Here is a 72,089-nt window from a genome sequence, read left to right as displayed (position 1 = left end):
TCAAGATACAGATTCAACTCAGTTGATTCGATTCAGCTCCATTCGATTGATTCATTTCGATTCGATTGATTCACTCTAAAAAGCCAGAAAGAACATGGCCTAAATACTCCATATTAGATTAATTGTACTATCTCAGACAAGCCCATTTTATTCAAAATTTATCTTACGATTCTCATAATTAATAGGTACAAGTATATTAGATTAGAACATATTAGAAGTTTTTTTTTGTCTAACGAAGCGCACAATTAATTAGTCGAATTACAATAGTGGGGAGGGGGTATTCGAACCTTGAGCTATTGTCCACAATACCTCCGTCATAACCAGGTCACTAGACTAAGACCATGTTCTTTCTGGCTTATTTTCAGCCCAATTCGATTCAACTCACTCTATTGATTTAGTTCATTTAAATTTTCACTTTATTATTCAATTGGCTCCATTCGATTCACCATTCGGCTCAATTCGGCTCCATGAAGTTCAGCTCATTCCAGCTTTACTCATCTTAAATTTAATAGTTATTACTCCCTCATATTCTAAATAATTCTCCCTATTTTCTTTTTCGTCTATTCACAATACTCTCCCTATTTCTTTATTTGGCAAACTTTTATACTTATTTTAATCACTCCACCCCACAACAATACCCCACAATACTCATACTTTATCTTATTTTAATCACCTTACCCCACAACAATACTTATTTTAATCACACAATACCTTCCATCTCTCCAATCTCCTACCCCACTACAATACTTTACCATATAATACTCCCCTCCCTTAAACCCCGTGCCCTCCATGAAAGGGGAGGGTTATTAAGAATAGGAGGGAGTTATCAATAATACTATTTTTTTAATATTATTATTCTTTATTTTTTATTATTATTATAATTATAATTAATAATATTGTTATTAATAATGTTATTAATAATTTATTTATTATAATTATAATTATTATTATTATTATTATTAGTGAAAATTGTAAGTTACCACCTAGTACCAAAATACCCTTCAAAATGCCAAGCAACGTCCCAAAAACTTGCCATCAACAATGACCAAATCCTGTTTCCCCCCACGATTGACAAAAACAAAAACAAAACTCACAGAAACATCCCGAAAAACACCAATGTTGGAATCAGGGGAAAACATCAAAGGGTATTCACAGATCTGGGAATAACATATGGCACCGCTCTGAGGATACTTTCTTCAGAAGGATTACTGCAACCTATTGGTCCCAGTCCGGATCCAAAACCTGAAAACATAACCCAATTTTGGAATGGCTACGCATATTGTCGATATCATAGAGGCAAGGGGCATAAAACTGAAGCGTGCTACGAGCTCAAGCGTGCCATACAAGATGGAATTGAGGATGGCAAGTTTTCCACCTTACTCTTAATCACTCCAGATAAAGAACCTGGGCGGCCTAATAGGAAGTTCATCGATTTGGGTGATCGAGAAGATGAGTATTCTGCCAATCATTTGGTAAAAAGGAGAAAGGTAGGCTCAACACCATCCTATCAGCAAGGAAATGGGGCTTTAGTTAATCATGTCATTGACTGCCTCCAGCCAAATTATGCATCCCGTTTGAAGGGTTGTAACATCAAAAGCGTCGAGGACCTATCAACAAAAATTTTTCGCATCGATGAAATCATTAAAGGAGGTCCAACATCTGCGACCCCTCCTCAAAAGCAAGTCTTCCGCATTACCGAAGTAAAATTTGTGGAGCCTTTGCCAGAGAGAGCCACACACCTACAAAGACAATTTTCAGACTTGGGCATGCCTTATGCCATCGCTTTTAGAGTGCTTATCTCTGAAGGACTAACCCAATCGATTGGCCCCACTCCAGATCCTACACCCAAGAAAAGAGGCCGGTTTTGGGACAGTTCCCAATATTGCCTATTCCATAGGGGTAATGGGCACGACGTAGAGATGTGCTGGAAACTCAAACATGTCATCCAAAACATGCTCGATTGTGGCAAGTTGTCTTTATCAACCCTAAATCATTTAATGGAAAAGAATGGTCCCCATGCGCGTCTTACTCCTAAAAAACAAGACAACCTTCTAGGACCTCATCCTTCTGGCGTCCCAAACAACGAGAGTAAAGTGCTCAAGTGGGTCAATGCTCAAACCAGACATTCAAGCCACTGGATACTGTGAAAGAGACCTTCGAGGAGTAACATGATGATTAGGAGTTCGTATCTACGATTGAGTCCGAGTCCGAGTCTTAGGCTTTCTCATATCTATCCTAGCGTCTGTCTTTTTATTCCTAAATGACAACTAAGGGCTGTCCCCATAAGTCACATGTATTCATCGAGTCAGTGCTAACCTCTTATTTATCTAAATAAAAGCACAATTTCCAACTATCATATATTCTCCCCTTTACCATTTCCCGTTGACATCGAGAATTGATTTGAGAATTGATTTAAAACAAACAATATGTTCCAATTCAATGTGAGTACACTCGAGTGACGTTCCGTACCGAGTAAGCGGAGGACTCGAAACTCCGTGTCCATTCTCTTTACCTATTCCATGTCTGGCAATAAAAACCTTTCAATATCACCCAATCTAGAACGAGCTCTCAATCAAAGGGATCCTACGACGAACCTATATAACAAACCAGAACCTCTCCTTGTTCATGGTCAATGACCGAAGGCAAGCCCATTCCCCACAAAAACATCCCATCACCAAATATTAACCTCTCACCAACATGTACATCCCCGTTTGCACCTTTACCTGCCTCGAACGAAGGACGGGAAAGAACCAATAAATAAAAAACCAAAGCCAAAGCAAAACCAGAGCCAAGGCCAAAATCAAAGGCCCAAGCCAATAGCCATTCACCAAAAGCCAAAGCGAAAGGCCAAAATCAAAGACCCAAGCTAATATCCTTTCACCCAAAGCCAAAGCAAAACCAGAGCCAAGGCCAAAATCAAAGGCCCAAGCCAATAGCCATTCACCCAAAGCCAAAGCGAAAGGCCAAAATCAAAGGCCCAAGCCAATATCCATTCACCAAAAGCCAAAGCTCAAGTCCAAAGCAAAAACCAAAGCTAAAAGCAATTCACTCAAGGCCAAAGTCAAAGTCAAAGCAAAAACCAAAGCCAAAGCCAAAGCCAAAGGCTACTCACCCAACGGCAAGGCCAAGACCCAAGCCAAAATCAAAACAAAACAAGATTGAAACCCTTTTCTCAAAAAGGCCAAAATCCAAAGAAAGGATCCAACACACAAAATCTTGGACAAGTGAGTACAAAGTACCAAGTCCAGGACCAACAAATCCAAAGCCCAAGACCAATAAGTCCAAAATATAAAGTCCAGGACCAACAAGTCCAAAGCCCATAACCAACGTTTCTTCCCTCCAAACTCCGAGACCAACAAATACAAAACACAAAAATACCAAAACCTGATGTCAAAGATCTAAAATGATAGCTCAAGACTCGTCAACTAACAACAAACCCAAACTGCTTCATCCCTAAGTCCTTCCAGAGACTACTACTACAGGGAAACCTATCTAGGATCCTGGGGATTCCCCTCGAGATCATAACCAACACTGCTTCACCCCTAAGCCCTTCTAGAGACTGTTATAGGGAGAACTATCTAGGCTTCTGAGGATTCCCCTCAAGCTCAAAATATCACACCTTAACCTTTAAGGTCCAGACATGGGATTCTAATCCCACATTTGTTTACCAACCATTTCGTGCTCAGGCCACATCAAGCCTGTGACCCCATTCCGTACCACATTACAAGTCGTAACCCATCGGACTAAACACCACAAAATACAAACTCCAGATTTTTATCTGTCAAACAAACCTATTATTACCAGGCTCCACATTTCATAATTTCGAAGCCATTTCCACCTTGACCCAGATACGAAGTCTTCAAAAAACATTTCTCCCTGGAACGGGACACGCACATTTAATTCCTAGAGACCACTTTTTAGTGTGCTCACGTAACAAGAAACCTTTTCACAAATTATGCCTCTTCGATTCATGATCAAGAGGGATTTCCATCCAATCAACCTTCGAGTCACCAAACGGAATTCACCGTCGTGACCCTCAGCTCCAGATTTTTATCTGTCAAAAGAACCTATTATTACCAAGCTCCATATTCCATAATGTCGAAGCCATTTTCACCCTGACCCAGATACGGAGTTCTCGAATGCTTTGCTACCGAGAACGGGACATACCTAATCTACCCTTAGGGTCCACTTTTTAGTGTGCTCACATGATAAGGAACATTTTCACAAATTACACCTCTTCGATTCATGATCAAAGAGGAATTCTCTCAAATCAATTTTTCGAGTCGCCAAACGGAATTTACCGTCATGACCCTCAAACTTTAAGGTCCTAGCAACTCGCTTAGGCGCACATTCAGGCGAGTCACCAAATGAAATTTACCGTCATGACCCTCACACTTTAAGGTCCGAACAACTCGCTTAGGCACACATTCAGAACTACGATCTGGTTTGATTTCACACCATGTGAATGTTGGGGCTGGTGTCCTCTACAGTTAGTGCAAGGACATATAAATCTCTAAAAGGATCAAAGGGCATACTTTTGTATTATTATCAGTTGGTCCACGTTTATCAATAACGGTTGGCTTGCTAGATAAGTTTGACGTTATTGTCATACAGATGGCGGTGATCAACTGGTCCCTAAAAGTCACACCTATAGGATACGTTTGAGAGATGTGACGGTATGAAAATACAGTCATGTTGATGCCCAATTTGACTAAGCAGTTAGTCGGAGTTATTGACTAATAATTAGTCAAACGCGATGTTGAGATAATTATTTAATACAGATTAAATAATACGGGCTAAGGCGAATTAAGCGGTTAATTCGTAAATTAAATATAAATGGTTATATTTAATTAATGTATATTGAATTAATTATACAATATTGTCTTTGTCGGACATGTATTAATATGTCGACTAATCCTTGTTACTAGTCGATATTTTAATAACCGATAACCGATGACGATTTATAATAAAACCGCGTCATATACATTTAGCAATTTCGAGTCGGATCACGAGTTTAATAAGGAGGAAGTGGAAAGCCCACTCTCCCCTTAAGCAAACCCACGGACCGAACCAAGGATGAACAAGAGGAGAGCTCCTCTCTTTTGTGACCCAATGGTCTCATTTGAAACAAAAATTAGGGTTTTGAGAGTATTTTCCTCTGAAAATCCTAAATCTCACATCAAGAAAACTCACAATAGCTCTCTCAATATTGCAAGTCAATTAGAGAGCATTTCTAGCACAAGGGGCATAGTCTCAGACGGTCTTGGGTGCAACGATTAGGAGGAAATCTCTGTTGATTTCTGATCTTAGGCCGAATTCTCAAGGACCCGAGGTTGATTCTTTATTCCTTATCGTTTCTCTTGTATTTATGTTTTATGACGATAATCACATGTTAAAGATACGTTATAGTCCTAAAATTTAAGGGAATTTTACGGATATTTCCCTACAAGTGGTATCAGAGCGAGGCCACGTATATTTTTCATTGTGATTTTCATAAAAACGTTTTGAAACGATTTTTGTTGTCTCGAAAACCGTGCGGCCTCATGTGTTTCACGGCTGTTTCGTGTTTGTTTTCGATCTGTTTTATGCATATTGTTATTTTATACGGAAATTATAGCAACATGTTAAGGTTTTGTCAAATTGTTGTTTTGATTTTATACGTATTAGATCAAAATCACCATTGGTTTTGTTTTGACAAATGTTTTCACGAGGGTTTTTAATTTTTTAATCTGTTTTGGTCTCGATCGAGTGGATTTCTAATCGATCGAGAGCTTTTTCGACTTGTTTTTGCTCGATCGAGTACATGTTATACTCGATCGACTGCTTTAAAACCCCATCTGTTTCGATCGAGAAGTCCTCGTGCTCGATCGAACAGGTTTGCTAATATAAGTCCTCGATCGACCCATAGTTTAGTCGATCGAGCACTTCTCGTTTGGCAATCCTCTCGATCGAATGGCAGCCTCGATCGATCAAGCCCTTTTCTTCCTCGATCGAGGACATTTCATCTTTGGCAGCGTTGAAATTTTATTCCTTTTGTTTTAAATTTTCTTTTGGCCATAATTTGTACTTTATACGGATATAGTACGCTCGCTTGATAGTGAAACGGTTCACTCACGTACCAGATAGTTATTTTAAAGCGAATTTAAAATAACGGATTGTAATGGATTAAAATTAAGTTGATAGAAGCGGTTTTGTCACATAATTTTAATCGTTAAAAAGGTGGTTTGGATAAATTTAACATAATTACGGAATTATGTCATGAATAAATTTTAGTTTTAGTTGATGCATTTTATTAATCGTTATTTTGAATGCCTTGAATGCTTTTAATTACGTATTTATTTTTACAAACGGTTGTAACTTAGTGTGGCCTTAGTAGAACGTGTTACCGTAATGATGGAACACGGTCTTGGTTGTATTTTGAGATCTCGCATCTCCGTTTTGGTTTTTCCTTGTAATTGCAGTTTTTTTTATTTAGAATTTAAATAGGTTTATATTTTGTAATATTTAAATTGTAATTTTGAGAAGACCAAAGATGGAGAATCGGATGCTCACTCCCGCTGCATGGATCAAGATGGAACATCAAGACAAGCTTTTCGGGTCCAACGGTGGATTCCAAAGTTGTATTATGTTCATTTTTACTAGGATAGGCCACACTAGGACGTTTATTTACGTTTTGCATTCTTTTATTTTTATTGTAACGATAATTTGCATCATATTCCGCCTAAAACCAAACCACCTAATAATTTCATGAAAACTGACTCATATAGAGGTCACGCGTTAGTTTTCTTTGATATACAGATATCACATGGTTTTATTAAGCCATCACCTAAATTAATTCATTCACGCAATGCTAGTTTTTCGTTCACTTAATATGAATTAAAACTAAGTCGATGGGATCTTCCTCGTATAAACAAAAATTGAGAATAGTATTTATAGGTCAAACTCCAATGAATCCCTTCTTCGTCGGTAGGCATAATATGACCCCTTCTACGTCGGGTAAGTTGGAACTGATTGACTTATTTTATCTCAACACTATGGTCACTCGTACGATCCTGTGATTATGGTGGACTATAGATAGGATTTACGGAAATCTATCGACCAAGAGTTCTTACGGAAGAACTAGCTAAAACGTTGGCTTATCAATTTACGGAAATTGAGTCTTGGGATCACTTGTATTATTCTTGACGGAGATCGATTATGCAAGTGCAATGAGTCTACACGATTAAAATGAATTATAAATAGACTTAAATCACCTCGATGAGTTGCTTATTACGTTTTGTTTTTCCTTTCTTTTTCAGTGTAGATCACGATAATTTAAACTACTAATAACATAATGGCTGGCCGTGCTGACGACCCAATGCCAAGTGTCACATTGGACCGGGAGTCCTGGCTTCGGATCTTCATGAATCGGATGAATCAGTCTACTCGATCGAAGAATGATGGATCAAACTTCGCGGACCGGGAGGTAGCATTACGGAATCGCCGCCGCCGACGGAAGCTCAAATATCCGATCGAGCCCATCCCGCCAAACCCAGGCCCCACTACCGGAATTAACGAGATCGACAAGTATAACGATTTCGCCATGGAAGCGGGCGCGGTAAAGAACGTACTCATTTTTGCAATGGAACCCAATTTGCAGAAACGCTTCATAGCCCAAGGTGCAAACAAGATTTTCACCACGCTCACTAAGGAATTCTCGAAAGCACCGAGAATCGTGACCTATGAGCATACCACTCGCTTCTTTGATGCGAGACTCCAGAAGGGCCAACCGGTTAGCCCACACATTCTCAGCATGATTGAGAATGTCGAGAGACTGGAGGCGCTTGATTGTAAAATCAGCGAGAACATCGTGATTGACCGCATGCTTCATTCACTCCACGATGGTTTTGCGCTCTTTAGAGCGAATTACTATATGAATGATTTGAAGAAAAGTCCTCATGAACTACACTCCCTTCTCGTACTGGGCACCGAGAAGGACATGAAGTTTAGTGGGAGCCGAAACAGGATGTTCTCGTTGTGTCAAACAAGGGCAAGGGAAAGGGCAAAGTTCAGCCAGGCCTAGCAGTAGGTAAACCGAAGTTTAAGAAGTCGGGATCAGGTAAGAGTGGGCCTGGTGAGTCAAGCACCTCATCAGGCGCGACAAAGAGCAAGACCGATAACATGGAATGCCATCATTGCCACAAGACTGGGCATTGGAGGCGTACGTGTCATGTTTACCATGAGGACATAAAAGCAGGTCGCTTTAAACCTGTTGGTATGTCTTCTTCCTCTTCTACTTTTATTCATATGATTGAGATTAACCACGCAAGTTACGGAACTTGGGTACTAGATACTGGTTGTTGTTATCATCTGTGTAATCATGTGCAGGGGCTCCGAAACATCGAACCCCTCGTAAAGGGTGAGGTGGACCTGTGTGTCGGGAATGGAGCACGAGTGGCTGCCGTCTCAAGGGGAACATACGTGATCCAGCTTCCTAGCGGATTTGAGTTATTTTTATATAACTGCTATTATATACCCAGTCTTTTTAAAAACATTATTTCAGTTTCTGCACTTGACAAACTTGGTTTTTCATTTGTAATAGAGAATAATTCTTGCATTTTCTCATTACACGATATGATCTATGGCAAGGCAGTCTCCATGAACGGAATTTATGTTTTAGATCAGACCACAGAAATATTACACGTACTAAATAAGAAGTTAAAGGTTGGTGACAAAGATCAAACATACCTATGGCACTGCCGTATGGGACACATTAATGAGAAACGCGTAAAACATCTCATAAAGAATGGAGCTATCTCGGCCTTTGATTTTCAATAATTTGGCACGTGTGAATCATGTCTCATTGGTAAGATGACTCGAATTTCCTTCAAAGGTGTTGGAATGCGCGCTGCTGACCTATTAGGACTCATACATATGGATGTGTGTGGACCTATGTCAATCACCGCACGAGAAAGCTATAAGTATTTCATCACTTTCACGGACGATTTAAGTAGATATGGCTATGTCTATTTAATGAAGCACAAAAGTGAATCCTTTGAGAAATTCAAAGAATACCAGAATCGGGTGCAGAACCAGCTGGGTAGAAAGATTAAAACACTACGTTCATATCGTAGTGGCGAGTATCTTTCTCACGAGTTTGATCAACACCTTAAGGACTGTGGGATTGCCTTACAGTTAACTCCACCTGGAACACCTCAGTTGAATGGTGTGTCCGAACGGAGAAATCGAACACTACTTGATATGGTTCGATCCATGATGAGTCACACCGTGTTGCCTGACTCATTGTGGGGTTATGCGCTTTTGTCAGCTGCTCTAATACTTAACCGAAGTCCGTCTAAAGCTGTTGACAAGACTCCATATGAACTATGGAAGGGAACGGTCCCTAAATTGTCCTTTATACGGGTTTGGGGCTGCGAGGCTTATGTCAAGTGGAGACACAAGGATAAGCTCGGCCCGCGATCGGTCAAGACATACTTTATAGGTTATCCTAAAGGAACACTTGGTCATTACTTTTATTCGCCAACCGAACAACGTGTATTTGTTGCGGCTAGTGCGACATTCTTAGAGAAGGAATTTCTCGAGAATGCAAAGAGTGATAGAACATTCGAGCTATCGGAGGTTCCAGAACCAAATACGGAGCAACCATTGGAGGAACCAATTCCTTCAATCCCGGCTGCGGTGAATATTCCTGAGGAACCTAGGAGGTCGGGAAGAGTCTCTATTCCTCAGGACAGATACATTGGTATGGTCGAGGAACATGACATAGATGACATTCTACTCTTAACGAGTAGTGAACCCGCAACCTATAAAGGTGCCATGACCAGTTCTGACTCAAAGCTATGGCTTGAGGCCATGCAATCCGAGATGGACTCCATGTATGAGAACAACGTATGGGATCTTGTTGACTTACCTGCTAAGGTTCGTCCCCTTCAATGCAAATGGCTTTACAAGATAAAGCATTCTATGGAAGGTCAACAAGATATCTATAAAGCACGACTAGTTGCTAAAGGTTTCACCCAAGTGCCAGGTTTGCACTACGATGAAATTTTTGCACCCGTAGTCATCTTTGCGTTCCATTCGGATTATCTTAGCGATTGCCGCTTTTCATGACTATGAAATTTGGCAGATGGATGTGAAAACCGCCTTCTTAAACGGTTATTTGGAGGAAGAGTTGTACATGGTACAACCCGAAGGTTTCATCAATCCTGAACATCCTAAGAAAGTGTGCAAGCTTAAGCGTTCCATTTATGGACTTAAGCAAGCATCTCGGAGTTGGAATCATCGCTTCGACCAAGTGATAAAAGAAAATGGATTTACTCGATCGGTCGAGGAACCATGTCTATATATCAAGTCGAGTGGGAGCAAGATTGTCTTCCTAATATTGTATGTCGATGACATACTCCCGATTGGGAATGACATACCTCTCTTAACTTCGGTGAAAGTATGGTTGAAAAACCATTTCCGGATGAAAGATCTGGGTGAGGCACAAAGAATTTTGGGCATCCGTATCTATCGAGATAGATCACGTCGGATGTTATCTCTCGGTCAGGAGTCTTATATAGACAAGATTCTAGAGAGATTCAACATGACTAACTCCAAAAAAAGGGTTTCTTCCTATGGCTCCAGGGGTGCATTTGAGCAAGTCTCAGGCACCAGAGACACCGGAAGAGAAAGAGCGCATGACACGGATTCCTTATGCCTTGGCTATAGGATCAATCATGTATGCCATGATATGCACACGTCCAGACGTGGCATATGCATTGAGTATGACAAGTCGATTCCAACAAAGATCCAGGTGAATCACATTGGATGGTCATCAAGAACATTCTTAAGTACCTACGGAGGACTAAAGATTGGGCATTGACTTATGGAGGCGATCAAAAGCTATGCGCAACCGATTCTGTGAGATGCTAGCTTCCAAACGGATCGAGATGACTCGAAATCTCAGTCTGGATTCGTTTTTACTCTTAATGGCGCTGCACTCAGCTGGAAGAGTTCCAAACCAAGTGTTACAGCAGATTCTACGACTGAGTCCGAGTACTATGCCCCGTCTGAAGCTGCAAAGGAAGCGATATGGATGCGTCAATTCTTACAAGGACTCTCTGTAGTGCCTAGTTCGAATGACCCGATCACCATCTATTGCGACAATAGAGGTGCCATCTTCCAAGCTAAGGAGCCTAAGTCTAGCAACAAGTCTAGACATGTACAACGGAAAGCTCATCTAATCCGAGATTACGTGGAGCAAAAGGAAATAGTGATAGAAAAGATTGCTACAGATGATAATATAGCAGATCCTCTCACTAAACCATTACGACAAGATAAGCATGAAGAGCATGTTAATTCCATGGGAATTAAACGTGTTCCTGAGTTGTAGTACTCTTTAATGGATTAGATTCATTTTCTTGTGTACTCTATACGACATCATCGTTTTGATATTTATATATTTTGTTTTTCATGTGGAATTGTACGACAATTTTGAACACCACAAAGTGAACTGAACAAACATTATATTTTTGGTCCTTAATTGCCCACATGAGCTGATAACTCTGGCAATTATTTTGTGACGTTGGTTGATGGTGGGTTCAACGAACCATAAGTCAAACGGTTGACTGGCCAATCACAGAGGCGAGTTATACGGATATCTCGTAGGACACAATTGTGACAACGACGTGGAGTCCTAAATGTTTTATAACATTCGGTGCCAGGTCGTGGATAGAACCTCCATGGTGATCCTAAGAGTCGATTCTTTTGACTATCGACTGTCTCTTGAGACTAAGGCAGATTTTGGGTGACTTTGGTTTCTTTCTCATGGTCATCCATAACAGGGGGCCAAGTAGATTTTTTTCGGGTCATTTCATCGTGCTTAGATCGGAAGGAGTCGAGTTGAAGGAAATATTCAGCCTTTATCGGGTACTCGATATTTCTCAGGGCCACTCGAGGAGTCAGAATCGAAATGCATGGCCATACTCGAATACGGATTCGTTTTATCAGTTAAGTTACTCTCTAGTCGGGGAAACCACTCTTGATACAGATCGATTATAAAATACGACCTTTGCGGATCCGGATCTGCAAATTGTTTTACATTGAGTGGGAGAAATTTTAAATGGATATGAGAATCGGTTATCGCACATACACTTGTACGGACAAGTGGGAGTTTGTTGGAGGTGGTGTCCTCCAGTTAGTGTGGATAACGTCATTGCACGTACACTTGTACGGACAAGTGGGAGCTTTTTGGGGCTGGTGTCCTCTACAGTTAGTGCAAGGACATATAAATCTCTAAAAGGATCAAAGGGCATACTTTTGTATTATTATCAGTTGGTCCACGTTTATCAATAACGGTTGGCTTGCTAGATAAGTTTGACGTTATTGTCATACAGATGGCGGTGATCAACTGGTCCCTAAAAGTCACACCTATAGGATACGTTTGAGAGATGTGACGGTATGAAAATACAGTCATGTTGATGCCCAATTTGACTAAGCAGTTAGTCGGAGTTATTGACTAATAATTAGTCAAACGCGATGTTGAGATAATTATTTAATACAGATTAAATAATACGGGCTAAGGCGAATTAAGCGGTTAATTCGTAAATTAAATATAAACGGTTATATTTAATTAATGTATATTGAATTAATTATACAATATTGTCTTTGTCGGACATGTATTAATATGTCGACTAATCCTTGTTACTAGTCGATATTTTAATAACCGATAACCGATGACGATTTATAATAAAACCGCGTCATATACATTTAACAATTTCGAGTCGGATCACGAGTTTAATAAGGAGGAAGTGGAAAGCCCACTCCTCCCTTAAGCAAACCCACGGACCAAACCAAGGAGGAACAAAAGGAGAGCTCCTCTCTTTTGTGACCCAATGGTCTCATTTGAAACAAAAATTAGGGTTTTGAGAGTATTTTCCTATGAAAATCCTAGATCTCACATCAAGAAAACTCACAATAGCTCTCTCAATATTGCAAGTTAATTAGAGAGCATTTCTAGCACAAGGGGCATAGTCTCAGACGGTCTTGGGTGCAACGATTAGGAGGAAATCTCTGTTGATTTCTGATCTTAGGCCGAATTCTCAAGGACCCGAGGTTGATTCTTTATTCCTTATCGTTTCTCTTGTATTTATGTTTAATGACGATAATCACATGTTAAAGATACGTTATAGTCCTAAAATTTAAGGGAATTTTACGGATATTTCCCTACAGTGAATACGTAGGCAGTCCTTCAAGGACACAACCATACACCTTAAAATCAATTATCAACACACGCAGAACTACGATCTGGTTTGATTTCGCAAATACGCGAATGCGTAGGCAGTCCTATTACAAGGGCACAACCGTATACTCCTTTCAAAACAATTCCAATTTTCAACCCTCGAAAAAACAGCTCAGAACTACGATCTGGTTTGATTTCGCAAACACGCGAATACGTAGGCAGTCCCCCAACAAAGACACAACCGCACACCCATTTCAATTTCAATCTCAACCTTCACCATCAATCCTCAAAAGCCGCCCACCCAGCTGCAAAAATTAATCTTATACCTTTTTACTGGGGGATTCTTCCTTAAGACGTCACCCATTCCCTGTTTTGTGAAATTCCCACCTTCTCACTCTGGGGGCTTCCCTTTCAAGACGCCACCCGTCCTTTATCCTCAAACATCTTTTGAGTCTCAACTACAGTCCAAAATAAAACCGCCCATAGTCTAGTGCTCGGTACGGACGATGACGAGGTCTTGGTTCCGCTCTCCGAATCATCATGCCTCACGGAAGGACCTCAAACGAGTAGATGGTGGCAAAGATGTCTGGAGGAGATAATCAATTCGTGTTCCCCAACCGAGCGGATCTTCTACCCCAAGAATCTGATGCGCGTTGTCACCCTCTTTTGGCCAAGGAGTTGCACTTACATTGGCAAAGCCTATCAAAGTAACCCCCGTGTCGTGTCGCTAATGAGTTTGTGTCGCATCCACAACCGCCTATTTGTCAGTCTGTCAGTATGCGTCCATGTGCGTCAATGTCGTAACGGTCACGTGTCTCCAATCTATCAAATCACGAATCTATGAGAAACAAATTCCAACTCTTAACAGATTTTAAGCTTCACAACTTCCGAAACTCTTATCTCCCCTTACGCGAGATATTACGTGCTAATTACTTACTTGTTTATGTGCTTACATGCTTATATGCTTGTGTGCTACGTGCTTGTGTATGCGACTGTGGATTTGTCTGGTCACTAACCATGCAGGTAATCATGAGAAGATAAACTCACTCCAACTGAGTACTGGGTTCTTCCCAACAAACACCGACCCGTCAAGTCGAAGAGCTTTAACCCCGTCGATTACATGGCATACGCTACCTCCCAGCAAGCGGCATCTCATATCCCCGACGAGTCCCGAGAAGTTTCTAACTCCCTAGCGAGTGCCGATTTTCAAATAGAAGTCACACAGATGATCTATCCCCACGAAGTTCATTTAGGACCCCATCAAGTTGGAGTTCGTTGCTCCCTGGCCGAACCGATCAACGTCAACTTGGTTGGAAGTCATTACCGGATGATATCTAGAAGTAAGCCCGATGTTCCAACCTATTTCCCGAAGTCGATTATTCGACCATCCATGGCTGGCGAGCCTATACGCACCTTCGATGGCTGGTGAGCCTCAAAATGTACTGCTGGCGAGCCTTTGCACACGCACAAGAAGCAACTCAAGGACATATCCCGAAGATGCCTCAGGTATGACTCCTTCCTATGGCTGGCGAGCCTCAAAACGCAACTTCAACACCGGCTGGCGAGCCTTTACGCGCAAATGACTCAAGGACATATCCCGAAGATGCCTCAGGTATGACTCCTTCTTATGGCTGGCGAGCCTTTATACGTAGTCTAATGGACTTTAAACGACCCGAACCGGAAATCGACAGACTCTAAACTGTTCCCGACGGCAGGTCCTTGACTCGAATCCCCGAGTCGCCTCGACGTTGCCCCTCCCGACGGCAGGTCCTTGGCTCAAACCTTTTTTAGTCGCCTTGACGTCGCAATGGTCTTCAGGTTGTAATCTTCGATTGACCTAGAGATCATACTTTGATTTTCGCCCTGTCCAAGCCTCAGTCAAAGTGGGGGCTCTGTAGATACCCAATATTTGCACCTCCCAAAAACCACCCGATGATGATCGGACTATAACGTGTTTTTGATTTGCGTGCGTGGATTGGCTATACATGAGACGGTTTAATGCACTATTCGGATATGAAAAATGATTTCATAAATGGTTTTCTAACTTCATTTGCATTAAAATAACACTATTTAGAGTTAAAACCGTCTTCAGACCCAAAACCAACACAGAAACCCGCAACTCGAGTCAACCTGAGTCAACCCAAATCCCGAATGTCAAAAATAATGTCATGAATGTCTTTATCATAACATCAAAGACACCATTAATAAAAAACCAGGCAGATTTTCAAACCGGTTTCTTATCATAAGAAACCGTTTAATTTGTTGAACCGGTTTCTTAGATCCAAGTTAAGAAATGTGTTAACTTTATAACCGATTTCTTATCTTTCCTGATATATTGATCCAATGAAACCTCTTCAAAAATAGTTTATCTACCTACAGTCATTTCCTGCACACCCACACACATGCACCCAAAAAGCCAATAAACGTCCTCGCATATCGAAAATGGCGACTCCGCACCACTCGCCTTATCGCACCTCACCCACCGCCGTACCTTGCCACCACCAAATCTCGCCCTTCCGCCGACCAGCTAACCTAACCCAAATGTCGCCACAAAATCGCACGCTCACAAGGCGACATATACGGTTATTGTTGATTGCGCACCGCCGCTTCCTGTCGGTTGCGTCTCCTTTAAGACGGTTCCTCTTTGATAGTAGGTACTCATAATTTTTCACTGATTTCATTTTAGTTAGTTAGGGTTTATAGGGGATTCGATTTATGCCTAATTAGATCTATTAGGATGCTGTATTCTTTCATTGTTATTTAATGATAGATATAGTATGGTTTTTGTTCTTTTAAAAGGTTAGACTCAAATTGATTAGATTTGTTGATTAGGGTCGAGTAATTTATTTGTTTTTGATTCAAGTAGTTTATCTGCAATTATCTACTCTAATTATACTTATATGCTTTTATGAATATGAATTAGTATAATATGATGGAGTAATTTGTAGAGTAACTTGTGGTTTTAACTGAAGTTCTAGAACTATTGATTGTGAATGCTGCTTGGGTTAGCTCTCTTCAGTCACTATGGATAGGTATGTAACTGATCTACTTCATCAAGTCTGTTCATTTTAGTCACATAAAGGCATCAAAGCCATAGACAACATGAAGTAAACACGCTTTCAATGTAGTGTAGATGGTTGACAAGTTCGTTACAATCTAAAGACAGGACCTTAAATAATCTTGTAGATATATTGATGTAGCAGCTTGAATAAAATGCTTCGACTGAAAGAGTATCTTACGTACTACATCTACCTCAATTTGAGTTGCTTCTTCACCTTAGATCCTATGCTTAGATATCGTGTATCAAGTCTGTAAGTTCTATTTTCATTGAAATTTGAAAACTGGCGAGTTTTCTGTTTAGTTGCGTCTGAATGTAGTAAATTGATGATTTGTTAGCTCAAATAATAAAGAAAAAAATGGAAAAGCGCTGCATCGGTTACGTTTTTCCTGTTGTTGCATCCAAGTCTTCCCATCACATGGTCTATTATAGATTTGATTGGCTGTCATTGGTCTATTAAAGATTTTGATTGGTTATCTTTACTCCCTAGCTCTTGCTGTCTAATTACTTTAAGTCACCTAGACTACCAATGACTATTGAAACTCAATTTTACCAATTTCAGAGCACAAAGTAAAGTTAGTTTCACGTGCTTTCAAATGTGTAGCATGCTTTCAAATGTGTAGCCCACAGTGCTCTTTGTTTTTTGTGCTCTAAGCTCTCTACTATTTTTCGTAATTTAGGCTGACACATGAAATTTGAGGAAGGGAGGCCGAGCTTAGAAGATTTCAGGATGGGATAATGGCAGAACACACGTGTAAGTAGTGACCATTTATTGTATTAGCATTGAGTTTATGATTGTTATTTAATTTGGCCTATCAGGCTGATGGCAGTGAACATGTTGGGTATGCAAGCAGTGCAATAAACATCTCATTATTAAAAAAATTATTGAGCGTATATTAAATCTCCATCTTTATTTGGTGAAAGATAGTATAACCATTAGTTTAAGCGTAAGTATGAGTTTAAAAATGTATGAGCATGAAAATATTCAGCCATATCAGACTTTATTTATATTGTCATTGACATTTATCGTTTAAATCTGTTTAAATCCAGGAACTGATTGGACATCATGGAAGAAAGTATGGTTTATTCTAACGCTTAAATCCTGGTCTCTAAGTGATCGGCATGTAAGTGTCCTTCTCAAGTGTAAATACATCTTCACGTGTTGCATGGTATAGCCTCCCTGCATTTTTTGGTGTTTGGTCCTAGAGCTCAAAATTTAATAGTTGTGTGCCAATGATTCTAACAATATAGGCACAGTAAAATAGTCGCTCTCTTATATGTTATACTAGCAAGATGGTTAGATGTTAGAAATAGCTTGTGGTAGGCGCAGTAAAATAGACGCTATGGTATATGTTGTTCACGTTTCAGAGTGTTTTTCCTCAGAAAGAAGGTGAAGTGAATCTAATGCTCGGTGACATTGATCTGAACGGCTTGCCAGGTTGGTGTTACTATCACCAGTCACATCTTCGAAATAATTTATTTGTTATTTTTATGTAACATGGGAATTTCTTTGTGCGATATGCTCTGCCTGTTGTTTTGTCAGGGTGGAAGTAAAGTGGATAAGAAGCTCTTGATAGTGTTCTTAGCAGATGGAATGAGCGAGCTTGTACACTTACGGTGCTTTGCATCCTTTTTCTTTTAGAAGTTAAAATAGTAACGTCTGTATGTTCACTATATGGTACATGGAAACAATTCTGAACTTTCTGGTGGAAGTATGCTCACATGTTGTCTTCATCTAGTATTAACATAGTACTGCTTGTTTTTTTCATCTTACAGCATTAATAGCACCGATGCCAAGCCAGCAACGAGTCCTTTGATGAATCCCAGTCAATATAAAATTGCTTGTTTCTTTCTCCGTACAACATCGAGGCCAGCGACGACTCGTTTGAAGACTCCAAAGTTGGCCAGTTGGGTAAAGATTAGATCTGAGGACAAAGTTGGCTCATAGACTTGTTATTTGTTAGATATATTTTTTTTTAATAATTGTGGATAAATTCTTATGAATTTGTATCATATTTCAGAAAGTTACAAGACTTGCTGATTTGTATATCTTTATGGTGATGATGTAATCTAATTTTAATTTTTGATTTTAATTATCCGGGCCTTAATATACTGAATGGTATTTTTTTTTTGTTTTAAGAAAAACATAAGAGACTGGTTTATTTCGTTACTGGTTTCAAAGATAAAATCAAAGAAATTGGTTTTGGTTGATAACTGGTCTCTTTAAAATAATCAAATAAACCGGTTTCTACATACAACTGGTTTCTTTAAAATAATCAAAGAGATCGGTTTTTGCACACAACTGGTCTCTTTGAAATAATTAAAGAGACCGATTAAAATAACCGGTCTCTTAGGCTAAGACACCTATGAGCTAGAGACCGGTTATAAACCGGTTTCTAAGGCTATTTTTAACCGGTTTCTTTGGCTTTTTTTTGTAGTAGTGTCATTTCCATTAAAATGACCCTAATTAGAGTCAAAACTGACACCGGGCCAAAAACCGACTCAAAATTAAAATCCCGACTCACACGGGTCAAACTCGAGTCAAGCACACAAAACACATACCTCAAGTAACACCCAAAATCATCTTATTAGATACCCATATTATTACACGACATCTTATATGAATACCACATATCAAACAAACCAAACAAGGGATAGAGCAAAGGCCACGTCTAAATTGAAAAGGACAATACACCCATTTGTATCACAAGGTAGCTCGCGCCTCTTTAGGATGTCTGCTTAGCCTCTACACAAACTCAACCGACCTACCATCCCACATTTCTCTATAAATACCCACCATCACACACCACAATCCTCACGCGAGAGTCCGCCCCCTCCTTCTCTCTTAAACTTCTAGACCCGACTTCCTAAGTCACAAAATCGACACGTGTTTACGACCTACCGATCGTAAACACAAGCCTTACACATTTTGTTTGGCACCGTCGCCGTGCATTCGACCGACCCATTTGACCAACTCAATTCATCAATCAACATGTTTTTCAACAACATATTTCAACTCATTTTCAAAACTAAATCCTTTTTTTAAGGCACCTTTTTAAACTTCTTTGATCGCGATTAGTCACAATTAGAAAACCGTCTTTAAAGTCGTCTACTTCGCAAATATCAATACATGTAAGTTTGAGGGTGTAAATATCTCATTTATTTCATGTCTTTACCGTTTTTATGAGTTTATATGCATGAACAATGCATAACACGATTCAAATATAGGTTAGACGAGCCAAAACCGAGTTTTGGCCCGAGACAGAAGCCCTTTGCTATGCAAAGAGGCTCGCGCCTCTTGTGGGTTCTGGGTCAGACTCAAACGTGTTTGTTCTCATCTTTCCTCTTTATTTCATTTCTTATTTGTAATCGGTTTTTATCATTTCAAATTTTTCAAATCATTTTTATGACAAACTTTTTAGCCATAAATTATAATCACCCTTGGTTCCATATACCATGACGGTTTAATCCGTGACTCGGTGATATTAAATGGTTAATTACATTTTAAAGGAAATTCTTTTCTTTTATTTACCAATTTAATTCATTTTTATGATAAACATATTTTGACCATTACAAAAATCATCCTTGGTTCTTTATACCATGACGGTTTTATTTCGTGACTCGATGATATTATCTATTAATTACATTCTAATGGGTATTTTAACACCCTTTTCTTTTATTTAGCATTTTTCTCATTTGCTTACATTTGTAAACATATTAGTCATAATTCATAATCATCCTTGGTTCTTTATACCATGTCGGTCTAATCCGAGTACGATGACAAATTTGACTAATTACAAAGAAGTGAACTTAACATATTTAGTTCAAATCAAACATTTTACATTTCTATTTGTAAACTATGCTTTTCAAACATGCAAATCCGACAACGAATATTACTAACATAATAGTAATTATTCCGAGTCGTACAAACAACATTTGCAATCATTCATCACAAACACGGTTTTAAATAACCTTTTTAACAACCTTTTAAAATGGTTTTAAACAACCTTTTTGCAACCAGGAGACGCTTCTTGGTTTGGCTCATAACTCGCGCCCCAAGGCCTCCCGTTTTCATCTTTTATAAAGCTGGACAGGCCTTATTGCCTCGCCGTGTGGCTCGCGCCCCAAAGGGGCTGCCTGGTACTGTTCTGTTTCGTTTTAGCATTTGTCTAGGACGATCCCGATTATGGTTAACCCGAATATGCGACGAATCAGATTGACAAGTTTATATTTTTACAGTTTGTCATTAAACACACCTTTTCAAATAAATGGATCGTGTTAAGCATCATGACCCGAATTTGGTAAATGTATGTTTAATTTCCGTTTTCACATGCAAATCAATCTAAATCCAACTTCGACATCAATTTTATGCTATGTGGATAAACAATCCAACTTAGCAAATTTTCACATGTTAATTAGGTTAAGCTTTTGGATGCGCATTCATGCATTTAAACCGTTTTATCAACTCTTGCACTTAAACAACCACGATCGATCCGTAGAGGCCGCTAACGCAGGCGGAATTGGGTGTCCGATTAAAGAGCTTCCCAATACGTACCCTCACCACTTACTCAGAACCTTTGGATAGTGGATGGCCTTATCCAGGGCGTACGAGAGTCATTTTAGGCATAGAATACTAAAAGGGGGACGAGTCCTTATCTTTAGTACCTATGTCAAACACTGCTTTGTGCTTTATTTGACCGAGGTATAAAGTGGATTTCGAACGGGTTCCAAGCATCCCACAAATTGTAGATACCTCATTTCTGCACCTCTCGCAAACCACCCGGTGATGATTGGGCCGCATGTTTGCTACGCGGAACGATTTGTGACAGTTCGTAAGTTTATCGTCAAGTGATTGCTCAAATACTAATGTCTACCTCTTAATTGTCATCTACGTACCGATGCGGTCGTTTTGACAGTAATTAGAGTACATTTGGAGTCCGGCCCTAAAACCGTCTTCATTTTCTGATAACCGTTAAATCCCGAGTCAGAATGTTCTGAAACGTTCCGGATATTTCTATTCCATATTTTATAAATATTTCATAATCTTTATCCTTTGGTAAATAATTTTCCGTAATATTCACATAAAATATTAAGGAAAACCGAATTATTCCGTCCTACCATAACTTAAACACGGAAATCTTTCTTTCGCAGGAGGAAACCACTTGGGAACAGACGCAGCAGGTGCTGCGCCTCTTCCAAGAGACGCAGTGGCTGCTGCGCCTCTTCCCAGGTCCTTTTCTGCGTAATTTTCGTATCTTTCTCATATCTTTCCGAGATTCACTTCCAAAGACTCTCCGAAACCCTAATTCCTTCACGTGATTAGTATAAATAGGAGCCTTCGCTCCTCATATTTCTCACGCGAGTGTCCGCCCTTCTCTTCTCCCTTTGCATTCTAGACCTTTGTTCTTACTTTTTGGCGTCTACGTGCTTGAACATTCGACCACGTAAGCTCGGATCCTTCTGAGTACCAGCCTCGTTTGCATGACCGACCAATTTGACCAACTCCACATCAATCAACATAATTAATCTATTCGTTTTCCTCTTACGAGGGCACTTTCTTTACATTCGCGTCGAGCATCACTAATCGATATCTTAGTTCATCTCGTTTCGTCAAACATGTAAGTCTGAGGGTGTATAATCTCTCTTTTTTTATTGTTATTTACTTTTTGTATCATTAATGTAAGGTTTATGTCGAAAATACCTCCTTAAAACCGATTTCTAAAACCGTGCTTTCAAACCTCTTTTTTGCGGATTTCCAGAAGACAAACAGTCGAGAAAGGACGCAGCAACTGCTGCGCCTCTTCAAAGGAGCGCAGTTCCTGCTGCGCCTCTTCGTGAGGCGCTGCGCCTCTTCGTGAGGCTGCCGCAGTTCCTGCTTCCTTTCTTCTTTCTTCGTCCTCTGTAATTCGTTCGTCAAAATTTGTTTCGTTTGTTTCCTGTTAATTCTTTGACATAATAGCTTATCATCTCATATGTATATTATTTATCATTCATTCACATGTTTAATTCATCTTTAAAACTAGACTTAAATCCCTTATAATCCGATATTTGTGGGTTTTCGTCATTAAACTCAATCCGCGTTGTAGGAATTCAATTTGTTCATATCGGGTTTCTGGAATTCGACCTTTGATATATTTTCATCTGTTTATTGTCATATTCATTGCATGTTCGTCATTAATTTGTCATCAACTCATCATGTTTAGTTTATTTCATTCACCCATGTCACTAATCAATCATTCTTTCATGTAATTAATTCGTTTGCATCCGACTCATCCATGTTTCATTACTTTTATGACCAATAATCATATGTAAATAACCTGATAATCACTTTCATCCGAGTAAATATTATTAATTAACCATTAAAATCACTGATTTACATTAACGATTTGCAGTTCCGGCTTCACAGCCAGAACTCACCCTTGAAGACGCAAAGAATCGCCGCGCCTCTTCCAAAGGGCGCGATCTCTTCTTTGTTCCATGATGAGTTCTGTCTCTGAACTCCGTTGTTGCCCGACCTAGTTTAATTAGATTACGTATAATTAACTATTATCCGTATTATCATCTTCTGACTTGTTCGTTGATTTATTCTTTTTATTCTTTTTCTCAAACTATCCGTTTTAAAGATATTTTCGACATAAATCGCCTAATCCATCGTAATTATTGTAATTTTCTTTTATTCCTTGTTTTTTGTATCATTTGTATGTTTTCACGTGTAATTGAGCATTAAATCCTACCTCGACATTAATTGTTTGTTAATTACGTGTCAACCGACTTAGTTAATTCTCACATGCTAGGATCAAAACTTGGATGTTGCATTGCATGCATATAATCGACGATATATCGAGTATAAATGATGTCCCTAATCATTAGTAGAGGCCGCTATCGAGGCGGGCGGGATTAGGTGTTCGATCAAAAGAGCTTCCTAATACGTACCTTCACCCCTTACTCCAGATCTCTGTGAACATCCGTGTTCATTGGCATCCACGAGAGTCATTCTAGACATAGAATGTTAAGGGTAACGATTGCTTAGTGTTCATGTCACTACTTTGTGTCTTGACATGACACGAGGTATTCGAACGGTTCCAATTTCCCATAAAAATTGGTGGCGACTCCAACAAAAATGCAAATGCTTGTTCTCTTCCTCCCAAGCGCCCCCGTGAGCCCCGCTGTTCACACAAATGCTTGGTGGCGACTCCGAACATCTCTACATCGTTTCGAGACCTTTACCGAGATGAAACCGGCCGATTTAAAGTGATCCGGTCGAAAGCATTTTTACGCCGCCGAGCGTGGCTTTCAAAAGACCGCTGCATGTCCACAGTTTGGCTTGGAGTGCATGTGGCCCATGACTATGGACCGGTAGGCGGCTCTCGCTCGCAGACCGGCCTATGGCCCATGTCCAAAAATTTGTACTTAGTATGGCCTTAGTTTTTAATTGGTATTTCCCGAAATGAATGGGGATATCGATTCGGTTGTAATTAATGTGATCTCGTATCACTTTTATTTTATTTTTGTTTTTCCTTTTATAATGTATAAAGTAGAAAAGCTATGTAATTTATTTATCCTGGAGATCCTTGAAGACGGTGCCATTCGGAAAGGCATTCCAACGAGACGGTATTGCCTTGGAGTGCGTGCCAAGTGAAGTTCAAGGGACCAAAGGAGTTGGTTTCCGAATTTGTAAATAGTTTATTTGACTTACTATTTTAGGAAGACCATACTAGGATTTTATCTTTTTGCTTTGCATTTGTTTATATGTTTGCATGCATAGCCAAATCGCCATAACTACACATGCATATCATTATTTTATCGAGTCATCGACCGTGTCAATTATAATTATCGTAGTTCACTGGGTTTAGTTCACTTAAAACGTGATGGATAATAAATTGACAAGAACTCTCACTAAATAATAATTGAGAATTAGCCTTACCAAATAGTAGAACCATGAATCCCAATTTCATAAGGAAGTAGGCTCGACTCACCGGGGTGCTAAACTTGTTACGTTGGGTAGGTGGGTAGTAATATGTTATTACATCGAAATTTGGATTGAGCTCAACGGAAGTATTCGTGACCGTAGTCGCATGTGTTCCGGGTTTAAGATAAATATTAAAGTAATTTTATCGACCGAGGGTTCTAGAAGTAGAATCGATTAAAGTGTTAATCCACCGAATTATATTGATTAGGGATGAATCGGCTCACCGTGCCCGAGTTGATATGAATTTGGATCTCGGGATCATTTATAATAGTTGGGTAGAGGTCACTATATAAATGTTTATAACTTGTTTAAAATGTTTACAAGTATCATTAAAACGATAAATGTTTATTAATTCCTTCATTTTTATTTTGTAGTCAAAATTGTTTTCTCATTTGTAATGGCAACTCCAAATTCATCCACCAACACTAGCTCGAACACTCTCACCAATGTCTCTTGGCTCCGATCCTTCATGGATCGTTGTAAATTAGAAAAGAATAGGTCCAATTTTGCCGATTGGGACGCACAACTTCGATTGGCCGCGGAGGGTGACGACAAGCTTCGTTACCTTACCGAGGCCTCTCCCGCCGCACCTAACGCAAGGTCTACCCCCGCCGCTAGGCAAGCCTACAAGACTTACCAAAAGGAGTCGGTCGCGATCAAAAATGTGTTGATCTTCTCTATGGAGGCCGAACTCCAAAGGAGTGCTATAAATATTAGCACCGCCTATGAGATCTATACGAAATTTGTGACCATGTTTTCACAAGCTCCGAGGATCATTCAATATGAAGCGGCATCCGTATTCTTCGATCTCAACATTAAGGAGGGAAAAAAAGTTAGCCCTCATGTGCTCAAGTTGATGGAGCATGTTGAGACTCTAAAATTGCAAAAGGTAGAAATTCCCGAGGAACTCGTCATTGACCGAATTCTTCATTCCTTAAACAAGGTTAAGGCATATGTTCAATTCAGGGTGAATTTTAATATGCAAAACTTGAAAGTTTCTCTCGATGAATTGCACAAAATGCTTGTGCAAGCCGAGAGGGATATGGGGCTAAGTGTTACCACCACTAAGGATGTGCTCAACATTAATCATAAGAGCAAAGAGAATTTTAAGAGAGGTGGCAATAAGGGAAAGAAGCAAACTCCCTACAAGAACAAAGGAAAGGCTTGCGAAGCTAGCTCCTCTAAGCCCAAGAAGGGTGTCCCGTTCGGGGAAAAATGCCACTATTGTAATGGTGTTGGGCATTGGAAGAGAAATTGTCCAAAGTACCTTGGCGATATCAAAGCTGGAAAAGTTATTCCAGTAGGTAAATAACTATCCCTATCTTTTATGTTTCAATCTCAACTTTGGTATTTTGATACAAGTTGTGATTTTACCCTTTTTATTGTACTTAAGGCATCCAAGTAAGGATAAGGGCAAAGAAAAACAAGCCTAGAAGATCTTGAGGAAAGCTAGATGTAGCCGCCCATGGTGCTAGATCGATGGAAGCTTGGCTTTATTTTGCTTAGTCTTTATTTTCATGTTGTATTTTGAAATTTTAGAACTATTTTGATTTCCTCGTTTGACTTAGAAATTTGGTTGTTTCCTTAAACAATGGTTGTATTTTGGATATTGGTGACTTGGTTTGCAACCCAAGTCACTTACTTTATCATATCATTTGTTCTAAAAAATGTCATCATACACTACTTCCATCGAGAAACATGAGATTATCAACTTAAATTGATCTAATAGACAATTATAATGATTGAGTCATTATATGTCCATGAGCTATGAATTCGATTCTCCTTATGTCATTGTTACTAAAAGTAACAACTTACTGATGTAAGATCAATTATAAAGTTATGTTGAGCTATTGAACTCACATAGTAGGGAACTAAAATGTATTTACAATGCGTCTCAAATAGGTCACTAAAAGTTATCATGTGTAATATTTTCCTCCTTTACTAACATAAGTACAAAGTTGTTTGTGGCATATTAAGCTATCTTTGAAGAAAATACATGTATTTTTCTAAAGATAGAGTGGGAGTGAATTTAGCCACAGATCTTGACTAGATGGGATCTATGTGAGGAGACCAAAAGAAGATGTTCTTAGGTATGGGATCTACGCGAGGAGACCAAAAGAAGACGTTCTTAGGTTAGACTATTGACGTGAGGAGATCAAAAGAAAGCGTTCTTATGATAACTTGAGACTTATGAAAAGGGAAAATAAAACGTTCTTGTAAAATAAGATTTTGATCTATGAAGTGGATACCTAGAGTTTTTTTAAAATTCGACATTTTACTCAAGAGCCTTAAGAAATCAAAGTGGTATCTATTCAAGTAAATGATTTATTTGGGATTGATGAGACCAATCCAAAGTAAATAGAAATTTATGATTAATAGTTGCATAGAGAGGCCTGTCGATGTCTGCAAAAGCTATGTTAATTAGTAACTATGCTAAAAACATTGCTATACTTCATTGTGAAAATGAATAAGTTAGATATTAAAACCTCTTTCTAAATGGGTATTTTGAAAGGGATATGTGAGTGACATATATGGTTTTAATTAAATACTTAGAAAAGCAATGATTATTTAAATTCATGAAATGTTTCAAATGAGTTGTCAAAAACGAAACATGTGGAATTGAGTGGGAGTTAGTGACAGTCATGTTTAGACATGAAGTTTAGTGGGAGCAATCATCCTTCATGAATTGTATAACTTATTACTCATGGAGAATGACGTGCATATACTGTCTTTCATGAAGAAGTATTTAGGTTTTTAATTCTGGATGAAATTAGACATTATGCAAATCTATTATAACATGGGATGTTGGATTGGCACTCAGATAGGCATCTTATGTTGATAATGATCCTTCATCTTAATGATATCAACAAGTTAAGTAGGTTATTCATGTCGATGAATATAAAATTATCATGATGGAGTCATGGTTATTTGCCGCACCTAAGAACTGTTGTCTACATGAAATCGATTACTAATGTTTCCGCCATTAGAATAATCATGTTTTCCATGATGCTTATGTCCTAGATGAATTACATGCTTGGAGCATAATAAGTCGATAACAAGTTAACCCATATGAGAGTCATTGGTAAGCCTCAAGGAACCGTCATGGATTCTCAAGGAGAACTAATGGTCTGTTCTGAAGTTTGGAAGGATACTTAGTCGTGTGCTAAGAGGTTACACAAACTCAAGTTTCCGAACTCATTAGGATTTATGAAAATCCTAAGCTAATTTTATTGACCTGAGGAGTAAATGACTAGTAAGGGTATTTCATTGTCAACCATTACAATATTCTACAAAATAAACCTAAGTACGTTGTGATAAAGTGGTGTACTTTGAAGTTTATACCCACATCACAGGTTATGTGATAACGAAGGGAGCTTCTTTCAAGCTAAAGAACCTGAGTCTAGTATGGAGTCTAGACGTGTACTTAGAGAAAATCATGATATAAGAGATAACATGAAATTAAAGGAAATTGCAATTCATTAAGTTTGAACACTTGGACACATGGTATGTTCACAAGCTAAACTTTTATTGCGTTAGACAAGTGCATAAGTACACTTGTGATTATAAGACATAGAGTAGTAATTTGGTATTGACTACTCGTGTGTGATAATCACATTTATCGTTTGAATTATCATTAACTCATCTTGTACTTTGTTGCATCCAAATGGGTTGTTAGGAAAATATTGAACCCCATTAAAGTGAACTGGATTAACATAGTATTCGCCCCTAGTTGCTTATATGAGGCGACATCTCGAAGTGACTAGAGTGTGATGCGATTGATGGCAACTTCGAATGCCATAGAGTCATAAGAGATGACTAGTCGATCACATAGGCAGACTGTGAGGGACAATCTTTCGGGCTTATGACCGCTTATAGAGTTCTGGAAATTTTTTATAGCCTGGTCGTGGCGAGAGCTACTATTGTATTCTTATGAGTCGATTCTTTGACTAAAGACTGTTCGCCTAAGGTGGCACAGTTTCAGAATGACTTTGATTTATCTTCTACGACCTTCGTAATTGGGGTCATATGGGCATGTTTTGGGTCATGATGAGTTGTGGCTATTCGAAGGGAAGAGTGAAATAGGAATTATCCATCCCCGTCAGGGTTATTTTATATCTCAAGGCCACTCGAGGAGTAATGAACTGGAAATGAGTGGCCACGCTCGGAAGGTATCTACGGTAGATAATTCCGGTCAGACAGTTATTCTCCAGATCGAAGAAACCACTCATGATATGATCAAATGCAAGTACGACCTGCAAGACACCTTGCATTGAGTGGGAGATAGTAATAGGACAAGAGAATTGGTGACGCACACTTGTCGCGGACAAGTGGGAGATTGTTGGAATATGTGTTCTCGACAATAATGCGATCACATGTTTAAATCTCATATTAAGAATGCTACAGGGAAAGTAATATTTTATTGTCAACTGATCCACACTAATCGGTAATGATTGGCTGACTAGAGTTTGACATTACTGTCGTATGACGGTGGTGATCAGTTGATCCCTTAAGGTCATACCTCTAGGAAAACATTCTTAATTGATTAATTAATTAATTGTATGCTGATGCAAGTTAATTAATTCCTTAAATAAATTGACAGATGATTTTGTGAGAGAGAATTCGTATCTTATTGTAATTCGATTAAATAAGGTTCGTACTAAGTAATTAAATTGTTTTATTACTTAAGGTTTATTTATAGTTTATGAAACAATTAAAATAAGAATGAATGGTTTATTATACATACAAGTTGTTATGATTTATAACTCTATGACCCATTTTAAGTAATTGTAATTAAGAATTACTAGTTAATTTTTATATGTGATTTATTTTGTTTATATAATGATTTTTAATAAGTTAAAAATGCATTATTAAACAACATGTCTAGTAACATGTCCAATATGTCATATTATACAAAATTGACAATTGACAAACTTAAAATGGGCCCATTTTATATGGGTGTGCCGTGTTAATGGAGGGTTTAAGGGTTAGTTGTGCTTGGTTCTTTTAATTAGTGGAAGACATAATGATGACCTACTAATCATAGGCTTACATGCCTACATCTTGAGAAGAACAAATATGAAAAAGTATTGGGCATTCTACCCTAGACCATTCCGGCCACCCTTGTGAATTGAGAGAGTTTTTCTCTTCTAATTCACACAATTCATTCTACATAATTGATGTGATTAATAATTTATTTGTCTCTCTAGTTTTTGTTGTGAACACACTAAAAAATAAACTTACAAAATCTCTAATATTGTATCATTACTAGAAGTAGTAACCAAATAATATTAAGTCATTTTAAAGGGTTCTTATACTAATTCTAGTACAAATTAGTATAGGATTTAAGAGTGATTTCCTTGGTACAATCCTTGAGTAGTAGATTCTACTATTGAATTTAAGGTTTTGTTGAACACTTGTATTTACTTAACAAGACTAATTTGATAAGAGACCGATTAGTATAATCCATTCGACCCGATTAATCGATTTCTTCTTACTTTGTATCCTTTTGTATAAGATCTTATTAGTTTATGACTAAATTATACTCCCTGCTATTCGGTATTTTCTTCCTTTTGATATGGGCACAAGATTTTAGGAGATGATTAAAGAATGAATAAAGGAAGATGGTGGGGTTTGTGGATTGGAGAGAGGAATGAATAATTAGGAATTAAATAAGAAATTGTGAGTTAGGTGGGGTTTGGTGGTAGGAGAGAGAAATGAATAAAATAAGAGTAAAAGTTGAGTGGGGTTTGGTAATAGGAGAGAAGGATGAATAAAATAAGAGTAAAAGTTTCCAAAATAAGAAAGGAGAAGAAAACCTGAATAATCCATTTAAGGAAATAGGGAAGAAAATAGTGAATAGGAGGGAGTATTAACATAGTTATTAAAAAGTGTTTAATAAGAGATGAACGAATCTTACGGCTTATAACTTGGAGACTTCCTTTTTTTTTTCGACAATTGTAAACTTTCATAAATAAAATAAACTAGTACAAACCATTCATTTAAAATACAAACGTAGGGGGGTTAGAGACCAATTCTTATACCTTACACCCAGGTGTAGGGTACTTCATACTCCCTCCTATTAAAAAAATATAAAAATGAAAAATAAAAACTCTCAACATCCCCATTATTAAGCAGTTACCCTCTATAATAAATAACCATTCTTTTTCCTATTTCAAGTCTACGGCTTCTATATTCACCAAATAAATTATGCACAAATTTAATTTTCCATCCATCCTATTATTTTTGTAATTTCGTTTTCTATTTTGATCGATTATTTTATCAGGTAAGTATTGAAATTACGTTAAAACCCTAAAAATCGCATATACTATTAATTGAATTGAATTTTTCCGTTTTCTCTTTCATTATTCATGGTTAAATTTGTGATTTTGGGCGTGATATTTATCATATGATACTATCATATTCACTTTGAATTTAGTGAATATGGTAATTTATTTTGATGAATATATGTTATCTAGTGTGATATTCATCATATGTAACTATTATATTCACTTTCAGTTTAGTGAATATGATAGTGTAACATAATGAATATGTATTAGGTACTATGATATTCATCATATAACACTATTATATTCATTATGAGATTAGTGAATATGATAGGGTAATTTGATGAATATATGTAACTTAGTGTGATATTCACCCTAAGACACAATTATATTCACTTTAACTTAAATGAATATGATGATTTATTTTGATGATTATGATTCATAAACTTGATAAATTTGAGTACAAATAGATTAAAATTATAATTTCATGAATTTAATAAGATTTTAATAAACTTGTAAATTGAGTAATTTGAAAAAGAAGAACAAACGTAGTAACATATTGTATGAAGATGTAGTGGGTAGTTATTATTATTTTTTATTTATTTTCTCTCTATAACCACGATAAGAGTATCCTGCTCCCTACTCGTGGGAGTAGGATATAATTTACCGGTTAGAGACCCCCGAACTACCTAGCATTATCGAAGAAAAGGAAAACTTAGTTTTAACTAAAGAGAAAAGACAAATTTTTTTAAAAGGGGAGGATAGTAGGTGTCAAACTGAATGGAGTGAATCTCCTTTCGTTTGGTGCTCGGAACCAGAGGCGTCTTAAAACAAATGGAGGCCCAGTGCGACACGGAAAAAATGAGGCCCCAAAATAAATGCACAAGTTATATTATACTTCGAGATTTGTATTGAATTTCGTTAATAAAAGCTTATAATACGGTGATCAAAAGCGGAGGCCCGGTTCCCACGCCCGTGGTTGCCCGTGGCCTTAGACACCCCTACTCGGAACTATAGTGGTACCGTGAGGTAATCTACCCAAAGAAGTTGAAACGTTGATGGAAACCAAAGATCTCTTCCTCGAAGTAGTGAAGCTTGGAGACTTCCTGACATCGACAGATCCGCCGCCATCAAAGATCCTGCCTTCAAGGTAGATTCTTCTGTTTTCGAAACCCTAATTTTATTTTTCTGCTTTTTTTAGATCACCCTAGCAATTACTCCGTACGTGTTAATTTCAATTTTATCGAAAAGAGTTGGATGAGATAATGTTGAGATTGAAGGAGATGGAGTCAGATATTGGATGAGATAAAGTAAAATCGGCTTACCAAAACCCAAGAAATGGTGAAACCGATTCAAGCTGATTGGGTTTGAAATAGCCTACTTAGGGTTGGAAATGTTCGACGGATTGTTGTACTATCTAGTTTGACGTTTTAAGCTGACTGGGTTTCTGAAAATATCGCATCCAAACCCTCTCTCTCTCTCAAGTAGCTCTATTAAAAATGCAACTGCTTGCTTTGCTAATTGGGTTTTTATGATGAACCATTTTGTTTTTAGGTAAGAATTAGGTGAATTAGATAAAGATTGTGGGGTTTTTAGGGTTTTTAATTGGGGGTTTCCTTGCTTTGCTAATTCTCAACTCCATTGATTCCAAAGTTGTGATTTATGATTTCGTGCTGGTAATAATCATGCGCCAAAAGCTCAGTTTTTTTCTTTTACCGGAATTGACCAATTTCTGGTGTTGTTTGTCTGATGTATGGCTTTTTTATTTAGCTTGCATGACTTGGGTTTTGTCAGATTTTTCTCTTGTTGTTGAGGTGTGCCTAAGCATATTTTGATCTGTTGGATAAGACTTAGCTTGTTTCCCTGATAGATTTGGTGTTAACTCGAGTTTCTTTGACTTTTCATTGACTATGCATTACATGAAAAACAATGTGGCGAGACTACCTAGTGATAATGGGATTCAAAAAGTGAATCTTTTTGTGGTAGATTATGATACTTTAATTAGGAGAATTAGTAGAAATTAGATTGACGTTATGATTAGAATAAGTAATTACATGCTTTATCCTCTTCCAACCAGCACCAAGGCTGCTGAAAAATGAGTGTCTGATAACGGTAACGAAGATCTTAAGAACCCATGTCAATATCAGGTTAACCCCTTCCTTCCATTATATGTTTTGCTTCATGTTTCCTTGTTTATATTTTTGTTATGTGTCTTATGTATTGGTTATTTGGTTTCTATGAATGAGATTACATGACCATGATTGTTTTATGACTTTGTAGGTCGCTTTTCTATGTTTCATATCATTAGTTATTTGTGAAGCAATCACTTAAAATGGAGATGACAAGTGTCAGGGCAAGGGTAGGAAAAGCATTTCCTTTTTTCCCTTTATTGAGCTTTTATTTAATTGTGTAATCATATTCTGATAATGCATTACAGAGTGCACAGAAAAACAATGATCACCATATATATTTTGATACAGATTATGTATATTACAGGTTGCACAGAAAAACAATGATCATCAGTTATAAGGTTTTATAGCAGGCGAAATCCTGACCGAGCAGGTAATTATAATAAAGTTCCCTTATATGCAAATTGCAAACTGTGGCTGATCAATCAATCCTGGTTTCCCATTTCCATAGGTTATGTTGATCAAGATGATTTCTTAATATGTCAAGAATGATTGGCAAAAGATATGGTATGAATTGCACTCTTTACTAATTTACGTCCTCTGTGTTGTTGAGCGCATTAGCGCAATATCGTCTCGAGTCTGAGATGCTGTTAACTTCTTGTAATGTGCGTTCTAAAATCGGATAAATTTACTTTCAGGGGTATAGCAGTTTGATCAAATGCTCCAAAATTAGGGGAATGGATGGAACTGAAATCAGGTGGAATGATAATATCTTGTTTAAAACTTCCATCGATGTAATTTATATCAGGGCACATTTACTTCCATTAAATTTAACTAGAGTGAACGTTTGTTTTGCAGTAATAATGATGAACAAATTCTGAACTTGTTGAGTGAGTTGCAAGCTATGCGCGTTGCTGCTGTTGGTGGCTTATGAGGTGCTACACAATGCTTCGCTTGTATCCTTACCCACTGATTTCATACCCCCTTTACTTCTCGTATTATTCTATGTGCTTTTGATGTTTTGTAAGTATTTTCTCACAATCAGGCAAATCATGTGAAATGGGAGATGAGTAGATTTGCAGCTGTCTGGCGCGCAGTAGTTTCGCCTCTTGGACTTTTTTTTTTTTTTTTTTTTTTTTTTTTTTTTTTTTTTTACATCTAGTCATGTTATACATTTTATTAATATTTTATCGATAGGTTAGTTGTCTAAATGAATTTGTCACACTATGTATGCTGGATCTTTTGGTAGTTGACTTTGGATAATTGATTGGGTGTATAAAGATATTTATTTGTTGATTATTAAATAATTTTGTATTCTTGATTATGTGTATGAGTAATTTTTTGTGCAACAATAGCGTAATATTTTTTTAATAAAAAATAATATTAGTATGCATCAGATTTTTGTAAAAATCCGATGTTTTTGTTTTAAAATGGACATCAGATTTTTTAGATATCTGTCTATGGTCTAGAATTGACATCAGACATTCAAAAATCTGATGTCTATATGATATATTGACATTGGATTTTAGTAAAACTCTGATATCTATTATAATATAGACATCAGACTTAAGTTTGATGTCCATTGGTCTTATAATGGATATCACTCAACTTAACATTGGTTGTGAATCTAATGTCCATTGCTAAAAAAGTCCGATGTCTATTAAGTATTTTGTAGTAGTTCAGCGGGACGAGTATTGAGGATCCGAATAAGCATATTTCGGACTTTCATATTGTGGGCACTAGTATGAAGCCACCTGCTATTACAGTTGAGCAGTTGCAATTGAGAGCCTTTCCTTTCTCCTTGAAAGGAAGTGTGAGAGACTGGTTAAACTATCTACCACCGGGGAGTATCACTACTTGGGTAGGTATGAAGAAGGCATTCCTGGAGAAATATTTCCCTCCTTCTTGATCAGCTCACCTGAAAAGAGCCATCAGTAATGTTGAACAACAAGATGGGGAGACGATGTATGAGTACCTTGAAAAGTTTAAGCAACTCTGAGATGCCCTTACCATGGTTACTCTGACCTAGATCTCATTATGTATTTTTGTGGTGGACTGAACCAAGATGACCGCCGAATGATTCACTCTGCTTGTGGAGGAAATATAGCAAACAAAAATCCAGATGAGGCTTGGGAGGTTATCACAGAGCTAGCTGAAACCTCTAGACAGTTTGAGAGGAGACCATCTCGAAGAGGAGTGAGTGCTATGGGTGTTAGTCCTGGCTTGGAGGAAAAGGTTGATAACATTGCTTCTACCCTCCGTGATATGTTATCTGGGAGACAGATGGCTACTATTTGTGGTATATGTTGTATTGAGGGTCATTCTAGCGATTTATGCCCTTATGTACAAGGAAGTGGTCCTGAAGAGGTGAATGGTGTTTGGGAGAATACTTCAAATAATAGGAAGTGGGATCCATTTTCTAAGACTTACAATGAAGGATGGAAGGCTCATCCTAACTTTCGTTGGGGAAATTCTTAAGCTGGTCCATCATCTGGCCCTCCTAGAGGTCAATTTATCCAGCGACCACACGGATAACAATTTAATCAACAAGTGCCACAACAAGCAGTAGAACAAGCACCGCCAAGTTCATCAATGTCTAGAAGGAGATGATTAGGGCTCTTACTCTTAGTGTTACTCAAGATAGAGCTGAAAACAAGCAAAATTTTAAGAATCTTGAAAATCAAGTTAGTCAGCTAGCTACTGCCATTAATCGGTTGGAGGGTAAAGATTCTAATGCACTACCATCTCAAACGGTGGTGAATCCAAAGAATGTGAGTGCAGTCTCTTTGAAAAAGGGGAGACAACTAGTGCAGGCTGAGAAAGTGAAAAGAAAAGTCAAGGAACCGGTGATTCATGAAATAGAGGAAGAGATAGTGATCAAGGAAGGTGAAGAAGCTTCTATTGTTAAGGAGAAGGAGCAGATTCCCTCTTCTATACCGGTGTTGGAACCGGAGGTACCCTTTCCTGATGTACTTAAGAGGACTCACCACTTTGAGCACGACAAGGACATTTATGAGGTATTTCAAAAGTGTGAGGTAAATATTCCCCTTCTTAATCTTTTGAAAAGTATTCCTAAATATGCAAAATTATTAAAGGAGTTGTGTACTATTAAAAGGAATAACAAGTTGAAAGGGGTGAAGAAACTGAAGGTTAGTGAACATGTGTCCGCTATTTTTCAAAGAAAATTACCTCCTAAATGTAGTGATCCGGGCATGTTCACTATACCTTGCACCATTGGAAACACTAAGATTCAAAAGGCCATGCTAGATTTAGGAGCTTCTATTAATGTGATGCCTTACTCCTTATATGAATCTATGAAACCTGGTCCTTTGCATGATACTAGTGTTGTTATCCAGTTAGCTGATAGATCGAATGTGTACCCGAAAGGGATTGTTGAGGATGTTCTTGTTTTGGTGGATAATCTTATCTTTCTTGCTGATTTTTATGTGCTAGACATGGAACATGATAAACATGCAACCCCTATTCTGTTAGGTAGGCCATTCTTGAAAACTGCTAGCACTAAAATTGATGTATATAGTGGGTCTATGACTATGGAGTCTAATGGTCATATTGTGCAGTTTAACATCTATGATGCTATGAAATATCCTGCTGATTAACACTCTGTGAATTTTATTGATGCTATTGTTGATCCATTAGCTCAAAATTTCTTTAATCTTGATGGTGATGATGAGTTGCAGGTAGCTTTGGAGAATAGTGTAGATGGTCAAGAGGTAGAATATGCTTTTTCTGCCAACTAGCAGGAAGTTGTGGCCGAATTACATAATTTGGAGGAGCTCCCTTTGAATTTCAATAATAAATTGTCACTAACTATCCCTTCGGAGAAATTGTTGCCATCTGTTTTGCAGGCACCTGTGGTAGAACTTAAGGCTCTACCTGAGCATTTGAAGTATATTTTCCTTGGTGAGAGAGAAACACTTCCTGTTATCATCTCTAGTAAGCTCACCGAGGAACAAGAAGCAAGGTTCAAAGATGTACTTGTGCAGAACAAATTAGCTATTGGTTGGACTATTGCCGACATCAAGGGCATTAGTCCAAGAACTTGTATGCACTGGATTTTGCTAGAGGATGATGCTAAACCGGTAAGGCAACCACAACGTCGATTGAACCCTCCTATGATGGAGGTAGTGAAGAAAGAGGTTCTCAAATTGCTTCAAGTAGGTATGATCTATCCTATTTCTGATAGTAAATGGGTGAAACCTACCCAAGTAGTCCCTAAGAGGTCTGGGGTGACGATAGTTGAGAACAAAGATGGTGAGCTTGTACCCACTAGGATGCAAAACGGGTGGAGGGTTTGTATAGACTATCGTAGGCTAAATGCGGTGACTAGAAAAGACCACTTCCCTCTTCCCTTTATTGACCAAATGCTTGAAAGACTAGCGGATAAGGCTTATTATTGCTTTTTAGATGGGTATTCGGGGTATTTTCAAGTAGCTATTGCCCCTGAGGATCAAGAGAAAACCACATTTTCTTGTCCTTTTGGTACCTTTGCGTATCGACGCATGCCTTTTGGACTTTGTAATGCACCTTTTACCTTTCAGCGATGTATGGTTATCATATTTTTTGAGTATGTTGAACGCTTTATTGAGGTATTTATGGATGATTTTACATTGCATGGTGATTCTTTTGATAGTTGTTTACACCATTTATCTCTTGTTCTTAAGCGTTGTATTGATACTAACCTTGTTTCGAATTTTGAGAAGTGTCACTTTATGGTGGAACAAGGTATAGTACTTGGACATGTTGTGTCTTCAAAAGGTATTGAGGTGGACAAAGCTAAAATTGATACTATTTCATCTCTACCGTACCCAACTAATGTTCACGAAGTTCGATCTTTTCTTGGTCATGCAGGTTTTTACCATAGGTTTATCAAGGATTTCTCTAAGACCGCTTTACCCTTATGCAAGCTGTTACAAAAGGAGACAAATTTCATCTTCGACAAGGCTTCTAAGGAGGCTTTTAATGAATTGAAAGGTAGGCTTACCTCTGCACCAATTATTCAGGCACCGGATTGGTCTCTTCCCTTTGAGATCATGTGTGATGCAAGCGATTATGCATTGGGAGCGGTGTTGGGTCAAAGGGTGGGGGAAGGCTGCTCATGTCATTCATTATGCCTCCATGACCCTTAATGAAGCACAACGGAACTACACCACGATTGAGAAGGAGCTTCTAGCTGTTGTTTTTGCTTTGGAGAAATTTCGGTCCTATTTACTTGGTACGAAAGTGGTGGTATTTTCAGATCATGCGGCGCTGCGCTATTTGATGTCCAAGAAAGAAGCTAAGCCGAGGTTGATAAGATGGATTTTATTGCTTAGTGAGTTTGATTTGGAAATTAGAGACAAAAAGGGAGCAGAGAATGTTGTAGCGGACTATTTGAGCCAATTGGTGGATGTTGATGCGAATCCACATGAGAAAAATCCGGTTAGATGAGTGTTTCCCGATGAAGGTTTGTTCTCTATTCGTTCCGTAGAGCCATGGTATGCCAATCTTGTCAATTTTATTTGCTCTTCTAAATTTCCACAAGGCTTCTCCAAATCTCAAAAAGACAAGCTTCGTAGTGATGCGAAGTATTATGTGTGGGATGAGCCTTATTTGTGGAAGCATTGTCCCGACCAAATCATAAGGAGGTGTATACCGGAGAATGAGATGACCTCAATCCTTACATTTTGTCACTCACATGCTTGTGGTGGTCATTTTGGTGCAAGAAGAACGACGAGAAAGGTGCTAGATTGTGGGTTTCATTGGCCTACTTTGTTTAGAGATGCTCATGGGTTTGTCAAACTTATGACAATTACCAAAGAGTAGGCAATATTTTTCGAAAGAATGAGATGCCGCAAAGCTACATGTTTAATTGGGTGATTTTCGATGTTTGGGGGATTGATTTCATGGGTCCCTTCCCAAGTTCATATGGTAATCTTTACATTTTGCTTGCGGTAGATTATGTGTCTAAGTGGGTAGAAGCTATCCCCACTAAGACCGATGATTCAAAGGTGGTGGCAGATTTTATCAAGGCTAACATATTTGCTCGATTTGGAATTCCTAAAGCCTTGATAAGTGACCGTGGAACTCATTTTGTCAACAAGACAATTGGTGCTTTGTTGAAAAAGTATTGTGTTAGTCATAAAGTTTCTACGGCATATCATCCGTAAACCAATGGACAAGCTGAAGTGTCCAATAGAGAAGTTAAATCTATCCTTGAGAAGACGGTGAATCCTAATCGGAAGGATTGGAGCTTGAGATTAGATGATGCATTATGGGCATATCGAACGGCCTATAAAACCCCAATTGGTATGTCACCTTATCGACTTGTGTTTGGGAAAGCGTGTCATTTACCTGTAGAATTGGAGCATAAAGCATATTGGGCGATAAAAAGCTTTAATATGAGCTTGGATGACGCGGAGTTGCATCGGAAGTTGCAGTTTCAAGAGTTGGAAGAGCTACGACTCGAATCATTTGAGAATGCAGCTACTTACAAGGAAAGAACGAAGGCTTGGTATGACAAGATGATCTTAAGAAGGGATTTTAAAGTTGATCAAAAAGTCCTTTTATTCCAATCCCGCTTTCGTCTATTTCCAGGTAAGTTAAAATCCCATTGGATCGGTCCACTTATAATTGCTAATGTTTATCCTCATGGTGCAGTTGAGGTATGTGATCCAACGACGGATAAAGTGTTGAAAGTTAATGGGCAATGACTGAAGCCCTATCATGGTGCTGCTGAATTGGAGGTGGTAGAGTCATTGGATCTCTACGACCCGATTTATGAAGATTAATCTCCATATTAAGTTGAGCAAACGACTACAAACAAAAGCGCTAACGGGAGGCCACCCGAATTTTGTATTTTTTATTTTGTAATTTGTTGGATTTAAGGTTCCTAATTAGTATTAAGATTAAAAAAAAGAGAAAAAAATATTTAGTTATTTTAAATTTCAGTGCACTTAATATGTTTAGTATATCTAATTAATTTAGTAGCTTTTTGTGCGTGTAGGGTAGAATAATAATATAAAAAAAAGCAAGGAAGAGGGCTGAAATTCCCGACCCAGCTGCGACCCGCAGGCTAACGCGGATGACTTGCCCGAGAAAAAAAGAAAGAAAGAAATTAAATAAAAAAAAGAGAAAGAAAGCAGCAGGTAAGTTGTTTTGTTCTTCTTCCCTCATAAAATCAGAATTTTTCCTCTTCTAAAACACAAATTCTCCATAAATCCTCAATTGTTACACCTTAAAACTCTCCTCTAGTTTGTCCCTAATCAAAATACACCACTTTTTCTCCATTATCTCACACAAATTACTCCTAGAACACTCCCAAATTGTCCTTGCCTCATAAAAAAACGTAAACCCTAGAAATTGGGTATTCTCCAATTTCGAAAAACGCAACACTAAGGGGTGTTTTTCCGGTCCATTTTTGTTCGTTTTTGGAGTGTCCCGGGTTTGTCTCAAGACCGCCTCAACAAAGTTTGGAGCCCTTCTTCAAGGTTTGGTCTTAATTTTCACTCTTTCTTTTCTTCGAGTTAACTTGCATTAATCTAGTTTACTCTTTAGAAAAGGTGTATATTGTTGAGTTGCTCTTACTATTATTATCTTGAATAGTTGTGGGATCGGAAAATTGGAGAATTGTACTGTTAAATTGCTGAAGTTGGTGTTTTGTGTTGGAGAGTTGCTGTGGGAATTGAAGGGCTGTGTTGTTGCATTGTAATTGTTGTTAGTTTAATTGTTGAAGTTGGTGTTTTGTGTTGGAGAGGAATTGTTCGTCTTCTTGCTGCAAATTGGATTTTATTGCTGGAAATTCATTGTTTTAGTTGCTATGTGTAATACTCCGTATTTATAGTCTTGGGGGTACTCTATAGAGTAGCCCTTACTCTGTCGAGTAAGGGTAAGTGTCGCAGCAAAATAGTTTCTGACCTGTTGGGCACTCGATCGAGTAGCTCGGGCACTCGATCGAGTAGGGGGTACTCGATCGAGTACCTTGGGTACTCGATCGAGCGCCCGGTTTTACGGGTGAGTTTTCGCGGGTTTTGTTAATTATGCGATTAGGGTATTTAAACCAATTCGTCTTTGTTTTAAAACACTTTTACCAAAACCTAAAACCTGTTTAAGAGAGAAAAAGAAATGATCCTTCTTCCTAATCGCATCCTTAACGATTCCCGGAGTTCAGACGGTCGATTCTCGTTGTTTTTCGTGTTGTTGGATTCCTTGCGTCGAGGGTAAGCTTCTAGCATAATTTTTATAATGTTTTGCTAGTTTTGGTCAAACCCTAATTTAGGGTTTGGGGATTTTATGAGTAGGAATTGAATAGTAGTCTTTATGTGTTATGTATGATAGGAGGAGAATTCGTAGAGGAGCCGTTTTGAGACAATTTGTTTAGATCGTCTGCGTATTTGCTTTCCGGGTAGGATTTCTACTCGGTATTAGTCCCATAATGGGATATTGGTGATGTCTTTGTAGTTAGTTTGTTTGATTGTGATTGTGATTGTGATTGTGTTTGTGATTGGTTGTGATGGTTCTCGAGATGCGTTCTCGGCTGAGTGGGGTCACTTGCGGGAGTGATCTCACGCCCTAGTTTCGCCCTTCGTGGAACCCGCCACGGAAGGGGATGTGCACATTAATGATACAGGGTTATCGCTCGTACGATGAGCGGGGCTTAGGTGGGAACTGCGGTCCCCCATGGCGTGGCCGGTCCAGTGGACGATCGGTGTTGAGATGATGATGGGAGTTGGTGTTGTGTGTATGTGTGTGATTAATTTGTCTGTTTGCCTTATTGTTATTATCTATTTTGGTTGTGTGATTAGTACTTGACCCGGTGTTGTTTTGTAAAACTGCGGGGATCCATTCGGGATGGTGAGCGAGATATTGAGCAGGTATAGAGATGGTTGGATAGGGGATGGCCACGACATGACGATAGAGTCTTCCGCCGTAGTTTAGTATTTATTTACGTTTCAGTTGAGAACAGTTAGTTTGGAATAATGTATTGTACTTTGATTGGTTTGAGGATTGTAACTTATTCATTAAATTACTTATAATAAATGTTGTTTCTGTTTTGTCTATTTGATTATCATACCTCGGGCAACCGAGATGGTGATGTCTCCATACCTGAGTGGTCCTGGTAAGGCACTTGGAGTATGGGGGTGTTACAAATGGTATCAGAGAGACGATCCTGAAACCTGTAACCAATGAATTAATGAACATAGGGAGTCAATTAAAATGAACCCGGGGTAAAAGTCGTAGGAGCTAATGCAAAGGCTTGGGAGACGTCCTAAAGTCGCAAGGGGTCGCCCACGACTTTGAACCGGTCACGTGGGGTAAATATGTGTTGAGTCATGTGTGTGCTTAGTAACTTGTGTAACAATGTGATGGAATGTGATGATGGATGGATGTTTAAATTGAAAGTTGATGAGATGAAAGGAAGGTGATGATATATATATAAACATTGTTGATAGCATGATGGAATGTTTTATAACGTGGCAATTAATAGCATGAATGTTATGATGTAATGTGATTTTATAAAGTTATCATGTTAGTATATGACGTAATATGCGGGTAGCTTTTACGTATTAGTGATACTTGATCGAGTAAGACTGACTCGATCGGATAGGTTTTTGGCGAAATTGAGTCCAGAATCGCGTTTTGGGGCACTCGATCGAGTAACTAGGGGTACTCGATCGAGTAGGGGGTCACTCGATCGAGTAGCCTAGATACTCGATCGAGTGGGTTAGTGACCAGAAAGTCCGTTTGGTTTGGAGTTTGGGTACTCGATCGAGTACATAGGGGCACTCGATCGAGTAGCCCGTCACTCGATCGAGTGGGTTTGGGTACTCGATCGAGTGGGTTCTGGGCATCGTGTTTTCGTGTTTTGAAGTTTAGTACGTATGTTCATATCTACCCTTTCTTATATATGTTTAGTTTCAAGATGCCGCCCAAGAAAAATGCCTTGTACGCTAGAGCAGAGCTTATGACTACGGATGACATCGTTAAGATGTTAGAGCACCAGGACGCTCTTACTGAGACCCTGAAGAGAGTGAATGAGGACAAGGATAAGAGTAAGGAGAAGGAGGTTGACCATGCTAAAGTCAGCCTCTATATTGCGAGGTTTAACCCGAAGGAGTACAAGGGAGTTGAGGAGCCTAACCGTCTTGATAGTTGGCTGAGGGAGATGGAGAACATACTAGATTTAGTCCTTTGTCCCGATGAGATGAGAGTGGATCGAGGCTGCATTCTATCCGAGGGAGGCGGTGGCAAGTGGTGGGATTCGGTGAAAGTAAGTGCCAAGGAGATATATACCAACCAGGGGTTACCTGCTATACCTTGGGAGGAGTTTCGTAGGGTGTGAGGAAGGAGTTTGTGGGAACATGTGAGGAGTAAGTTGAGGGAGGAGTTTGATAAGTTTAAGATGATCGCCGAGATGTCCGTGGCCGAGTACTACAGGCGAGTTCAATGAGAAATCTAGATATGCAGAGGACATGGGTTTGAGCGATGAGAATTTGGCTTTGAGGTTTGAGAGTGGACTAACCACGAAGATTATGGACAAGTTACCCGTGGGAGTCCTCACTGATGTGAAGGAAGCATATGAGAGGGCTGGGAGAGCTGAGAGACTAGTGGAGATGGCTCAGGAGAGGTCTGGTGGTGAGAAGAGGAAGTCGGAGAGCGAGGGTGGTGGCCAATCTAACTACAAGAAAGGCAACCACAATCAATCTAAGGGGTTTTCTTCCGGATCCGGGTTTAGTCTTTGGAACTTCCTTTGGGAGAGGTCGTGGGAGTGTGAGCAACGGTGGGAGTGACACGCTTTGGGTGTGGTGGCGTAGGCCACAAGAGGCATGAGTGCACGAGTGCACCGGGATCTTTTCAGAGACCTGCACAGAGCTTCGCGAGCAACAGGCCGGCTGGATCATGGCCAAACCGAGGAGGCCAGAGCTACCAGAGTGGAGGCAACCGCAACGGCGGTAATTCTTATCAGAAGACACCGACGAACAACAACAACAATCAAGGGTCGGGTGCTAAGTCGACCGCATCGGCTAGATCTTGTCCAGGGAGGTGGGCGAAGACCGATGGCAAGTTGTTCATGATGGAGAAGAAGGCGGTGAGGAGGATGCGCATGTTATCACCAGGTACATTCCTTGTTAATGGTATTCCTACGTTTGTTTTGTTCGATTCGGGGCTTCTCAGTCGTTTGTGTCTTCGAGTCATGTAAAGCGGTTGGGTCCGAGAGTATATGAGTCATTAAGGAGCAAGTTTTCATACCTTCGAGGGTGAGTCCGTATCGTGTGGGAGGTTGTTTAGAGATGTATCTTTAATAGTTGGGCAAGTCGATTTCCCTGTAGACTTGCTAGAGTTTCCTTTTAATGGTTTTGAGATGATAGTTGGGATGGATTGGTTAGGAAAGTATAAGGCTAAGATAGACTGTCATCAAAAGAAAGTGTCCCTAAGAGGTCCTAAGGGTGTTAGTGTGTCTTACCGTGGGTTTTTAGTCAAACCCAAGGTTAAGTTGATTGCAGCTGTTACCTTGAAGTCTTATCTGAGGAAGGGATGTCCTTTGATCCTGTGCCATGTGAGAGATGATCGGATAGCGAGTCCAACAGTTGATGAGATACCAGTAGTGGGAGAGTTTGCGGATGTTTTTCCAGAGGAGATTCCGGGGTTGCCACCGAAGAGGGAGATAGATTTCACCGTTGAGTTGAAGCCAGGGACGGGGCCAATCTCTAAGGCACCGTACCGTATGGGTCCTAAAGAGATGGAGGAACTTAGGAAACAGTTGGACGATTTGATAGAAAAGGGGTACATTAGACCGAGTGTATCGCCTTGGGGAGCACCCGATTCATTCGTGAAGAAGAAAGATGGGAGCTTGAGGTCGTGTATAGATTACGAGTGGAGCCGAACCGTGTGACGATAAAGAACAAGTATCCTTTGCCAAGAATAGATGACCTGTTTGATCAGTTGAGTGGTGCAAACAGATTTTCTCTAAGATTGATTTGAGGTCGGGGTACCATCGGTGAAGATTAGAGATGTGGATATACCGAAGACGGCTTTCACGTCGAGGTATGGCCACTATGAGTATGTGGTGATGCCGTTTGGATTGTCTAATGCGCCGGCAGTGTTTATGGATTTGATGAATAGGATCTTCAGACAATTCTTGGATCGATTCGTAGTAGTGTTTATCGATGATATCTTAGTCTATTCTAAGACTAAGGAGGAGCATGAGGAGCATCGAGGATCGTGTTGAGACCTTGAGAGATCATGAGTTGTATGCTAAGCTGTCCAAGTGCGAGTTCAGTTAGAGGAAGTTGCTTTTCCGGGGCATGTAATCTCTAAAGATGGAGTAGTCGTGGATCCAAGCAAAGATTGAAGTTGTGACAAAGTGGGAAGCAGAAGAATGTCGCTCGAGGTTAGGAGTTTCTTTGGTTTGGCTGGATATTACAGACGGTTCGTGAAAGATTTCTCTAAGATAGCTAGACCGATGACGGCATTGATGAGGAAAGAGAACAGGTTTCGTTGGGATGAGAGTTGTGAAAAGGCGTTCCAGACCTTAAAGGAGCGTTTGACCACAGCTCCTGTCCTAGCATTGCCTGAAGGGAGCGAGAATTTCGAGGTTTATACGGGACGCTTGAAGAATGGGTTGGGATGTGTGTTGATGCGAGAATGGTAAAGTAATTGCCTATGCTTCTAGGCGGTTGAAGCCTTATGAGGAGAACTACCCTACTCATGATCCGGAGTTGGGTGCGGTGGTGTTTGCTCTCAAGATTTGGAGGCATTACCTTTATGGAGCAATCTTTAAGGTATTTTCGGATCACAAGAGTCTCAAGTACATCTTCACGCAGAAGGAGTTGAACATGAGACAGAGGAGGTGGATGGAGTTGATTGGAGATTATGACATGGAAATCATCTACCATGAAGGGAAGGCCAATGTTGTTGCTGATGCTTTAAGTAGAAAGAGTGTGCATTCTTATGTACACTCTATCTTTGATGAGGTCATGGAGGAGGTAGCGAGTTTTGGGATTCATATGATGCGAAAGGAGATGCTATGGGTGATATGACAAAGACATATGGAGTTTTATGATGACATTCGGGATAAGCGAGGCTTTGGATCCTAAAATAGTTGAGTGGAGAGTCGAGTAGAAAAAGGAAAGTGTCCCGATTTTCCATTCATACGGATGGTAGTTTGAGGTTTGATGGTAGGTGGTGTGTGCCTAATGATGAGGAGTTGAAAAAGACAATCATGACAGAGGCTCATTGCACACCATATTCAGTTCATCTAGGTGGAGACAAGCTATATAAGGACTTGAAGAACACGTTTTGGTGGCCTGGGATGAAGAAAGAGACAAAGTGAGTTTGTGTCCCGTTGTTTGACATGCCAGAGAGTTAAAGGGGAACAGAGAAGACCACAAGGTAAGATTCAGTCTTTGGAGGTGCCAGAGTGGAAGTGGGAATCCATTTCCATGGATTTCATTGTGGGTTTCGAGGAGTCAACAAGGTAACAATATGATTTGGGTGATAGTGGATCGTTTGACCAAGTCAGCTCACTTTGTTCCAATGAAAGATACATGGACTAAGGCACAATTGGCTATGGCCTATCGAAAGAACGTGCTTAAGTTACATGGAGTCCCTAAGGACATAGTGTCCGACAGAGATGCGAGGTTTATATCGAGGTTTTGGAAGGAGTTGCAGGAAGCGTTGGGAACGACTTTGAAGATGAGTACAAACATTTCATCCTGCGACAGATGCAATGACAGAGAGAACAATCAAGACCCTTGAGGATATGTTGCGAGCTTGTGTGATGGATTTTGGTGGTAGTTGGGAGCAGAGGTTGGACTTGATAGAGTTTTCTTACAACAACAGCTATCACACCAAAGATAGGTATGGCACCGTTTGAGGCTTTGTATGGGAGGAGATGTAGGAGTCCGATCTGTTGGGACGATAGTCTTTGAGGCAAAGTGGTTTTAGGACCAGAGATGGTACATGAGATGGTAGAACAGATTAAGATGATCAGGGAAAGGATGAGAGCGGCTCGGGATCGATGAAGAGTTATGCGAGATCTACATCGTCGGGACATAGAGTTTCAGGTTGGGGACAAGGTTCTTTCGAAGGTATCTCCGATGCGTGGAGTTATGAGATTTGGGAAGAAAGGCAAGTTAAGTCAGAAGTTTATAGGGCCTTATGAGATCTTAGAGCGCGTCGGGGAAGTTGCTTATCGTTTGGCGTTACCAGCTGCATTGGAGAGAGTGCACAATGTGTTCCATGTATCGCAATCGCGGAAGTATGTGAGCGACCCGTCACATGTGTTAGAGGCAGAGAGCTTAGAGTTGGATGAGTCCCTATCATACCTTGAGGTGCCTAAGAAGATCCTAGATAGGAAGGTTAGGAAGACCGAGAAGTGGTGAGACAAAGTGTTGCTTAAGATCCTTTGGTCTAACCACGAGACCGAGGAAGCTACATGGGAGGCGAAGATATCATGAAAGAGCGTTACCCTTTTCTCTTTGATCAGGTATGTATGGTTACGAGGACGTAACCTTGTTTCTTTTTGGGGGTAGGAGATGATCGCGAGAGTTTTTAAGAGCTTTTACACCCTTCTTTTTCATGTTGTGTCGGTATGTTGTCGGGATAAGTTGGGTTAGTGTCATGCTTTACGTTGTGTTTTGTTTGACCTTCGAATCGGGAAGCTTATGGGAGTACCTTTGTTTGGTAGTGGTTTGAACTTCGGGGACGAAGTTCCTTTTAAGGAGGAAGACCGAATACTCGTATTTATAGTCTTGGGGTACTCTATAGAGTAGCCCTTACTCTGTCAGTAAGGGTAAGTGTCGCAGCAAAATAGTTTCGACTGTTGGGCACTCGATCGAGTAGCTCGGGCACTCGATCGAGTAGGGGGTACTCGATCGAGTACCTTGGGTACTCGATCGAGCGCCCGGTTTTACGGGTGAGTTTTCGCGGGTTTTGTTAATTATGCGATTAGGGTATTTAAACCAATTCGTCTTTGTTTTAAAACACTTTTACCAAAACCTAAAACCTGTTTAGAGAGAAAAGCGATCCTTCTTCCTAATCGCATCCTTAACGATTCCGGAGTTCGACGGTCGATTCTCGTTGTTTTTCGTGTTGTTGGATTCCTTGCGTCGAGGGTAAGCTTCTAGCATAATTTTTATAATGTTTTGCTAGTTTTGGTCAAACCCTAATTTAGGGTTTGGGGATTTTATGAGTAGGAATTGAATAGTAGTCTTTATGTGTTATGTATGATAGGAGGAGAATTCGTAGAGGAGCCGTTTTGAGACAGCTGTTTAGATCGTCTGCGTATTTGCTTTCCAGGTAGGATTTCCTACTCGGTATTAGTCCCATAATGGGATATTGGTGATGTCTTTGTAGTTAGTTGTTTGATTGTGATTGTGATTGTGATTGTGTTTGTGATTGGTTGTGATGGTTCTCGAGATGCGTTCTCGGCTGAGTGGGGTCACTTGCGGGAGTGATCTCACGCCCTAGTTTCGCCCTTCGTGGAACCCGCCACGGAAGGGGATGTGCACATTAATGATACAGGGTTATCGCTCGTACGATGAGCGGGGCTTAGGTGGGAACGGCTGCGGTCCCCCCAGGGTAATGGGTCCGGTGGACGGTCGGTGTTGAGATGATGATGGGAGTTGGTGTTGTGTGTATGTGTGTGATTCAATTTGTCTGTTTGCCTTATTGTTATTATCTATTTTGGTTGTGTGATTAGTACCGACCCGGTGTTGTTTTGTAAAACTGCGGGGATCCATTCGGGATGGTGAGCGAGATATTGAGCAGGTATAGAGATGGTACTTTGGATAGTCGGGATGGCCACGACATGACGATAGAGTCTTCCGCTGTAGTTTAGTCTTTATTTACGTTTCATTTGAGAACAGTTAGTTGGAATAATGTATTGTACTTTCAGTTGGTTTGAGGATTGTAACTTATTCATTAAATTACTTATAATAAATGTTGTTTCTGTTTTGTCTATTTGATTATCATACCTCGGGCAACCGAGATGGTGATGTCTCCATACCTGAGTGGTCCTGGTAAGGCACTTGGAGTATGGGGGTGTTACACTATGGGTAATAAAAAGAAAAAGACGTCGGTTGTTGATTTTATGGGGTGCAAGAATTTGAGTGCTCAGCATAAGAAGATGTGGAGAATTTTGTATGATAGGTTCATCATGGCTACTAAATTTATCGATCCCTTTGCTACTCAATTACTAGGGATTGAAGGTGCGGTGGAGGAATTGCTTGACAGGGTGGGTTTGGGAGCTTTTTGTGACTGTAAGGTGCCCACTTTCCGGAGGTTTACTTTAGAATTCCTTTTCACATTGGAAGTTCATAGAAATAATGACCTACCTAGGATCACCTTTCACCTTGAGGGAGAGGAGAGAGGGTTGACTTATGATGAGGAAATTTTTGGGATTGATGATAAAGGGGACGACGAATTTAAGAAATTGAGCTCACAAGAGCAAGAAATTTTTTGGAAGGCACTAAAGGGGGGAGGAGGATACCGTACCGTGGGTGAAAAAATGCTGATATTCCTCACCCGGCCCTTCGCTATATTCATAGAGTGTTGAATTCTACTTTTTTATGCAAGGGAGAACCAACACACTTGCCGAAGGCGGATTTGAACTATTTGTGGGCAATGATGCCCGAGAGTCAGAGTTACCCGGATTAGCTTGAGATCTTTCTTTCTGGGTGTGAGAAGCACCAAAAAGCTGCATCTGGGAATATTCCGTTGGGAGGCATGGTTACTTTAATTGCTCATCACTTTAAAATTAAGGATCCAGATAACATGGTTGCAGAAGAAACATCTATTAGTGTGGAGTTTATGCGGAGTTGCGATATGATTGTGTATGTGGCTGATTATGCGGCATATGTATGGACCGTTGGTACTGTTAATCGTCATTACTTGAAGTTACCTCGAAGAGTTAAGGGCTGGTCATTGCCATTGAGGCCAACTCCGGCCCATTTCTACATTCCACAGGATGTCGCTCACGGAGGTTCGAAACATGTTATTGAAAACCGGGAGGCACCACTAGTGTCTTCCACTCTTGAGATGGTCGGTCCATCTAGTTCATCAGGTCACATTAGTTCCTCAGATTTTGAGAAGTGGGGTGAGTGGAGAGAGAAGATGGAGGATATGCAAGAAGAGAGTTTAGATAATTCCCATCTTTCTGCTGAGATGAGCCGGTGTGTGAACCGGTTTTACTTGAAGAAGTATCCAGTGGAGTACATGGAGCCTTCTTCGGAATTCTATGCTAAGCTAGCTGCTAAGAAGGAGGCCCGATTGGCTAGGAAAGAAGCACGTGATGCTCACTCACGTGGCGCTACTTCCTCTTCACATTCTTGAGCTTATGACGTGCTCCCTTTCCTTTCTTTTTGATTTTTCTTATTTTCACACATTTGAGGACACAGTGTTGTTCAAGCGTGGGGAAGGGAGTTACACTCATTGTATATAGTTTTCTTTTGCATAGTAGTTGTTTTTATTCATTTATGCTTTTTCAAAAAAAAAAAAAATGAAAAAAAAGACAAAGACAAAAAAGAGAAAGACCCGGCTAGGTGAAATCCCGAAAGGGCGCCTAGGCAAAAATGGGAAAAGTGGCTGAGGACGAGTGAAAAACCGAAAGCGCGCTCCAGGTAAAATGAATAAACGAGTTGCGTGCCACGAGAGTTAGTGTGAGGTAATAGCTAGAGTGAAAACCCGCAAGGGCGGGCTCTCTAGGCAAAATGAGAGATCTATAAAAAAATACACACATTAATTCTTTCTATTTTTGGTGGGGTGTCATAAGAACGGTGCTAAAGAAGGTCGATCGGGTAGGATTAGTGACTAAGGTGAGGAGAACCGCTGTGCGTTGTTGTTGTGAGCACCTTGCTATAGCGGTTGTTGGTCGTGTGCTAGTGCGAGGAGTAGAGGTGTTTAGGATTATTCACATGAATTCTGGTTGTTTGTTGAGATCTATCTTTTTGGTTGTGATAGGATTATTGTTGTGAACCATGTGAATTTCTTGTTAGTTTGGAGAGATAAGGGGCATAGATATGCCAGATTTGCTAGGTAATTCTCGTTGATAACATTTTGAGTTGTGCTTTGTGGTGATGTTGGAGCTTTAGTGACATTAACATTACTTAGATGGTATAAGGAGGGAAAGAGAGAGTCGTTTTGATTTGCTTGTGATCGTATTTCTCCATGTTTCTCTTATAAGACCTAGGGTGAGGGTATTGGTTAAGTTTTCGAGTTTTGCTCGGGGACGAGCAAAGGTCTAAGCGTGGGGAAGTTCGATATGACGTATTTGGTATATCTTAGGAGTGCTGATTTATGAGGAGTTTTGGAAGGAAAAATGAAGTTTAGACTTGTAATTGCATAGTTTACCGTTTTATTGTTTTGATATTAATTTGGAGTAATTTGGTAGAATTATGGATTAGCAAGTTTAAGGAATGTGTTGGGTTGATGTTGGTTTGTGAGATGTGTGCTAGTATGGTTGGCAAGAGAAGATGTGCAAATAAGGCCCGGTACGAGTTGGTAAAACAGGCCCAAATCACCGTGAAGTAAGACGGAAGCGAGAAGCAAGGAAAGGAAAGAAGTGCGTTTTTGGCAAAATTTCACCCGACTCCCGCGCGGGTTGCGGGTGGTCGCCCGCGCATCAACTAGGCAAAAGACGACTTTTGTGCTTTATTTTCCTAAACCTTATTTTATTATTATTCTTAGACTTATTATTTTATTACTATCTTTATTAGGTTAAGTACTTAGCTTTTGGGTATTGCTTTATATTATTCATTCAAGTATCGTTTTAGAAAACTATCAAGAGAAAACCTTATTTTTATTCATCAAGACTATTTTTAACTAATCTTTCATCTTGGATTCAAGCAATTGAAGCATTCTAAATCCGATTGTGAGTTTGAATGTTTTAATTCCTCTTCTTGATTATTGTGAATTGCTTAGTTATTAATTATATGAATGTTGATTGATTATTGCTAGGTGTACAACTAGTGATTGATTTCTCCAATCTAATGTTAGTATTGTTAATTGAATAGGATTTATTGATTTACTTTACGCTAGTAACTGTAACACCCCCTCATACCAAGGTGCCTTACCAAGACCACCCTACCATGAAAGTGTGTTACCATCTCGGTTGCCCGAGGTTAGTACATATCAAAAGCGTCTGAAATGAGCACATTTATTAAAGTACCATAAAGTATAAAATTTACATCAACCAAATACCAAACTGTTTCAATAAAATAAAACAAATGTCTGACAACTAAGAAATGAAACTAAGACTCAGACTCAATCACTATAAGACAAACAAACACGATAACCAGCTGATCATCCTCCAACCCCAATCTCCCGATCTCACACAGTAACCGACTACGCACCGAAGTGTGTAGCCCTGCCAGATTACCCATCGCAACAGGTAATCCTCGCCGCCAGTGGGTGACCGCAGCCGATCCCACCAAGTCCAGCTCATCAACGAGCGACTAACAATCCCTGTCCCTTAATGTGCACATCCCCTCCCGTGGCGGGTTCCACGGAGGGCGAACTAGGGTGTGAAGCCACTCCCGCAAGTGACTCTACCACAATCACAAACACACAGCATCACAGCTGTCACAACATCTCCACACCAACACCGTCACAACACCGCCCACACTTCGATGATCAGCAGATAACAATAGTTACAAAACAATCATGTCTTAAACAATGAACAGTAAACTGAGTAGGGAAAACCCTACCTTATCAATCAACAGTAGAACGGAAACTGAACAATCAGAAAGACTCCTCTATGAAATCTTCTCCTATACAATAACCACATAACACAATTACACATTGCACAATCCCCCATTTTCCCCAATTCCATATATATAGAGTAACCCCAAAATAATACAAATGACAAGGGAATGAAACTTACCAACAGTAGAATAAGAGACTACACGCAAGGACCACGACGATTTGCACATACAACGAGATTAGGGGATGATTAGGGAGTGATTAAAGTAATCGTAAAATGATTAGGGTTGAAAATGACGTTGAATATAAAATAACCCTAAACATTCCCGCATCAAACCGCTAAAATAACACTCGCCAGACCAGATACTCGGTCGAGTAAAGCTATGCTCGGCCGAGTATCCTCTACTTGGTCGAGTATTCTCCATACTCGGCCGAGTATTCCTCGGCAGAACCAAAATAAACTCCACAATTAACACTACTCGGCCGAGTAGGCTCTACTCGGTCGAGTATACAACTTAATAAAATCCGTAGTATTACAGTCTTCCCTCCTTAAAAAGAACTTCGTCCCGAAGTTCACACTCCAACCTAAAACAAAACACCACAAATACAGAAGACACACCACAAAACACAAAAAGACTTTCCACACAAACATTTATCAACCCAAATAACTACACAAGACACCACAAGACCCACCAATCCGACTCAAAATAAGACAAAACCCAACCGCGACCATCTCCTACCCCCCTAAAAAGACAACGATTACGTCCCCGTAACTAAACATACCTGATCAAAAAGGTTAGGAAAACGTTTTCGCATAGCTTCCTCGGGTTCCCATGTGGCTTCTTCCACATTGTGATTAGACCAAAGAACCTTGAGTAAGACCGTCTCACCATTCCTTGTCTTACGAACCTTGCGATCAAGAATCTCTTTAGGAACCTCGGCGTAGGAAAAAGACTCATCAAACTCGATGTTCTCCATTCCAAGGATATGCGATGGATCACTCACATATTTCCGAAGCTGGGAGATATGGAAAACGTTGTGGACTCAATCCAAAGCTGGTGGTAAAGCTAATCTGTAGGCTACCTCGCCTATACGGTCCAAAATCTCATAAGGACCTATAAACTTCTGACTTAGCTTACCTTTCTTCCCAAACCTCATCACACCTCGCATAGGTGACACTTTCAAAAGGACCTTGTCACCTACTGCGAACTCAATGTCCCTGCAGTGTAAATAGGCATCTCTTCTGACGATCTTGAGCTGCTCTCATCTTTTGCCGAATTAACCGAACTTGCTCAACCATATCTTGTACCAGCTGTGGCCCTAAAACCACTGTGTCAGAACTATCATCCCAACAAACTGGACTTCGACATTTCCGACCATACAAAGCCTCAAAAGGTGTCATCCCGATACTCGTATGATAACTGTTGTTGTATGAAAACTCAATCAGGTCAAGCCTGTCTTCCCAGCTGGCCCCAAACTCCATGACACATGCCCTCAACATGTCCTCTAAGGTCTTGATGGTTCGTTCTGTCTGACCATCGGTTTCCAGTTGAAAGGCTGTACTCATCTTCAAGGTTGTACCCATAAACTCCTGCAGTTCTTGCCAAAACTTGGATATGAACCTCGCATCACGATCAGAAACGATATCCTTGGGTATAACATGTAACCGCACCACATGCCTCCTGTAACCCAGTGCCAGCTGCATCTTAGACCAAGTATCTTTCATAGGAACAAAGTGAGCTGACTTGGTTAACCGATCAACAATCACCCAGATCATGTTATTACCTTGCTGTGACCTAGGCAATCCCACAATGAAGTCCATAGAGATAGACTCCCACTTACACTCGGGTACTTCCAAAGACTGTATCTTACCTTGTGGTCTCCTTTGTTCACCCTTGACCCTCTGACAGGTCAAACATCTGGCCACAAACTCAGCTACCTCTTTCTTCATGTTTGGCCACCAGAAAGTCTTCTTAAGGTCTTTGTAAAGCTTGTCACCACCCGGGTGAACCGAATAAGGAGTGCAATGAGCCTCCGTCAAGATCACTCTCCTCAACTCTGTATCCTCAGGAACACACCATATCCCATCAAAACGGACACTCCCATCTGTATGGATAGAAAACCTGGAAACTGTCCCACTCTCTACTCTTGACTTCCATTCCCGAATCTTAGGATCAAGCTCCTGTTTACTCTTGATGTTCTCATACAACTCTGGCACGATCGTCAAATCCCCGATGGTATCTCCCTTCCTTAACATAAAGATCCTCATCCTAGACACCTCATCCCTCAGCTTCAGCAAGGACATGGCTGTACATAGCGAATGAACGCTCTTCCTACTCACAGCATCTGCAACAACATTAGCCTTACCCTCGTGATAGATGATCTCCATATCATAATCTCTGATAAGCTCCATCCACCGTCTATGTCGCATGTTAAGTTCCTTCTGAGTGTAGATATATTTTAAGCTCTTATGATCAGAAAACACCTTAAAGGTTGCTCCATAAAGATAATGCCTCCAAATCTTAAGAGCGAAAATAACTGCACCCAGCTCCAGATCATGAGTAGGGTAATTCTCCTCATATGGCTTTAGCTGCCTCGAAGCATAAGCTATGACTTTCCCTGCCTGCATCAAAACACAACCAAGACCATTCTTTGAAGCATCGGTATATACCTCAAAGTTCTCACATCCCTCCGGCAAAGCTAGCACAGGAGCTGTGGTCAAGCGTTCCTTTAAAGTCTGAAACGCTGTCTCACAACTCTCATCCCAAACAAATCTGGTCTCTTTCCTCATCAAGGATGTCATAGGCCGTGCTATGGTAGAGAAATCTTTCACAAATCTCCTGTAGTAGCCAGCAAGGCCTAAGAAACTCCGAATCTCAGCAACATTCTTCGGTGATTCCCACTTGGTTACGGCCTCAATCTTACTAGGATCCACAAAAACCCCCTTCTTAGATATCACATGACCCAGAAAAGCTACCTCCTCCAACCAGAACTCGCACTTAGACAGCTTGGCATAAAGTTGATTCTCTCTCAGAGTCTGCAAGACTGTCCTCAAGTGCTCCTCATGTTCTTCCTTAGTCTTAGAATAGACTAAGATGTCATCGATGAAAACAACCAAAAACCTGTCCAAGAACGGTGTAAAGATCCGATTCATCAAGTCCATGAAAGCTGCTGGTGCATTGGTCAACCCAAAAGGCATCACCACGTACTCATAATGACCATACCGAGATCGGAACGCTGTCTTAGGAATATCCTCATCTGCTATCCTCAGCTGATGATAGCCGACCTCAGATCAATCTTGGAAAACACACCTGCTCCACTTAGCTGATCAAACAGGTCATCAATCCTAGGCAAAGGATACTTGTTCTTCAGCGTGACACGATTGAGCTCTCTGTAATCAATGCACAGTCTCATACTCCCATCTTTTTTCTTTACAAAAAGAATTGGGGCTCCCCACGGTGACACACTAGGCCTGATATAACTCTTGCTTAGCAACTCATGTATCTGCTTCTTCAACTCAGCTAAATCTTTTGGTGCCATACGGTAAGGTGCTTTGGATATCGGACCTGTCCCTGGTTTAAGCTCCACACTGAAATCCACATCCCTCTTGGGCGGCAAACTCGGTATCTCCTCAGGAAAGACATCATCAAACTCTCCCACCACAGGTATCTCAGCAGCTGTCTACTCGGCGATCTCTCACATGACATAGAATCAAGGGGCACTTCTTCCTCATACATGACTTTAAAGTCATCACAGCTATGAACTTACACTTAGGTTTTACCACAAACCCTCTATAGGACACCCTAACACCCTTAGGACCCTTTAAGGACACTCTCTTTTGCCGACAATCTATCTTGGCATCATACTTACCCAGCCAATCCATCCCGACAATCACCTCAAACTCATCCAAAGGAAACTCTAACAAGTATACCGGTAAATCTATCCCTCCAACCACCATAGACACTCCCTTATACAACTTGAGACATGACACAGACTCCCCTGAAGGTATGAACAAATCATCTTTTACAACCTCAAACTTCCCCAAACCCATGGACATGGCATGACTCTTAGACACAAAAGAATGTGTAGCCCCTGAATCAAACAAAACAAAGGATGGTACATTATGAACAAGAAAGGTACCGGTAACTACATGAGCATCATCCTGCGCTTCCTGTTTGTCCATCATGAAAAGCTTCCCACTTTTTTTTCTGTCCTCCACCTTGAACCGAAGCATTGGAGGTACTTGGCTTCATTCATTGAATCTTGGGTGGTCTTTGTTGTTCGACGACGATATGATCCACCACCACTGCGGTTATAACTGCCCTAGTTGCCCTGTCCACCTCTGTTGCCCCATGAACCTCCCGGTCGGTTACTAGAAAAACTATGAGTTGGCCCCTGAGAGAAATTCCTCTTTGAGCTCTGAACCAGTGTCGGGCACCGTAAGTCGTGCATTCCCGTCTCCTATGGCCGACACCACCACAGTTGAAGCATGTAAGGTTAGAGTTGTCACTCACACTCCGACCTCCATTCTTTCCCACCACGAGATCCCCTAGAGAAACCAGCTCCACCCAAAAAAGCCTTTGCATGGTTGAAGTTTCCCTTCTTGTTGCCCGACCGATTTGTTGCTTCCTTTCCATCACCTTCCTCTTTTCAAAGAAGCAGTCCTTCCTCTCATTGATCTCTCTTGAGAGATCTACCATTCTCTCAGCTTGGCCTGCTCTTAGGTACACTTCCTTAAGGTTAGTAGCAACCCCAGCTGGTACACGACTCACGATTTTGGCAGATAGGCCCCTCTCAAAACGGAGAGCCAAACCCCTCTGTCCCAGCTGCATGTCCTCAACATAACGAGATAGCTCTAGGAACCGATGATAGTACTCAGTGACTGTCATCTCCTCAGACATGGTGAAGGAATCGAACTCAGATCTCATCTTGTGTCAGATATGCTCCGGCACAAACTGCTCTCTCATAGCGCTTTTCAACCCAGACCACGGAATAGCTCCCAGACCTTCAGCCTGGTAATAGGCTCTAGTATCTTCCTTGACGTTTTGCCACCAAACATCAGCTTCACCTCTCAGGTAGTATACTACCTGCTCAATGATCATGTCTTCGGGGCACTTAACCATTTCCATGAGAGCTTCAATCTCACGGTGCCACTTCTCGGCGCCTTTGGTTCCCCCACCCCTTCATATGTGGGAGGGTTGAAGCGAGCAATGATGATGCTAAGTCGAGTAGCATCCACCGCTTCTCATTCCCCTTTCCCACATTTTTGAGAGCTTCAAGGAGAGCCTATTGTTGCTCAATCATGCGAGCAACCTCATCAAGAGTCATCTCGAAGCTTGGATCTCGTGCGGGGTTCTTTTGGGCGGCATTTTGAGCTGATAAGAAACAAAGAAACGTAAGCACAAAAGCCTACGGCTCAAAATGTATCAATCTTCCGCCAAAGGAACACTCGGCCGAGTATAAGACTATACTCGGTCGAGTAACGAATACTTGGTCGAGTATCCCAGATACTCGGTCGAGTAATCGACTCCAGTAGCCAACGTTAAATACCCAGATCGCATACTCGGTCGAGTACAAACAATACTCGGCCGAGTAGTCACTACTCGGTCGAGTACACCTACTTACTCGATCGAGTAAACACATACAGTAGCCATTGCTACTCACTGCCAAACAACACTCGGTCGAGTGCTTGGTTACTCGCCGAGTACTCCTACTCTGGTCGATTACCTACCCGCTTCGGCCGAGCCATACCAAAGACGGGTTAAAACAGTAAAAGTCCCCTATCATGCTTTCTATTCCCTCAACAAATATATAACAACAGGAACTTAAATGCCACGTTATAAACATACAATCATACCAATCATTCACATGCTAAATTCACTTCACCAAATTTCACATACGCGTCCCTTCTACTACTTTTCCATTCACCATACTTACAAATTCTACATACAAATTTCCAACCGTCACTTATTATCACCATGAATCTTCACATACATGCACATATAAAACACAACTCTCAACACACTTCCCATGTGACCGGCCGGCTCGAGTTTCGAGGGCCAAATTGCGACTCCGGGACGTCTCCCGAGTCTTTGCGGTAGCTCCAAACAACTCTCCCCAGGTTCATTTTATTTAGACTCCCTAAGTTCATTAGTATCATTTGTTTAGGTGCCGGAATCTTTTGCTTTGATACCACTTTGTAACACCCCCTCATACCAAGGTGCCTTACCAAGACCACCCTACCATGAAAGTGTGTTACCATCTCGGTTGCCCGAGGTTAGTACATATCAAAAGCGTTTGAAATGAGCACATTTATTAAAGTACCATACAGTATAAAGTTTACACCAACCAAATCCCAAACTGTTTCAATAAAACAAAACAAATGTATGACAACTAAGAAATCAAACTAAGACTCGGACGGTGATGCTACGACCGGTGATCACAACTCTCCCATGACTGCCCCAAGCTCACCAATAGCAATACCTATCAAGTCTGCTCACCATCCCCGAATGGATCACAACAGATTCCACAAACAACAACGGGGTCAGTATTACTCAATCACTATAAGACAAACAAACACGGTAACCAGCTGATCATCCTCCAACCCCAGTCTCCCGATCTCACACAGTAACCGACTACGCACCGAAATGTGTAGCCCTGCCAGATTACCCATCGCAACAGGTAATCATCGCTGCCAGTGGGTGACCGCAGCCGATCCCACCTAGTCCAGCTCATCTACGAGCGACTAACAATCCCTGTCCCTTAATGTGCACATCCTCTCCCGTGGCGGGTTCCACGGAGGGCGAACTAGGGTGTGAAGCCACTCCCGAAAGTGACTCCACCACAATCATAAACACACAGCATCACAGCTGTCACAACATCTCCACACCAACACCGTCACAACAACGCCCACACTCCGATGATCAGCAGATAACAATAGTTACAAAATAATCATGTCTTAAAACAATGATTAGTAAACTGAGTAGGGAAAACCCTACCTTAGCAATAAACAGTAGAACGAAAACTGAACAATCAGAAAGACTCCTCTATGAAGTCTTCTCCTATACAATAACCACATAACACAATTACACATTGCACAATCCCCCATTTTCCCCAATTTCATATATACAGTAACCCCAAAAGAATACAAATGACAAGGGAATGAAACTTACCAACAGTAGAATAAGAGACTACACGCAAGGACCACGACGATTTGCACACACAACGAGATTAGGGGATGATTAGGGAGTGATTAAAGTAATCGTAAAATGATTAGGGTTGAAAATGACGTTTTGGAAACTGACGTTGAATATAAAATAACCCTAAACACTCCCGCATCAAACCGCTAAAATAACACTCGCCAGACCGGATACTCGGTCGAGTAAAGCTATACTCGGTCGAGTATTCTCCATACTCGGCCGAGTATTCCTCGGCAAGAACCAAAACAAACTCCACAATTAACACTACTCGGCCGAGTAGGCTCTACTCGGTCGAGTATACAACTTAATAAAATCCAGAGTATTACAGTAACAACTAGAAATTAATATTGAACGGGATACGTTAATACTAGTTCTTAGAAGCGATTCACATAAATATCTAAAGTGCAACTGGATTGTATGCATTATTTATTCTCTATCGAGTTCTCTATTTTATATTGCTGTTGTTGAATTAAATCTTGAACTGGATTGTTAAGGTTGTTTAACAGTTAGGGTTGATTAAGAACGGGATTCGTTTTAATTAACTTTTCGTAAGGAGAATTGGAATTTGTCATTCACGATAGAGTGATCAAGATTAGTAATTGAAACCGTCTTACAGTGATCAATTGTTATTGAGTGTGGATATATGCTTGGCTCTAAGACCCTTTTAAATTATTTGATACACCGAAAGTCATTAGCTTTATTACTCAATTTGCCTTAGCTATTAATCTTAGTTCATTAGAAAATCAACTCAAATCCCCCCCTTTGTGTTACTACGATCTTTAATTACATTAGAGATCGACTTTTCCTACATTATAATTTGCATAAATTGTTAATCTGTTTCCCTTGGGTTCGACCCTTATTTCCGGTTTACTACTGTTTAGTATTTGGATTTAAGTGATATAAATTGTTAATTTGAGGCATACGACTTTAGCCTGTCAGACCATGGTGTCAAAGTCGATCGACTTCAGCAATTGTGTTGATCGACCTCAGCAATTTTCAGCGTGTTTATCGTTAATTCTTAGTTTAAGTTGTTTATTTATTTTTCTTTTGGGCTTTTCATATATAAGCTCTTAAAAAAATGCTTATATTAGGGGATCTTTTCATTCCACTGAAAAACTTAATTAGGATACTTTTCCTCTGTAAACGTTTTAGATATAGAACTATTTCTCTTTCTCTATTGCTCATACTCAATTTTCAATCGATAATTTTAATTCTTTTTTTTTTTTCTCCTTTTCGTTCATCTTGTTTAATTGCTATATTTTCTTTTCTTATTATTGTTGGTTTTATTTTATGTTATTTAATTTCTCAATTAATTTAATTATGTATTCCTTCCCTCTATCGTCTTATTCAATTGTTATCGCAAATTTCAATATGAGTAGCTAAATCCCTTTTGCTAGGATTTAGGGGAGCCATGGATTGAGACGGTCTTAATTGGGTAATTATATTGGTCGATATAATTGGTCTAAGTTGTTAATTGTGACATTTAATTGCAATTTGGTTAGTTAATGTGCATAATTAATTAGATTGAATTGGTAAACCCCGACCTAAGATGACCTAAGATCGAGAGCCTGTAAAGGGTTAGACCTGTCACACACATTAGAGTGCCCTAGTAAGTTGCGAGAGCCCGCTAGAAGCATTCTAGGGGGAATAGCGGAACGAGAGGACCTGTTGACTGCCCTATAGACCGATAATTGAGACTAACCTTTGACCCTACCTATAACCCATAATAATCCGTGGTGAACCGATGTCCTAGATCCTTTCCTTTATACTTTTCTCAACTTAATATCTCTTTCCAATCCTTTTATTTATTGCTCTAGTTTAGAACAGAATCAAACAAGCCTCGTTGGTTACTTAGACAGACTTATATTGACTGACAATTAGATTGCAAATAGCCTCCCTGTGGATACGATCCCGATTTTCCTTGTAACACCTCCACATACCAAGGTGCCTTACCAAGGACCACCCAAGCATGAGAGACTGTTACCATCTCGGTTGCCCGATGATAGTATATCAAAAGAAACCATTCCACAACATTTATTAAAGTATATAAAGTTTACGATTACATTGTTTCAAAACCAAACCAAAAGAAATGTTTACTAATACTCAACACAACTTAAATCCTAAACAGTTAAATTCATAACAGCGGAAGCTAGACTCGAAGTGATGACTCCACATTTCGTCCCCATAGATAAAGACCATCATCACCTGTCACAATTTGCTCACCATCCCCGAATGGATCACCACAGATTTTACAAAACAACATCGAGGTCAGTCACTCCATAATTGAAGTAAGCCAAATGCAACAAAGATAAAACAGCTGTTCCACCATCAATCTCCAACTCCCAATCACATCTCATAATGACTACACACTTAAGTGTGTAACCCTGCCAGATTACTGCCGCAATAGATAATCCTCACCGCCAGTGGGCGACCGCAGCCTTGGCCACCTAAGCCCCGCTCATCACACGAGCGATAAGCCATGTTCATTAATGTGCACATCCCCTCTTATGGCGGGTTCCACAAATGGCGAATCAAGGGCGTGAAGCCACTCCCGCAAGTGATTCCACTCAGCCGAGGACGTACCTCGCAAACATCATCAATCCATCTCAACTCCAATACTCCAGAATACAATCAACAACAATAGTATCATATCAATTAAATCACAACAACACAATCATCAACTTAATTCAATTACGCAATCAACTGAGTAGGGAAACCTTACCTTAGCATAAATCTGATACGACTCAACAAGAAAGCTAGAACTGCTCTTCTACGAATTCTCCACCTAACAACAATCATACAATCCAATCACAATCACGCAAAATATCCCTTTTCCCCAAATTACAAAACTAGGGTAAATCCTAAAAAGACAAACTGACAAGACTCATAGGACTAGTGGCTTACCGACGCAAGAGAGGAATGAAAAAGACTCACGAACAATCCACAATCTTGAGAGAGATTAGAGGTGATTAGAGTTACGTTTGAATGTTTTAGGTTTTGTAAAAAGTAAAAGTGAAATTGTTAAACTCAATTTATAACTCTAATCCCCTTTAATCAAACCGCAGAACATAATTACTATCAGACCGGATACTCGGTCGAGTATAGAGTATACTCGGCCGAGTATCCCTTGCTCGGTCGAGTATTACCATACTCGGTCGAGTATTCCTCGACATTAGCCTAACCAGAAACACACGACGCATTACTCGGCCGAGTTAGCCCTATACGGCCGAGTAACAGGACTTATAAAAACTTATTATTACGTCCTTGACTATATTAATAAGAGATCAGTTGGTTATTTTTGATAGGTTGCGACAGCCGATCAAATTTTGGCGCCGTTGCCGGCGAGGCGACACATTTTTCTATTTGTTTTATTTTAGTTTGTCTCTTGTCTCAAGGAACCTGTGTTCCTTGAGGCCGTTTCTCACCTTTCAGTGCTAGTTTTATTTATGTCAAGGTCTTTCAGGTCTGAACTCATACCATTTGAGCCAGAACCAGAGAGAACTCTCCGTGCTAGATGAAACTTTTGGAAGTTGATTTATCAAGAAGAAGACTTGAGTACGCTTGACTCAGCTTATGCCGCTTTTATTGCAGAAAATCCATCCTTTGAATAGGACACATCTAGTTCTGCCACTACATTACTCAAGATGGCTACATTAGCTAGTCATTATGAGCCCACCCTTGCATCCATTCCTAAGGGATTCAAGCTACCTACCACCGATAAAGGCACCTTTGAGATTCGCCCGTCCTACATTAACTTGGTGGAGAAAAACATATTTGGAGGTGGAGCTAGTGAAGACCCTGCTAAACATATGGAGAAGTTTGTTACCTACTGCTGCTCCATCCCTTTGACTGCTGGGGTAATTAGGACCAAGTAAAACAAGTCCATTTTCCTTTCTCTCTGCGAGATGGTGCTGCAGAGTGGTTGCGTGACTTGGACATGGAAGCACGGGTATTACTAACTGGAGTACACTAGCTCTTGCATTCTACAAGAGGTATTTTCTACCGCAGAAGACAAATACTCTTAGAAGCCAAATTACAAGTTTCAAACAAGGCCCCACTAAAGACCTAAATGAGGCGTGGGTTCTATTCAAGAGACTAGTCCGGTCTGTTCCCCATCATGGCTTCCAGATCTGGTTTTTATGCAATTAGTTTTATAATGGGCTGTATGATAATCATAGAGCCTTACTTGATTCTTCTGCCAATGGAAGGTTTCATAACAACACTACTAATGCCAATGCTTGGAAATTAATCGATGAGATAACTACTCACACTGCTGAGTATGGTAACCCCAGAGGTAGTACAAGAGGGGGTGGTTCAGATAGTGCGGTTGCAGCTCAATTAGAAGCTCTAACTGCCCAAATTGCAGAGCTAAAGACTACCCAATCTTTGGGTAAATAGCAGACTGTTGGAGCTTGTGTCCTCCATAAATTAGTGTGATAACATTTATAAATCTCTGATAGGTTCACAAGGGTATACCTTCGTATTTTATCAGTTGATTAACGATTACCTAATAACGGTTGGCTTGCTAGAAAGTTTGACGTTATTATCATACAGATGGCGGTGATCAACTGGTCCCTAAAAGTCACACCTAAAGGATGTGTTTGAGAAATGTGATTGTATGAAAATATAATCACATTGATGCCTTATATGACTAAACAGTTAGTCAATGTGTTGATGAGACAATTATTTAATGCCGATTAAATAATATTAGTTGAGACGAATTAATTGTCAATTCGTAAATTGAATATAATAAGTTATATTTAATTAATGTATATAATGTTAGCTTGGACGAATTAATATGTTAATTCGTAATTAAATGTAATCGGTTATATTTAAACAGCTAATGATAAATTATACGATATTGTCATAATAAATTATTATTGACCCGTATTAATTAATGCGATATAATATAAATGACAATTTATAAATAATGCATTATATACATGGTCGATCGACCGGGTGTGTCAGTCGATCGACTGATTGCACAATCCCCCATTTTCCCCAATTCCATATATATAGAGTAACCCCAAAATAATACAAATGACAAGGGAATGAAACTTACCAACAGTAGAATAAGAGACTACACGCAAGGACCACGACGATTTGCACATACAACGAGATTAGGGGATGATTAGGGAGTGATTAAAGTAATCGTAAAATGATTAGGGTTGAAAATGACGTTGAATATAAAATAACCCTAAACATTCCCGCATCAAACCGCTAAAATAACACTCGCCAGACCAGATACTCGGTCGAGTAAAGCTATGCTCGGCCGAGTATCCTCTACTTGGTCGAGTATTCTCCATACTCGGCCGAGTATTCCTCGGCAGAACCAAAATAAACTCCACAATTAACACTACTCGGCCGAGTAGGCTCTACTCGGTCGAGTATACAACTTAATAAAATCCGTAGTATTACAGTCTTCCCTCCTTAAAAAGAACTTCGTCCCGAAGTTCACACTCCAACCTAAAACAAAACACCACAAATACAGAAGACACACCACAAAACACAAAAAGACTTTCCACACAAACATTTATCAACCCAAATAACTACACAAGACACCACAAGACCCACCAATCCGACTCAAAATAAGACAAAACCCAACCGCGACCATCTCCTACCCCCCTAAAAAGACAACGATTACGTCCCCGTAACTAAACATACCTGATCAAAAAGGTTAGGAAAACGTTTTCGCATAGCTTCCTCGGGTTCCCATGTGGCTTCTTCCACATTGTGATTAGACCAAAGAACCTTGAGTAAGATCGTCTCACCATTCCTTGTCTTACGAACCTTGCGATCAAGAATCTCTTTAGGAACCTCGGCGTAGGAAAAAGACTCATCAAACTCGATGTTCTCCATTCCAAGGATATGCGATGGATCACTCACATATTTCCGAAGCTGGGAGATATGGAAAACGTTGTGGACTCAATCCAAAGCTGGTGGTAAAGCTAATCTGTAGGCTACCTCGCCTATACGGTCCAAAATCTCATAAGGACCTATAAACTTCTGACTTAGCTTACCTTTCTTCCCAAACCTCATCACACCTCGCATAGGTGACACTTTCAAAAGGACCTTGTCACCTACTGCGAACTCAATGTCCCTGCAGTGTAAATAGGCATCTCTTCTGACGATCTTGAGCTGCTCTCATCTTTTGCCGAATTAACCGAACTTGCTCAACCATATCTTGTACCAGCTGTGGCCCTAAAACCACTGTGTCAGAACTATCATCCCAACAAACTGGACTTCGACATTTCCGACCATACAAAGCCTCAAAAGGTGTCATCCCGATACTCGTATGATAACTGTTGTTGTATGAAAACTCAATCAGGTCAAGCCTGTCTTCCCAGCTGGCCCCAAACTCCATGACACATGCCCTCAACATGTCCTCTAAGGTCTTGATGGTTCGTTCTGTCTGACCATCGGTTTCCAGTTGAAAGGCTGTACTCATCTTCAAGGTTGTACCCATAAACTCCTGCAGTTCTTGCCAAAACTTGGATATGAACCTCGCATCACGATCAGAAACGATATCCTTGGGTATAACATGTAACCGCACCACATGCCTCCTGTAACCCAGTGCCAGCTGCATCTTAGACCAAGTATCTTTCATAGGAACAAAGTGAGTTGACTTGGTTAACCGATCAACAATCACCCAGATCATGTTATTACCTTGCTGTGACCTAGGCAATCCCACAATGAAGTCCATAGAGATAGACTCCCACTTACACTCGGGTACTTCCAAAGACTGTATCTTACCTTGTGGTCTCCTTTGTTCACCCTTGACCCTCGACAGTCAAACATCCGGCCACAAACTCGGCTACCTCTTTCTTCATGTTTGGCCACCGTAGAAAGTCTTCTTAAGGTCTTTGTAAAGCTTGTCACCACCTGGGTGAACCGAATAAGGAGTGCAATGAGCCTCCGTCAAGATCACTCTCCTCAACTCGTATCCTCGGGAACACACCATATCCCATCAAAACGGACACTCCCATCCGTATGGATAGAAAAACGGAAAGCTGTCCCACTCTCTACTCTTGACTTCCATTCCCGAATCTTAGGATCAAGCTCCTGTTTACTCTTGATGTTCTCATACAACTCTGGCACGATCGTCAAATCCCCGATGGTATCTCCCTTCCTTAACATAAAGATCCTCATCCTAGACACCTCATCCCTCAAACAAGGACATGGTGTACATAGCGAATGAACGCTCTTCCTACTCAAAGATCTCGCAACAACATTAGCCTTACCCTCGTGATAGATGATCTCCATATCATAATCTCTGATAAGCTCCATCCACCGTCTATGTCGCATGTTAAGTTCCTTCTGAGTGTAGATATATTTTAAGCTCTTATGATCAGAAAACACCTTAAAGGTTGCTCCATAAAGATAATGCCTCCAAATCTTAAGAGCGAAAATAATCGCGCACTTTGACTCCGGATCATGAGTAGGGTAATTCTCCTCATATGGCTTTAGCTGCCTCGAAGCATAAGCTATGACTTTCCCTGCCTGCATCAAAACACAACCAAGACCATTCTTTGAAGCATCGGTATATACCTCAAAGTTCTCACATCCCTCCGGCAAAGCTAGCACAGGAGCTGTGGTCAAGCGTTCCTTTAAAGTCTGAAACGCTGTCTCACAACTCTCATCCCAAACAAATCTGGTCTCTTTCCTCATCAAGGATGTCATAGGCCGTGCTATGGTAGAGAAATCTTTCACAAATCTCCTGTAGTAGCCAGCAAGGCCTAAGAAACTCCGAATCTCAGCAACATTCTTCGGTGATTCCCACTTGGTTACGGCCTCAATCTTACTAGGATCCACAAAAACCCCCTTCTTAGATATCACATGACCCAGAAAAGCTACCTCCTCCAACCAGAACTCGCACTTAGACAGCTTGGCATAAAGTTGATTCTCTCTCAGAGTCTGCAAGACTGTCCTCAAGTGCTCCTCATGTTCTTCCTTAGTCTTAGAATAGACTAAGATGTCATCGATGAAAACAACCAAAAACCTGTCCAAGAACGGTGTAAAGATCCGATTCATCAAGTCCATGAAATTTCTTTGGTGCATTGGTCAACCCAAAAGGCATCACCACGTACTCATAATGACCATACCGAGATCGGAACGCTGTCTTAGGAATATCCTCATCTGCTATCCTCAGCTGATGATAGCCGACCTCAGATCAATCTTGGAAAACACACCTGCTCCACTTAGCTGATCAAACAGGTCATCAATCCTAGGCAAAGGATACTTGTTCTTCAGCGTGACACGATTGAGCTCTCTGTAATCAATGCACAGTCTCATACTCCCATCTTTTTTCTTTACAAAAAGAATTGGGGCTCCCCACGGTGACACACTAGGCCTGATATAACTCTTGCTTAGCAACTCATGTATCTGCTTCTTCAACTCAGCTAAATCTTTTGGTGCCATACGGTAAGGTGCTTTGGATATCGGACCTGTCCCTGGTTTAAGCTCCACACTGAAATCCACATCCCTCTTGGGCGGCAAACTCGGTATCTCCTCAGGAAAGACATCATCAAACTCTCCCACCACAGGTATCTCAGCAGCTGTCTACTCGGCGATCTCTCACATGACATAGAATCAAGGGGCACTTCTTCCTCATACATGACTTTAAAGTCATCACAGCTATGAACTTACACTTAGGTTTTACCACAAACCCTCTATAGGACACCCTAACACCCTTAGGACCCTTTAAGGACACTCTCTTTTGCCGACAATCTATCTTGGCATCATACTTACCCAACCAATCCATCCCGACAATCACCTCAAACTCATCCAAAGGAAACTCTAACAAGTCTACCGGTAAATCTATCCCTCCAACCACCATAGACACTCCCTTATACAACTTGAGACATGACACAGACTCCCCTGAAGGTATGAACACATCATCTTTTACAACCTCAAACTTCCCCAAACCCATGGACATGGCATGACTCTTAGACACAAAAGAATGTGTAGCCCCTGAATCAAACAAAACAAAGGATGGTACATTATGAACAAGAAAGGTACCGGTAACTACATGAGCATCATCCTGCGCTTCCTGTTTGTCCATCATGAAAAGCTTCCCACTTTTTTTTCTGTCCTCCACCTTGAACCGAAGCATTGGAGGTACTTGGCTTGGCTGCTGAATCTTGGGTGGTGCTGTTGTTCTGACGCTGATATGATCCACCACCACTGCGGTTATAACTGCCCTAGTTGCCCTGTCCACCTCTGTTGCCCCATGAACCTCCCGGTCGGTTACTAGAAAAACTATGAGTTGGCCCCTGAGAGAAATTCCCTTGCTGAGCTCCTGAACCAGTGTCGGGCCTGTAAGTCGTGCATTCCCGTCTCCTATGGCCGACACCACCACAGTTGAAGCATGTAAGGTTAGAGTTGTCACTCACACTCCGACCTCCATTCTTTCCCCAGCCACGAGATCCCCTAGAGAAACCAGCTCCACCCAAAAAAGCCTTTGCATGGTTGAAGTTTCCCTTCTTGTTGCCCGACTGACTGTTGCTTCCACTGTCAGCCTTCCTCTTTTCAGCAGCAGTCCTCTCATTGATCTCTCTTGAGAGATCTACCATTCTCTCAGCTTGGCCTGCTCTTAGGTACACTTCCTTAAGGTTAGTAGCAACCCCAGCTGGTACACGACTCACGATTTTGGCAGATAGGCCCCTCTCAAAACGGAGAGCCAAACCCCTCTGTCCCAGCTGCATGTCCTCAACATAACGAGATAGCTCTAGGAACCGATGATAGTACTCAGTGACTGTCATCTCCTCAGACATGGTGAAGGAATCGAACTCAGATCTCATCTTGTGTCAGATATGCTCCGGCACAAACTGCTCTCTCATAGCGCTTTTCAACCCAGACCACGGAATAGCTCCCAGACCTTCAGCCTGGTAATAGGCTCTAGTATCTTCCTTGACGTTTTGCCACCAAACATCAGCTTCACCTCTCAGGTAGTATACTACCTGCTCAATGATCATGTCTTCGGGGCACTTAACCATTTCCATGAGAGCTTCAATCTCACGGTGCCACTTCTCGAGCAGCTTTGGTTCCCCCACCCCTTCATATGTGGGAGGGTTGAAGCGAGCAATGATGATGCTAAGCTGAGTAGCATCCACCGGCTTCTCATTCCCCTTTCCCACATTTTTGAGAGCTTCAAGGAGAGCCTATTGTTGCTCAATCATGCGAGCAACCTCATCAAGAGTCATCTCAGAAGCTTGGATCTGTGCGGGGGTTCTTTTGGGCGGCATTTTGAGCTGATAAGAAACAAAGAAACGTAAGCACAAAAGCCTACGGCTCAAAATGTATCAATCTTCCGCCAAAGGAACACTCGGCCGAGTATAAGACTATACTCGGTCGAGTAACGAATACTTGGTCGAGTATCCCAGATACTCGGTCGAGTAATCGACTCCAGTAGCCAACGTTAAATACCCAGATCGCATACTCGGTCGAGTACAAACAATACTCGGCCGAGTAGTCACTACTCGGTCGAGTACACCTACTTACTCGATCGAGTAAACACATACAGTAGCCATTGCTACTCACTGCCAAACAACACTCGGTCGAGTGCTTGGTTACTCGGCCGAGTACTCCCTACTCGGTCGATTACCTACCCTGCTCGGCCGAGCCATACCAAAGACGGGTTAAAACAGTAAAAGTCCCCTATCATGCTTTCTATTCCCTCAACAAATATATAACAACAGGAACTTAAATGCCACGTTATAAACATACAATCATACCAATCATTCACATGCTAAATTCACTTCACCAAATTTCACATACGCGTCCCTTCTACTACTTTTCCATTCACCATACTTACAAATTCTACATACAAATTTCCAACCGTCACTTATTATCACCATGAATCTTCACATACATGCACATATAAAACACAACTCTCAACACACTTCCCATGTGACCGGCTCGAGTTACTGAGGGCCAAATTGCGACTCCGGGACGTCTCCCGAGTCTTTGCGGTAGCTCCAAACAACTCTCCCCAGGTTCATTTTATTTAGACTCCCTAAGTTCATTAGTATCATTTGTTTAGGTGCCGGAATCTTTTGCTTTGATACCACTTTGTAACACCCCCTCATACCAAGGTGCCTTACCAAGACCACCCTACCATGAAAGTGTGTTACCATCTCGGTTGCCCGAGGTTAGTACATATCAAAAGCGTTTGAAATGAGCACATTTATTAAAGTACCATACAGTATAAAGTTTACACCAACCAAATCCCAAACTGTTTCAATAAAACAAAACAAATGTATGACAACTAAGAAATCAAACTAAGACTCGGACGGTGATGCTACGACCGGTGATGACAACTCTCCCATGACTGCCCCAAGCTCACCAATAGCAATACCTATCAAGTCTGCTCACCATCCCCGAATGGATCACAACAGATTCCACAAACAACAACGGGGTCAGTATTACTCAATCACTATAAGACAAACAAACACGGTAACCAGCTGATCATCCTCCAACCCCAGTCTCCCGATCTCACACAAGAACCGACTACGCACCGAAGTGTGTAGCCCGCAGATTACCCATCGCAACAGGTAATCATCGCTGCCAGTGGGTGACCGCAGCCGATCCCACCTAGTCCAGCTCATCTACGAGCGACTAACAATCCCTGTCCCTTAATGTGCACATCCTCTCCCGTGGCGGGTTCCACGGAGGGCGAACTAGGGTGTGAAGCCACTCCCGAAAGTGACTCCACCACAATCATAAACACACAAAGCATCACGTTTGTCACAACATCTCCACACCAACACCGTCACAACAACGCCCACACTCCGATGATCGCCAGATAACAATAGTTACAAAATAATCATGTCTTAAAACAATGATTAGTAAACTGAGTAGGGAAAACCCTACCTTAGCAATAAACAGAGAAGAAAAATCGAACAATCGAAAGACTCCTCTATGAAGTCTTCTCCTATACAATAACCACATAACACAATTACACATTGCACAATCCCCCATTTTCCCCAATTCCATATATACAGGAACCCCAAAAGAATACAAATGACAAGGGAATGAAACTTACCTGTGAGTAGAATAAGAGACTACACGCAAGGACCACGACGATTTGCACACACAACGAGATTAGGGGATGATTAGGGAGTGATTAAAGTAATCGTAAAATGATTAGGGTTGAAAATGACGTTTTGGAAACTGACGTTGAATATAAAATAACCCTAAACACTCCCGCATCAAACCGCTAAAATAACACTCGCCAGACCGGATACTCGGTCGAGTAAAGCTATACTCGGTCGAGTATCCTCTACTCGGTCGAGTATTCTCCATACTCGGCCGAGTATTCCTCGGCAAGAACCAAAACAAACTCCACAATTAACACTACTCGGCCGAGTAGGCTCTACTCGGTCGAGTATACAACTTAATAAAATCCAGAGTATTACAGTAACAACTAGAAATTAATATTGAACGGGATACGTTAATACTAGTTCTTAGAAGCGATTCACATAAATATCTAAAGTGCAACTGGATTGTATGCATTATTTATTCTCTATCGA

General features: G+C 40.5%; 1 protein-coding gene and 2 long non-coding RNA genes across 7 annotated transcripts; all 3 read left to right on the top strand.

The window, feature by feature from the left end:
- The first annotated feature begins 15,561 nt into the window (after positions 1–15,561).
- On the top strand, positions 15,562–18,388 carry LOC141634159 (uncharacterized). Of its 4 annotated transcripts, XR_012538916.1 has the most exons (7): positions 15,562–15,876; positions 16,195–16,254; positions 16,961–17,034; positions 17,331–17,449; positions 17,664–17,718; positions 17,824–17,897; positions 18,057–18,388. It is a non-coding gene; the product is annotated as an uncharacterized LOC141634159 (long non-coding RNA). The 4 variants fall into 4 exon arrangements; XR_012538917.1 differs by lacking the exon at positions 16,195–16,254 and having other exon boundaries at positions 15,562–15,872; XR_012538915.1 differs by lacking the exon at positions 16,195–16,254.
- A 13,167-nt stretch (positions 18,389–31,555) lies between these two features.
- Positions 31,556–33,986, top strand: LOC141634094 (uncharacterized). 2 transcript variants are annotated; one of them, XR_012538822.1, is made up of 8 exons: positions 31,556–31,683; positions 32,611–32,680; positions 32,814–32,892; positions 33,030–33,095; positions 33,174–33,229; positions 33,361–33,419; positions 33,521–33,597; positions 33,708–33,986. It is a non-coding gene; the product is annotated as an uncharacterized LOC141634094 (long non-coding RNA). The 2 variants fall into 2 exon arrangements; XR_012538821.1 differs by lacking the exon at positions 32,611–32,680 and having other exon boundaries at positions 31,595–31,683.
- Positions 33,987–35,268: 1,282 nt separating this feature from the next.
- Positions 35,269–40,370, top strand: LOC141628603 (uncharacterized). The gene is made up of 8 exons (XM_074441721.1): positions 35,269–36,226; positions 36,320–36,393; positions 36,529–37,438; positions 37,532–37,654; positions 38,618–38,793; positions 38,884–39,219; positions 39,320–39,324; positions 40,265–40,370. Exons 1-8 carry the CDS (start codon positions 35,269–35,271, stop codon positions 40,368–40,370), a joined length of 2,688 nt encoding a protein of 895 aa, XP_074297822.1.
- The last annotated feature ends 31,719 nt before the right edge of the window (positions 40,371–72,089 follow it).

Source organism: Silene latifolia, chromosome Y, assembly GCF_048544455.1.
Source record: "Silene latifolia isolate original U9 population chromosome Y, ASM4854445v1, whole genome shotgun sequence".
NCBI classification, from domain to species: Eukaryota; Viridiplantae; Streptophyta; class Magnoliopsida; order Caryophyllales; family Caryophyllaceae; genus Silene; species Silene latifolia.
Note: the sequence above shows the minus strand (reverse complement) of the source record. Positions and strands in the feature narration are given on the sequence as shown.

Coding starts and splice junctions, on each gene's coding strand:
- LOC141628603 (XM_074441721.1), top strand. CDS start 35,269: ATGATTAGGGCTCTTACTCTTAGTGTTACTCAAGATAGAGCTGAAAAC. Junction 36,227..36,319: donor TATGACTATGGAGTCTAATG/GTCATATTGTGC, acceptor TTGATCCATTAG/CTCAAAATTTCTTTAATCTT. Junction 37,655..38,617: donor GGCTTTTAATGAATTGAAAG/GTAGGCTTACCT, acceptor TGCTTGCGGTAG/ATTATGTGTCTAAGTGGGTA.